General features: G+C 43.8%; 3 protein-coding genes across 3 annotated transcripts; all 3 read right to left on the reverse strand.

Moving 5' to 3' along the window:
* Window positions 1-9,033: 9,033 nt before the first annotated feature.
* LOC124706997 lies at window positions 9,034-9,922 on the reverse strand. The gene is made up of 4 exons (XM_047238662.1): window positions 9,886-9,922; window positions 9,596-9,811; window positions 9,437-9,514; window positions 9,034-9,359 (listed from the first exon to the last, which is right to left on the reverse strand). The coding sequence occupies exons 2-4, from the start codon at window positions 9,747-9,749 to the stop codon at window positions 9,133-9,135; spliced, it is 459 nt and encodes a 152-aa protein (XP_047094618.1). The 5' UTR covers window positions 9,750-9,811; window positions 9,886-9,922; the 3' UTR covers window positions 9,034-9,132.
* An 11,883-nt stretch (window positions 9,923-21,805) lies between these two features.
* LOC124650236 (peroxidase 5-like) lies at window positions 21,806-22,953 on the reverse strand. Its single transcript, XM_047189786.1, has 2 exons — window positions 22,720-22,953; window positions 21,806-22,591 (listed from the first exon to the last, which is right to left on the reverse strand). The coding sequence occupies exons 1-2, from the start codon at window positions 22,951-22,953 to the stop codon at window positions 21,806-21,808; spliced, it is 1,020 nt and encodes a 339-aa protein (XP_047045742.1).
* Window positions 22,954-40,302: 17,349 nt separating this feature from the next.
* Window positions 40,303-41,752, reverse strand: LOC124648878. The gene is made up of 3 exons (XM_047188568.1): window positions 41,605-41,752; window positions 41,184-41,218; window positions 40,303-40,781 (listed from the first exon to the last, which is right to left on the reverse strand). Exons 1-3 carry the CDS (start codon window positions 41,735-41,737, stop codon window positions 40,638-40,640), a joined length of 312 nt encoding a protein of 103 aa, XP_047044524.1. The 5' UTR covers window positions 41,738-41,752; the 3' UTR covers window positions 40,303-40,637.
* Between the last annotated feature and the right edge of the window lie 30,337 nt (window positions 41,753-72,089).

Raw genomic sequence — 72,089 nt, forward strand, 5'->3', positions numbered from 1 at the left:
GGTACGTCACGTTTGGAGGAGTGGAGGTCCCACGAAGGATTCCCCGCGCCACGAAGGCTCACCCTATTCTCCGAACCACACCCACGAAGGATAATGGCCCCTTCCTTATGGTTAGCTTTTCCTCCGCTCCGGAGATGGCAAGCTCCACAACCACTTCACAAGCTCCACGAAGGAGAAGCCCGGGCCTCTTCACAATCTTCTTGAAGAGATCACCGGAGCACCAATCACCAAGCCAACTAGGAGGTCACCCTCCAAGAGTAACAAGCTCACGGTCTCTCACTCGAACAAATCGTGGTGGAGAGCTCAACACTATGCAATGATGCAAAGCAAGAACACCGGAGGTGTTCAAGTCCTTCACACTCAAATCCCACCAAAGCAACGAATGCTAGGATGAGATTGGAGAGGAAGAACAAGGGGGAAAGTCAACTAAAGACTCCAAGATCAAGATCCCAAGAGATTCCCTCACTTAGAGAAGAAATGGTTTGGTGGAAGTGTAGATCTAGATCTCCTCTCTCAAATCCTCAAATATGAGCAAGAATGGTTGGAGGAATCAAGGGGGAGAGCAAGTTCTTCAAATAGCAACAATGGAGGTGAGAGAATGGGAAGAACTTTTCAGCCCAAGGTGGAAGAAGGGCTATTTATAGCCCAAGAGCAAATATAACCGTTGGGGAAAAGTTGGGCTGAGAAAACTGTTGAGGAAGCCGGTCAACCGGGCCTGGGGCCGGACAGTCCGGTCCAGGGCCCGGTCAGACCGGGCCACAGACCGGACCAGCCGGTCCAAACCGGTCGATAGGCCGGACCTCGAGGTCACCTGGTTGGCGCCCGGTTGCCGCCCGGTTGACCGGACCGAGCGCCGGACACCCCGTTCTGCAGGCCGGCTGACCGGTCGTCAACCGGAACTGATGGCTCTTTGTTTGGAGCTCGGTTGCCGCCCGGTTGACCGGTCGGCACGCCGGGCAGGCCGGTTGAGAGGCCGGTCCGACCGGGTCCCTGACCGGGTGAGCAGGAAAACATGTTTATACAAAAACTGTGATAACTAATGCTCCCGAACTCCGATTGACATGAAACCAATTTTGTTGGAAAGATAACGACGAATAGAACCCCAACAAAAACTGGAAATATGGAGACTCCTCACAGAACATTTTAGATGATTTTAGAGAGGGAGTCTCCCACCATCAAGAAACGGTAAAGACGTCCAAACTCGAAAACGCAATAGAAGATGCATGCGGATTCCGTTTTCGATGAACTTGGGCTTGTTGTAAAGCTAGCAACAAGCTCAAGAACCTCACACAGAGAAACACCAAGAAGCAATAGGGATATGCAAAGTATGCAAAGGATTGAGCTCCCTAAGACGATGCGATCAAGTTACCAAACCGAAAGCCCCTCTTGATAGTGCGGCTATCTATCCTATAATCCGGTCTCCCAACAACCACCTTGAGACCGGTAAAAGGAAAACCTAGCAAGGCCATACCTTTGCCTTGCGCATCCCGCTTGATCTTGATGATAGCTCTTCAAGCTCCACTCAAGCCGGAATGCCTCACTTGATCATCGTCGCTTCGTGAAGACTCACAAATGCTCCCCCATACACCATGATGGGAAAGCTCTATTGATGCACATCTTCACATGTCCATTATCACCAAATGGACGGCAAGCTTCAAGCATGTGATCCACTTGAGATGCTCATCTTGAACTTGCCCGACTTAACCTTGTACCTTCTCATACTCTCATAAGATAGAGCATGGCTAATATTGAGTTCCACATAAGAACTCCATCTTCATTTCTTCTTCTTGATCATATCACATATGTATCTTCAAACCGATGATCTTGATGCCAATACACAAGGTATACCTTTATCTTCATGGCATCCATACTTGAATCCAACACATGGAGAACAAGTAGTACCTATGGAATATTCCTTCATATAAACTTCAATGAAAACATTAGTCCATAGGGGTTGTCATTAATTACCAAAACCACACATAGGGCAATGTACCCTTACAATCCCCTTCTTCATCGACAACATTATCAGGTTCCTCCCCTGAAACTATATTTTTATTCCATCACAGCTTATGTGCTTTGCTTGGAGCGTCAGTTTGTTTTTGTTTTTGTTTTGTTTGAATAAAATGGATCCTAGCATTCTTTGTGTGGGAGAGAGACACGCTCCACTGTTGCATATGGACAAGTATGTCCTTAGGCTCTACTCATAGTATTCATGGCGAAGTTTCTTCTTCGTTAATTTGTTATATGGTTGGAATTGGAAAATGATACATGTAGTAATTGCTAAAATGTCTTGGATAATGTGATACTTGGCAATTGTTGTGCTCATGTTTAAGCTCTTGCATCATATGCTTTGCATCTATTAATGAAGAAATACATAGAGCATGCTAAAATTTGGTTTGCATATTTGGTCTCTCTAAAGTCTAGATAATTTCTAGTATTGAGTTTGAACAACAAGGAAGACGGTGTAGAGTCTTATAATGTTTTCAATATGTCTTTTATGTGAGTTTTGCTGCACCGTTTCATCCTTGTGTTTGTTTCAAATAGCCTTGCTAGCCTAAACCTTGTATCGAGAGGGAATACTTCTCATGCATCCAAAATACTTGAGCCAACCACTATGCCATTTGTGTCCACCATACCTACCTACTACATGGTATTTCTCTGCCATTCCAAAGTAAATTGCTTGAGTGCTACCTTTAAATTTCCATTCTTCACCTTTACAATATATAGCTCATGGGACAAATAGCCTAAAAACTATCGTGGTATTGAATATGTACTTATGCACTTTATCTCTTATTAAGTTGCTCGTTGTGCGATAACCATGTTCTCGGGGACGCCATCAACTACTCTTTGTTGAATATCATGTGAGTTGCTATGCATGTTCGTCTTGTCTGAAGTAAGGGCGATCTACCACCTTATGGTTAGAGCGCGCATATTGTTAGAGAAGAACATTGGGCCGCTAACTAAAGCCATGATCCATGGTGGAAGTTTCAGTTTTGGACATATATCCTCAATCTCATATGAGAAAAATAATTGTTGCTACATGCTTATGCATAAAAGAGGAGTCCATTATCTCGTTGTCTATGTTGTCCCGGTATGGATGTCTAAGTTGAGAATAATCAATAGCGAGAAATCCAATGCGAGCTTTCTCCTTAGACCTTTGTACAGGCGGCATAGAGGTACCCCTTTGTGACACTTGGTTAAAACATGTGCATTGCGATAATCCCGGTAGTCCAAGCTAATTAGGACAAGGTGCGGGCACTATTAGTATACTATGCATGAGGCTTGCAACTTGTAAGATATAATTTACATGATACATATGCTTTATTACTACCGTTGACAAAATTGTTTCTTGTTTTCAAAATCAAAGCTCTAGCACAAATATAGCAATCGATGCTTTCCTCTTTGAAGGACCATTCTTTTACTTTTATTGTTGAGTCGAGTTCACCTATTTCTCTCCACCTCAAGAAGCAAACACTTGTGTGAGCTGTGCATTGATTCCTACATATTTGCATATTGCACTTATTATATTACTCTATGTTGACAATATCCATGAGATATACATGTTATAGGTTGAAAGCAACCGCTGAAACTTAATCTTCCTTTGTGTTGCTTCAATGTTTCTACTATGAATTATTGCTTTATGAGTTAACTCTTATGCAAGACTTATTGATGCTTGTCTTGAAGTACTATTCATGAAAAGTCTTTGCTATATGATTCATTTGTTTACTCATGTCATATACATTGTTTTGATCACTGTATTCATTACATGTGCTTTACAATAGTATGATCAAGGTTATGATGGCATGTCACTCCAGAAATTATCTTTGTTTATCGTTTACCTGCTCGGGACGAGCAGGAACTAAGCTTGGGGATGCTGATACGTCTCCGACGTATCGATAATTTCTTATGTTCCATGCCACATTATTGATGATATCTACATGTTTTATGCACACTTTATGTCATATTCGTGCATTTTCTGGAACTAACCTATTAATAAGATGCCGAAGTGCCAGTTGCTGTTTTCTGCTGTTTTTGGTTTCAGAAATCCTAGTAAGGAAATATTCTCGGAATTGGACGAAATCAACGCCCAGGGTCCTATTTTACCACAAAGCTTCCAGAAGACCGAAGAGGAGACGAAGTGGGGCCACGAGGTGGCCAAACCATAGGGCGGCGCGGCCCAAGCCCTGGCCGCGCCGACCTATAGTGTGAGCCCCTCGTGATGCCCCTCGACCTGCCCTTCCGCCTACAAATAGCCTTCGTCGCGAAACCCCCAGTACCGAGAGCCACGATACGGAAAACCTTCCAGAGACGCCGCCGCCGCCAATCCCATCTCGTGGGATTCAGGAGATCGCCTCCGACACCCTGCTAGAGAGGGGAATCATCTCCCGGAGGACTCTACGCCGCCATGGTCGCCTCCGGAGTGATGTGTGAGTAGTCTACCCCTGGACTATGGGTCCATAGCGGTAGCTAGATGGTTGTCTTCTCCTCATTGTGCTTAATTGTCGGGTCTTGTGAGCTGCCGAACATGATCAAGATCATCTATCTGTAATTCTATATGTTGTATTTGTTGGGATCCGATGAATAGAGAATACTATGTTATGTTGATTATCAATTTATATCTATGTGTTGTTTATGATCTTGCATGCTCTCCATTACTAGTAGATGCTCTGGCCAAGTAGATGCTTGTAACTCCAAGAGGGAGTATTTATGCTCGATAGTGGGTTCATGTCTCCGTGAATGCTGGGAAGTGACAGAAATCTCTAAGATTATGGATGTGCTGTTGCCACTAGGGATAAAACATTGGTGCTATGTTCGAGGATGTAGTTACTGATTACATTACGCGCAATACTTAATGCAATTGTCTGTTGTTAGCAACTTAATACTGGAGGGGTTCGGATGATAACTCTGAAGGTGGACTTTTTAGGCATAGATGCATGCTGGATAGCGGTCTATGTACTTTGTCGTAATGCCCAATTAAATCTCACTATACTCATCATAATATGTATGTGCATGGTCATGCCCTCTCTATTTGTCAATTGCCCAACTGTAATTTGTTCACCCAACATGTTGTTTATCTTATGGGAGAGACACCTCTAGTGAACTGTGGACCCCGGTCCAATTCTCTATACTGAAATACAATCTACTTGCAATACTTGTTCTACTGTTTTCTGCAAACAATCATCTTCCACACTATACATCTAATCCTTTGTTACAGCAAGCCGGTGAGATTGACAACCTCGCTGTTACGTTGGGGCAAAGTACTTGGTTTGTGTTGTGCAGGTTCCACGTTGGCGCCGGAATCCCTGGTGTTGCGCCGCACTACATCTCGCCGCCATCAACCTTCAACGTGCTTCTTGACTCCTACTGGTTCGATAAACCTTGGTTTCATACTGAGGGAAAACTTGCCGCTGTACGCATCACACCTTCCTCTTGGGGTTCCCAACGGACGTGTGCTACACGCCATCAAGAAGGTCCCATCCTAAGGTGGGGAGGTGGCCATGGTGAAGGAGGCAGTGTCCCGTAGCGAGGTGGCGTCGGTGGCGGCAAATGGGCCACGACGACCCTTGGGGGCTACGACACCTTGCCTCCCTTCTTCCTTGGAACTTATTGGTGATGGAGAGGATCCCTTCTCAATTTATATGGCAGCCAGCTGGGACTTTATTTTGTAGCTTTTGGCGGTGGCCTTCAAAAATAGGGTTTCCCATCAATACATAGTGTTCGAGACTTCATCTTAGCCATGGGATATAACCGGTTTGATTTAAGAGCTCTTAGATACCTCAAAAACCTTCCTTGGGACTCCTCTCTGGACCCACAAGTCCACCAAACCGGCCTATAAATGGTCATATCAATCACATATGGCAAGAGTTGGAGTAAATCTATTCACCAACTTTCGGAATCCCAAAAATGCAGGTTTGGACCTTTTGTGTGACTAGGCTGCAAGTCGCCCATGGACTCAGATTTTGAAGTTTAATATACCAAAATGTTCATATGAAAATCTCCAACAACTTTCATGTTTAGGGTTTTCCATTTTTCATTTATTTGGGTTGGTTCATTGCCATCTTTGGAAATAGTTACAATTTCTGTAAACTCCGAATTTCACCATAATGAGGGACTTTTTCTATATTCGCGCAATTCCTACCCAACAAAGTGTAAGAAATATATTGTGAATTTTTGCAAATATTAATAGGTTAGTCACAATAAACAAAATAAAGTAGCCTGTATTAGGGATCTCACAGAATAAACACCAAAGTATATGAATACATTTAACATGTATCAACACTTTTATCTCCAAGCTTGGGGATAAGAAGAATATAAGAACTAACAAAACCCAAAAAAAACTTGAGTGTTGATGAGGAATAAGAAGAATATAATAACTAGAAAAACCAAAAGCTTGGGGTTGCCCCCGTTTCCGCTTCTTCTTTCAAGTAATTTTGGGTTTCCTATTCCTGAACTCATGTTTTAGTTTTACCACCATGAGTCTCGTGTAGATATAGAAACACGGTTCTTCGTTTTCTTTGTGTTTCATTTGGGTATTGGTCATAAAACTAAAAAAACACAAAAATATTTCATGCGTCTTTGTCTTGTTTAAATTTGCTTCTTATTGCTTCCTTTTTCCTTTTTGTTAAACTAAAACAACAACAAAAAAATCTTTCTTTTCTTTGCTTAATTTTTTTTTGAGAACATAGTACAACACATACGCTCGCAAACACGAACGTACACTCACCCCTATGAACGCACGCACACCCCTACCACTATGAGAACCTCCAAGGGACCAAACCAACATATCTTGAGGTTGACGAAATCATCACTGGCGCCTCGCTATTGACGGGAACATCACCTACCACTGAAAGCATAGCGTCGGTTAAATCCTGAAATTAATTCAGATAAATGCAAACATCTATGTCAAATCTAGGACTTGAACCTGAGTGGGATGGTTCCACCACAATGAACCTAACCACCAGAGCCAAACTTAGTTTGCTTTCCATTGCTTCATTTTGGTTCTGCTTGTTTCTTTTTTCCCCTTTCAAGCTTTTTTGTCCCTGTTAGGATAGAGACTTTTTTTCTTAGTTGCAGGTTTCTTGAGTAAAGTGCCAGTTTAACTCATTTGGATTCTCAAAGATATTACAAATGAACGTGCTATAGTTTTCTATGTGTTTCTATTTACCAAAAGAAACTTAAAAAATCCATCCAGCTCGGATTGTGCTAAAAACATCGTGAGTTCATTTGTTTTGCCATCTGCATGCTCGGAAGTTCTCAGATTTTGCTAATTTTCTAATTGCCGTTTCAAAAATCTTTTGCCATAGTTGTTGTTTTTGATAGATTCTACCTTCAGTTAGTTATGTGGCTTTTTTGAGTCTCCATTTGATTCTTCATGGTTCTTATGGTGTTATTTGGATGCTAGACACTTAATAAACTATGTGGAAATTTCAAAGCCAAAATTAGTTGATTGTTTAATGACATCATGTTATCTATATAAACGCCAATAACCTTGTAGAAAAGTGTGGGGGGGGAGGGGGGTTTGTAGTTAAGTTTTTTCACGGGTAATGAAGCTAGAGAGTGGATTTGGTGATCAGGAGATACGTGAGCGTCCGGTTATCACCGTTGGATTTGGTCCACCACCGTTGGATTCTGCTACTCACTAACAACCACTTACTAACGACCACTACCTCTCCGGCCTCCCCCTCATGCATCTGAGGTGTCGCCAGTGTCTCCCCGGCCAAGCGCGTCGCCGTGCACCTTCCCCACGTCTCTCCGCCCTTCCACTCGACGCGCTGGACTGCGTCGATGCGTTTACAGTGCTAATGTCGTTAGACACGTGTCACGCAGGGAAGAGGTGCTCACGTATCCCCTGATCACCAGGCTTCATCCAAATGAAGCTAAACCAAATCAAGGTTCATCCAAGAAAAGGTTCAAACGAAAGCTTGGAGATGTTGGTGCATGTAAAATGTATTTCTGTGGACATTATTCCTTATTATGTTAATATTTGGCAACTTTGTTACATTTATTTTTATTATATTTATTGGGACTAATCTACTAATATTTACAAAAGTGTACAATTCTTGTTTTACATTTTGTTGTGTAGTAATTTCATGAATATGGAAAGAAATCCCTTATTATGGTGAAATTCGAAGTTTTCTGGAATCTGTCTCTGCAATTTTTTTTTTAAAAGATGGCCACGTGCTGACCCAAAAACGACGTCGAACGGAAAACCTAAAACATGAAAGTTGTTGGAAATTTTCTTCTGAGCATTTTGGTATACTTAAACCTTGCATATTTTGCTAAATTTCATGGCATGAACAATCATATAAGAGAGTTATAGGACCTTGGAGAATATAAGGTTACCTTCAACTCCAGGTGGGTCTACACTTAAACTTATTGAATTATATGCTACACCTACCCTCTACACTTGGGGATTATCTAGCACTTCTTTAACGTTGTTGCCAGGAGTGTTGTGCAAAGCCATATTCTTGTTTGCATTTTTTGCATCTCATGTCGGTATTGTGCTTTTAATCAATAAATTGATTGTGCTCAACACCTAAAATTTAATTGTTTGGGGATGATAGTTTGGGTAGTTTGTTCAGTTTATCACGCATCCAAGATTTCTTAGATAGTTTGTTGCTTCTCAGTAGCCTTGAGGACGATGCTTTTTGGTAGAACTAGTAATTGTGCACGTGCAATGCACGTGTAATCTTAGGTGTAGTCCATTCTCAGAACAACTACCAGACAACAAAATTCAGTCTTATACATGCAAACCTGACGGCAAGATTAACCCGTGCTATGTGAAGTTATGAACCTAAAGCAGGCGTAAGTTTCAACAAACTAAGTACATGTGTCCATAGATGCAAAATTTCAGAAAGTTTCGTACAATAGGCAAATGAATAGGTTGTATGATAAATATAAGAAAAATTCAGTATAGCCACCTCGTACGTGTAATATATGAGATATATCTACAATTCAGGGAAGTATAATATCATTAAAAAATTGCAACTTCAAAGTAACAAAATCATCAAATCACGGAAAATAAACATTGTTTCAGGCACACATGATACTTGAAGTCTGTATTAAACAGGTCATCCCTAAACGAAGAGAGAACATTGTACTTTTTATTTATTATTATTTTGAACTCTCGAGCTAATCTAGCTCATCCATCATAGTCGATCTCTTTACGCCCTGGGTCATGTAACCAAATAGATCCTTCACAGAGGAACGATTAGATCCACCATTATTAAGCTTTGATGTCTTGGATGGAGGTTCTTCAGTGAGATCGATCTGACCCTCATATATGTCCCTTCTGTATAAGACCAATTTTTTCACGTGCTCCCGGATTGATGTCTCAACACGGACGTATTGCCTAACACCTAAAACATAACAAAAGAAATATTTAGACACTATAGAAAACATATTAGTAAATACTTGGTGTGTTTGTAATACTTGCCTTCGAGAATATTAAACTGAGAGCATTTTGCGCATGGCTCAAATGTGACAGTGGTGGCACTGGTGTTATCAAGAGACTCTGAAAAAATAATCAATAAAGTCAACATATCTGGATTTAATATTTAAATTTGAGTACATAAGTAATAAGTAATTAGCTTACTTGATTGATGAACAACCTCCATGTTGGAGGCCACAACAACTGCATTGTTCTGTTCTGCAGATAACAGTTGATCGCCGAGTAGATAAGCAGACTCACCAAAAAAACGCAGGAAGATTGTGTTGTGTCCGCTATCAACTATAGCGATCTCCCTCATGCCGCTAGGGGCACAAAAATCAGCCTCAGCTGGGCCGACATACGTCACGACGCCGGAAACATCTAAGAATGATTTACAATTAGTAAGGCTCAATATATGTAATCATGTATAAATTTTATATATTAAACAAGAATACCAATGATAGTTCCGTTTGGGAGATCGAACACTTCGGACATATTGTTCCTGTAAACATAAGTATCTATGGTTAATTAGGAAACACATGTACCTTATCGTGGTGTGGCAGAAAAAAATGTGAACCACCAGAGGGGGGCATGATGACCATTGCTATACGGAAGTAATGATTTGTAACGGCTTGAAAAGACAATATTCGTACTAATTAAATCATGATTTGATCTATAAAAATATATATACAATACTAACAATGTAGATGAAAACAAAATACTGATTAGCAAACCTACATAATTCCATCTACTAAGTCGAACTACTTATTAATACTTTGTTGTTCAAAACCAAGTGATAGCAAACCTGGAGTTTGCCGTCCAGCGGGCTTGACGAAGAGGCGGCTTGGCAGCGTCAGAAACCTAGACACCGGCCAAGTGGTCCATGAGGTAAGGGAAAGGACTTGTGTGTTGGCTCTGGCTGCATAAGGAGGGGATTATATAGCCAGCATGACAAATTAAATCACTATGATTGAGTCAACGTGAGGATCATTGTAATTGATATGGAGCAATAAGGAATGAGATGATTTCTAGAAGGAAACAAATACACAATTATTAAAGGTGATTGATATCACACCCAACAGAAAATGCAACTAAAAATGGAAGTGTGGGATATCATCCATTTTCATCACAACAGAAAATCAATCGGAATATGCTCAATTAATATTAGATCCATTTAATCATGGAAGGGCATTCTAATTGATATGGAACAAAAAACGTAATGGGATGATCCCTAGAAGGAAACGAATACACTGCACACACGCCCGCGTAGTATTTGTTCCATTCGCGCATCACTGCTACACTGCACGCACACCTCGCCACTGCTCCCAGCACACCGGCGCCGGCGCTGTCCGTCGAGCGCGTTTCTCTGGCGAAATTCAGTCAAGGCTGTCGCTTTCTTCAGTAAATTCAGTTAACTGCTTCTATCAATGTTGCCTTCAGGTGGCACATGGACGAGCACCTCCGCGTCAGTCTTGCACCACGGCTGTTCTGCTCCTCCTTGCGCACATTCTCTGTCACATATTGATCCGATGCTAGGAAGTTCGAGCAACAAATTTAGATGAAAATGTCAAGTATAGACGTTTCTTTTTCGAAAGAGGCCAGACCTGGTCAATTCATAGAGAAGAACAGAATTGGCCATAAATACTATAGGTTCTCTATTAACCCACTTATCTGCGCCTTGTGAAAGCTGGAGAAATATCATGAGGCAAAATCATCAGAGCCCAGCAGATATTAATGTGAAAGATGAGTCAGTGTAATATTGCTAAATAATAATACAATACCATGATAAACCAGTTTCCTATTTCAGCTGCAAGATTCGCCATGTTCGCCCCTCCCATCTGACCCATGGCCATCTGAGACTGATGCTGAAACAACATAAAGCACGCAGCACAATTTAAGCCAGGTATCACATAAACGAATACATTGCTGCAGAAGGATATCGAAATATGATAAGTATGGAGATTATCATTCATAAAATTACAAGTCACCTTTCTAGAATAACCACATGAAATAAAAGAAAAATCTATATTTACATGAGACTATTTTAGAATTATTTCCAAATGCAATATACTCAAGTACTCAAAGATATCATAATATCTAGCTTAAGGTAGAGTTGAGGAAAGATCAGAATACAATCAGGTACCCGTAGCTGGCATACAAAACCTGCATATCTTTCTCATACAAATCTGGATCCATTATCTTACTGTTTTTTTTGCGTTTACTCTTGGATATTTGCTATTTACTCAAGAAAAAGAAAATAAATAATTGTACAAGGTTAACATAATATTATTATTACAAGTGGAACATACTCAAGAATACTGCAGGTTTAGGCACATGGTGCAGATACAAATAAAATTCAGAATTGCATTTGGTTACGTGGATAGCCGAGATATCATCATTTACTGGACCAGATTCAATTGAATATAAAGCCTTCAATTATGATATAGAATCGTATGGACAAAGATAACATCCAGAAGAAAAGTCAATATCCAAATTCAGATCCTATCTGATATAATAATGAAAGTATTATTCAGATAAAACTGCAGCAATTGCAGCATAGGTGTATGGGCCTAAGGTCAAACGATATCTTCAGCATGGTCAAACTTGTTTCTAGGTTGTCTTGTGTGCTCAAATGATTAGTATGAATAACGAAGAAAATGCTTCTGAATTGATGCATGTGAAAATGCCATGGGTATTTATAAGGCTCTGACCTGTTCAAACTCAGAGGCCCAACCATTGGGACCATATTGCTGCTCAAACGATCGTGCCCAACCCTCAGGGTTATTATTTTGCTTGCCGAACTCAGTAATCCAACCCTCAGGATTGTTGTTTTGCTTGCCGAACTCAGAATCAGCACCCTGCCAGTGAAGTCAGCACCCTGCAAGTGTTGGATTACAGTCAGGAATGGCCAAAAGCAGAGAAAGGACAGTGTTCAGAATCAGCATTACCCGTGCAAATGGTCGTTGATCTTGCTTGAACTCGTTCTCAGAACCCGGGATGGTAGACAGTGGAGCGGCTGTGCCATAGTCAGACGTAGTCGGAACATTCGCCGAAGCACCAGGAAGCCCCTTTAGTGACTGCACAAAGAAAATGTTTATAAACAATGCTTTCTTGGAGTTCAGCTTATGATTTTTCAATACATTTCGATTTTCACCATCCCATATGTCCAATTCAATCCACACATGTTATTAATGGAGGAACATGGAAACTGGCCGGGACAAAAACGACGCCTTCATATATAACAATTTTGAAATGCTGGCCACACGTCTTCTTCTGTGAATAAAAGAGAAAGATGACTTACCATGAAAGAAACCGCCCAAGCAAACTGAAACGTGTACAGATGCAGGTTATAATTCTCAATTGAAACTTGTGGGCGTACTGAAACCTGCAAGGCACTATGATCTAAAGGTCTAGAATCAATACAACTCTAGGAAGATATTGAAGTGGAACAATAAGTAAAGAAATTTATATATAAACCAATGTTCTGATTATTATTTTTCAGCCAAGTTTCATTGATGGAAAAACACAGCAGCGAACAACAAGACTAAGAAAATAGCTAAACCAGTAAGGCAAGTATCAGCCCCCTTCTCAAGTTGTATAGACCTGTACATATAATCAGATGTATATGTAAAGATCCTATTTCAAAACCTGGCAACATAGCTGTGCTGCAAAACACAAACATGCTTATATCAGAATATGATAAATGAGCGATATCAAAATTATATGTTCAATAGATGCAGTAGGAACATTGAATACTAATAATAATTGACCGGACCGAAGGAAGAACAAACCTGTTTCATCCCTCCAAGACATCCCTGTACACAATGTTCTTCGTGCTTTTTCCGGTGGGATCTATGTCATTATTTGGCTTGGCCAAAATCCGAGTGGTCTGCCTTGACACACCCCTCGACAGTGCAACATAAAGCTGGCCATGCGAGAATACAGGCTCAGGGAGGTAAATACCAACAGTTGGAATGGTTTGCCCCTGGGCTTTGTTGATGGTCATAGCAAAACTCAACCGTATGGGGAACTGTTTCCTCTTGAATTTGAACGGAAGTGAAATATCATCCGAAGGCGACAAAGGGATCCTCGGTATAAACACTCTATCTCCAGCATGTTGTCCACCAACAATCTCTGCATCAATTGCATTATCTTGAAATGCTCTAATCATCAATCTTGTTCCATTGCACAACCCGTTGTGAGGATCAAGATTTCGGAGAAGAATGACAGGACAATTGACTTTGAGGTTTAGAAGATGCGGGGGCAGGCCATTTGGAGTTATGGAGTTTAGATAGTCAATTGGGTAGTTATTGCGTGCATCATCCTCGACAGAGTCAAAGCTATAATATACCTTTTCATTTCCAGGAAACCTTTCAATCATCTTTGTATTTAGATTGTCCACATGTTCATTCTTGGTTGATAGAATGGCACGCGAGCTCATGTAGGATCCAGATGCGGCGTTTTCATGAAGCGATGGGAAGACATCTTCAATAAGCTTGTTCACTGGTTCTTCTGTAGAAGTGTAAGGAATAACAATGCCATCCGGAAGACGCACATAATCGCCACCGATCGTCTCTTCTGTTCCATTCCCAATTCTCAAGAGGTAACTGGAGAACCACGGGTCAGTTTGTGCCCTCATATTACACGTGAGGTGTATCTTTCTAATCTTCTCCCATAAATGAGACCTCCGTAGCGTGGCGTCAGTGATCTGCGCTCTTGTCCCACGTGTCACCACTGGAAGGACCTGCCTAAAATCTCCTCCAAACACCACAACCTTCCCACCAAAAGGCAAAGCACATCCACAGATGTCTTGTAGGGACCTATCAAGTGTCTCAACTGTCTGACGCTTTGTCATGGCAACTTCGTCCCAAATTATCAAAGATGCCTTGCGGAGCAGATCTGCAGTACCACTTTGCTTGGTGAAATTGCACATGCTGCTATCTGTGAGTTTAATTGGAATTTTGAACCTTGAGTGGGCGGTGCGTCCACCAGGCATGATGGATGCCGCTATACCAGATGTCGCTGTTGCAACAGCTATTTGTCCTAGTGAACGAACCTTAGCAAGAAGTGCTTTGTACAAATAGGTCTTTCCCGTGCCACCTGGACCATCAACAAAGAATACCTGGCTCCTTTTGTCGACGACGTGAGAGAGTATTTCATCAAAGCCAGCCCGCTGCTCAGTGTTAAGAGATGTAAACAAATTTATATCTTTTTTGTCCGGAATGATCGACATCTCCTCTTGAACCTCTCTCGAGTAACCACTTGAACACCCATCATCTACCGGATCCAAATCTGGGAGGCCATAACTGCCAATATCCTTCCCCATCGAATGCACCAGATCCCTAATGTCTCTAAGGACCATCTGCTCTACTGCGGCCTTGTTGGGATGGTTCCGAAGGTAGTCCTCAGACATTGACTCGAGGTGCTTCTCCCACAATGATCGGATGTTTGTAGCCTCACAAAACACCAGAATAGTTGCAAATAGCCTTCTTAGAGCACGTGGCATTTGGAAAGAAGCAGACTCAGTCATGCAGTCATCAAGTGACTTGTCGGTCTCTATCAGACCTCTTTTCTCACACGCTTCTCTGAAAGACGCGCACAACTTGCCATGCACAATCTTCAAATTTTCATATGATGTTGCACCTCGAACATGATTCATAAGTATTCTTAGGAAGTACCTTTCACCTTCAGCAGGATTTGCATACACAATTCTCCCAATCTGCCCCCGGCCCTTTAGTTTTCTTATCTCGCCATATCTTCTTACCCTTAATCCAACGATAAAATTCTGGGAACTCTTTGTACAAGAAGTTCCTCGCATAAGGGTCCACCTTGTTCATCTTGAAATATTGAGTGAGCATGGTGTTGGAAGAAGAATCCCGACTGATAACATCCTCTAGATTATCACCCTCCTTGAATGTGACAGACTGCATATTTTCCAAATGAAGTTGAAGTTGGAGAACAGAGGGAGAGACACCGTACATTGGAAAAGCGCAAATCCTGTGGATAGACTCTGGTGGCCCGACGAACCTAGCATCTCTATATTGTTTAATCTCATTGATTACTCCACCATCTGTATCAGCTGCTGGATCAACTGAGAATGAAGCACGATCATGTCCTTTATAGATGTATTTGAATAAGTATTTCACTGCCTTGATGCTAGAGCAAGCTTCAACATTGATGTGACAATTATATAGCATAAGGAGACCAGGGTTGTATGGGACAACCCACCTATTATCCAGCTCAGCTCCTCTGACCTTCACACGGCGACCATCATGCCTCCTCCTATAGATAGGATATGAGTCCTTTCCTTGCTCCGTAGCATCACAGAACTGCCGAGGATAGCGAAATCGACATTCACCATCTATCATGCAAGGACAATTTTTCTTGAGAGCACCACATGGTCCGTGGAGCATATGCTTCACCACCAAAGCATGCAATACAGGGTACCTGTCCTTGTCAGGAATTTCTGCAGATATCACCTTGTCGTACCCGTCTGGATTTGTTAGCTTGCTATCTGATTTCATGATCAAAAGCATGTGCTCATGTGGCAGCCCCCTCTTCTGAAACTCAGTAACATGGACATATGCAGCAACCTCACCAAAGTACTGTTTCTTGATTAAGAGATCTTTCATACTTCGCAACTTCGCCCTGTATATTCTTGCCACAAGGTCTGGACGGTCTTGTGGCGTTTGCCCGGGTTCAAGTCTGGATGTAATCTCCTCCCAGTGTGGGTTGCAAGTCATCGTGATGAAGTAATCCGGCTTCCCAAACCGCTGGACTATCGCCATCGCATCAAGGAATCTTCGTTGCATGTCTCGATCACCTCCCGGAAAAGTCCGTGGTAGCACGATTCTCTTTCCAACCTCAGAACCACGTGTCTCGCCAGCATCAATAAAATCAACAACACCCTTAAGAAAAAAATCAATCAAAACATCATGCTCAGTATATTCATGTGTGATATAACCTAGAAATCATAATTATTGGAGAACATTGTGGTACCTGGTATAGTTCTGCACGAATGCGCTTTTGATTTTTAGGCTTGGAGAAGAAATCAAGTCTCATTGTCTCCATCTTGATGTACATGTCAACAGCCCATTGCTGGAATCCCCGTGCACCGAACAATATAATATTAAAGAGTCCTTTTCTGACTTGTAGCTTGAAGCAGTAATACTCCCTGGCGCTGACAAATTTTCGTTTACCTCCAGTTGCATCATCATCCTGATCCTCTTCATCATCTGCAAGATGGATCAAAAAATGATTAATCGTTGATCTCCACTAACAATGAATAAAATATGAAACATGAAATGTGAAACACGTTTGTCAGCACGGGGATAATTACCTGCTACCTCATCTGTGTTTTCTTCTACCTCATCTGTGTTTTCTTCTACCTCATCCGTGTTTTCTTCCAGCTGTACATTTGAACTCCGATGTACACCTTGCAAGTGTTCATGCTCGTTGTCATTCTGGTTCTCACAATGAGCGACCTTAGGTGTGTCATCCTGGTTCTTTGATTTTGCAACTTCAGGTGGTTTCTCATATGGCATCCAACGGTTCCATCCCGTCTCCCCTCTCGGGAAGAATAATGGATAGGCCAAAGGATCATAGCAACCATAGTAAGCTCTAATAAATATAGGACGGTCCCCTTTGCCATACACCACAACTTGCCTATCAAAGGTATTTTGTGGGTCACTCCCCTCAACCCACATCGCGGCCACCTGGGAAGCTGTGGGTGCATTGTACCTTCGTTGGTCCAGCCTTATATCTGTATTAAGTGATATCCTATATTCATCTAGGTTCGGAACAGATCCAATGCTCTTAAAGGTTTGCACATACGGGTTATCCTCCAGTATCTTCAAAATCGACCTTACGATATTGATATCAAGATCTGGAGACCGCTTAACTCTATGTTCCAAGGTTTCATCCGTGTCGTAGAAGTAGAGCTGGAGATGTCTAGGTCCTTGACCGCCAGGCACCAGATCGTCCATCTTATAATACAATGCCCCTTGTGCACGAAATGTATACACCCCAGTTTTTGACGCAGTGCTGACCGTCTTATCCAGGGTGACTCCAAGGCTAGTGAAGGAGAAGTGGCTGTTGAAATATCTTATGTGCTTTCTGAAATATTTTGCATCCTCATCAACCTGACTTGTAAACAACCGTCGCAACTCTTGAGGAACGTCAGGGGTAGCTATCTTCACCTTCCCTTTTCTGCAACAGAAAGCAGGACCCTCATATTGGATCCTCATTGCTCCACAATGTTGGCAGTCTTTTACTGGCTTCAAAGCATGATGCTTCCTTGGTAGATTGTGGTACACGTAGTCATAAGGATCATCATTCTGGTTAGTTGTGGAAACACCATTTGTCACTTGGTAGGAATCAAACACATCGCCTGCCAAGACAAAATAAGTAGGAATAAAATAGGCGCCAAAAGGCATATTGGACTGCAATAATGGTATTCAGTGATTTGTATTAGTTACCTGTACCACTAAAAATCCTGCACTCATCATCATCATCATCATCATGCATTGTTGTTTTCTCTTGTAATGTATCTAAGTTCTCTGCAGGCAAGTTGTGTTGAATTGTCTCAATAATGCTTGATACACCTCACATTTGTACGTAGACAATGTGATTATTTAATTTACCTTCCAATGTAGCACCTTGTTCAGATGGCTCTAAAATGCCTGCAGGATCAGACTCATCATCGCTGTGTGTGTCAACTGGGTCTGCAGCAAATTGCATAAATATTATATTAGTTAAATATCAGATTTGTGAACTGCAATTATTTGACACAATTAGAATTACATGCTACTAATACACTATATGCATGTGGCCAGCAGTACCTGTTGGGTTAGTTTTACATGGTTGTGCTTGCATGTAAGGTGTGCAATGTGAGGTGATCAAGGGCGAAGAATATTCCCGGACTAATTTCTTATACTCCCTTTTTTTGCGCAAGCATATTTCCTTCTCACCATCTGTCATTGATGAGTACCGATCCCTTTCACGTTGTCGTTTCTGATCAGAAGAATCACGCTGTCGTTTCTTGCTGCAATATTCACTTTGTTCAGCGAAGCTCTTTTGTCCATGTCCTCCTGCAGATGTGGATCCATTTTGCAGATCTTGTCCAGATCTCACATGAGAGATGAAAGTCAAATTACTGTGTAGCCAATCACTATGATCTCCGTCAAGCATTCTTGAGTCGCTGCATTGCGTGGCAGTATCCCTGCTACCTGAAGTAGAAAATAGGATGATACAGATGAAATGAAGCTCGCATGAAACAGTTACGATATGTATATTTTGCTAAATTTTGTGAATAGAGGTTTATGTACCATTTGCAAGTGGCATGGTTACGTTGCTGAATGGGGTAATTTGCATCGGAGATACTTCTGCATGATTAAGAGCAGTCGGAGTTGCAACATTCTTTCGATGGCGAGCTAACCGCTGCCTCTGTATATAGTCAGCTTTTTTGTCGGCAGACAATTTAGCGTACCAACTTTTAGCACTTTGATTTTTTTGACCTCGTTGTGTGTTTGATAGGCCAGTACCCGAGTCACAGCCATCATATTGCAAGGTAGATGTTGACGATTGATGAAGATAAGCATTACTGCAGCCCCGAACAGCTTCAAGACATGTGAACATCAAACATTGTTAGAAGATTTTGAAGATCACGTAAAAAAAATGCAAAAAATGGCATGACAGATTATATTACCAGGTATATGGTTTGGTGAACTGTCTGCATAGAATTGTGATGGTTCTGGTTCCGGGAATGGTGATGCATAGGTATGCTGAACAAGTGGAGCCATGTCTACAAAATTAATTGTAGATGACAATTCAGTATTTGCATTCAAAAAATATGCCACATATATGCGCGAGTAAAAAACACATGACCTGGTGTTTTGTATTGCAGCTGGCTGACTCCGGATTGTGGAGGATCTGGTGTATGACATACTGTGGTATCGTTTATGTTTGCATCCGTTGAAGCAACCTGTTTTTTAAGTTCTCGTGCTTGGCGCCGGCGCTTTGCAATTTCCTCTTTATTTTTTGCATAATACTCTCGGTTTCTCTGCCTTTTGGCCTCTTTAGGATCTGCAGTCATGGCACAATTTACTATATGTCGAAATAATAATAAGCGAGTTGAAAGCACCAATCATTGTTAATCACCTTGATTCTGGCCGTTGGTGATGTCTTGAAAAGGGGTGCGCTTTGACGCTGACATGTTAAGTGTTGGCTTACACTTTTCGTAAATGTAATTGATATATTATAGAATACCTGTTATAATTGTGCAATATTGGTTGCAATGATTCGGTGTAAATAACTACTGAATGTGATGCTGGACAGAGAATCAGTAACTTAGTTTTGATAGTCAGTGTATGAAGCAGGCTTTGATTGGTGATATTATTCAGTAAACATGTGAGATCATGGAAGAATGTGAAGAACTATGCATCAAACAGAGAAACTAACTGCATATTGTGAGAGTGCTAACTTTATGTATCTGTAGCCATGAAATTCACTGTTGATCCAGTGTGTGCGTTATAGTGAGAGATGAAAGTCAAATTATTATGAATATTACACATGCATAGGGATATCTAGGAGGCTACAGATATGGTAAAACATATATATAATCCAGACAACATGGTATTCCCATATTGTACTGTAGTATAGAACGGAGAAAATTTGCACCTTATTTACTTCAGTCTACTTTAAGACTTGGGTGAGATAGCACTTGTGAAGGGGAAATCCATCAAGCATCAACCTGAAAGGTTCCTGCAAGTGCGACAATATATCTATTCTCAAGATGATGAAAGAACTTGGCTGTGAAAAGAGGATGGAGATAGTTTTGGTGCTATATATCAAGCCAGTTCTTCCAGGTCCGTAAACACGATGGTCTCAGGCTGGAAGTGATATATCCCTGACCTTAGATCATTTGTTGTCAACTCCGGTTCAGTAAGTAGCTGAAAAAATACTGCCTAATGTTGGATTGACCCAGACTTAAATAGATTGCAATGAAATAGAGTGCGGGCATATTTCCATTCTATTTTAGGAGTAGCAAGCTATTTGTCCTACGTCTCAAATATCAAAGCATCCATACAATAAAAATCAGAATACAGAAGTCACAATGTTATGATCAAATATCTTTGGCACATTATGTCGAACAAGTGACGTGCAGATTGAATTGTACCTGCACTGGTGGCGGACGGGTCGCGCTGGAGGCGGCGCTCGGCGCTGTAGGTGAGGGACGACGGGGCGGCGGGCGTCGGGGCGGCGTGCGGCGGGCGTCGGGGCGTCGGGGCGGCGAGGCGTCGGGCGTCGGGCGGCGGGTGGCCGATGGCGGGCGTCGGGGCGGCGTGCGGCGAGGCGTCGGGCGTCGGGCGGCGGGTGGCCGATGGCGGGCGTCGGGGCGTCGGGCGGCGGGTGGCCGATGGCGGGCGTCGGGGCGGCGGGCGTCGGGGCGGCGGGCGTCGGGGCGGCGTGCGGCGGGCGTCGGGGCGGCGGGGCGGCGTGCGGCGTTGAGGCGTGCGGCGGGCGACGGGGCGACGGGTGATTAGCGGGGGACGGGTGATTAGCGATCGGGAGTTGTCAGCCTGGGCTGTTTTAGCGCTAATTGGGGTGATGATTTGGAGCGTTAGATGTCCATCTGATGGCTGTGTTTCATTGGATCTGCCCCCTCTGTGCCTTTTTATATTGGTATAGATATGAGCTATGGATTTTTTTTTGTCATGCTTCCTTTACTATTACAGCATTTCAAGTGTATTTTAATATAAGAGCAAAAACATACGTACAATATATATAGTTAAGTGAAAGTATGCATTAGTTATATGAAATTTCAAACTAAGGACCCATTTTGCATCTCGCGGTGAGGCCCAAAGTTCCTAAGGACGGCAATCACATTGTGCCTCCTCACTCTTCGCTTTTGTTTGAGATCAACTACTCTCTTAAACTCTCTGTATACAGCTCCAATCCCCCTATCTCTTTGGCACGTATTGTTCTTATGGGCTACATTTCGTCGTCAATCATTCGTTATATTTCAAGCATTGTTAGCATTTCAATTTCTCAATTTCAAGCATGAGAAAGACCAACTATTTCTCTTCCTCTCAAGTTCTCCATTACTCTTCTCGACAAAAAATGGTCCCCATTATTGTTTGCTCGTGCAAAGAAAGAACAATAAGTTTCTTAATGGGCATAAATTTTATTCTTTCTTCCATACTTCTCTTTTGACATACATAAACAAATATTAATAAAAGTTCACTTTGGAAAGTTAAATTACATACACAAACAACTAGAAGTACGTACCAGTATGAGATTGGATCGATGGACACACACTACACACACGTATATCACCAAATTAAGCATGCATCTGAATGAATTTAAAAGGGTCGACTAGTGGTGGTTGATGACAAAGCACTTCTCCCTGATCTCCCCTTCATCGCCGGTGAGCACGTGGACCTTGCCCATCTTGACCATGGCTGCGGCGAACTTGGCCTTCCATGCCCTCTCCTTGGCAGCATGAGACTTGACGATCGCCGCCGTCCGGCGATTGGTGAGCAGCGTCTGGTCGGATGTGAGCGGCACCTTGCGCGCCAGCACGTTCTTGTAGTACTGGTTGTCGAACTCCCTCGGCGTGACCACATCCAGCGGCACGACGGTGGGATCGTTAATGTTGTCCGTGGAGATCGGGCACTGTCGCTTCAGGTCCGCCGCGTAATACGGTTCGATGGATGGGTCGGTCGTGCCTACCTTGCCGGTGAAGTTGTGGATGCGCTGCGTGAAGGAGGAGCAGTGGGATCGGCCGATGGTGTGCGCGCCAGAGAGCGTCACCATGTCGTCGGCGGAGAGACCTTTACGGCGGAAGCTGGCGACCAGCTCAGCGACATCGTCTCCGGGGCCAGGGACGTTGTTGTTGAGCACCTCATCCGAGAGGGACACGCGGCCGTCGCGGCGGCCGGCTGGGACCTTGTAGTTGATGCCGCCGGCAAGGGAGGCACTGTCGCGAGCCGCAAAGGTGAGCACGTCGGCGCAAGAGACGGTGCGTGGGCAGGCGGCCTCTAGGGCGGCCTTGGCATCGTCGATGACCTCAAAGCCGCGCATGCTTGGGTTGTTCGCTACCGAGTCCTTCTCCGCCATGTTCCCCGGCGTCGAGTTGATCAGCAACGAGCCATCGCAACCCTAAATTAGAAAAAATGTCAGGTCGGATCAGAATTCAGAGGTTATGCATGCATAGAAATTGTCACCATGAATCTCAATAGATAGCTCTGATATTTGTTAAATGTCATCTTGGAAATAGTTTTGCTTACCCTGACGAAGCAGTCGTGGAAGTGCATGCGAATGAGGCCAGGGGCGAAGCCGGGGTTGCGGGCGAGCGCGCGGCGGACGGCATCACGCACGATGTCCTCCGCCTGCGGGCAGGTGTGCTTATAGAACCCGACCTTCAGAGACGCTGACTGCGGGTACGACGCCACCGCCACTGTTGAAGAGGCGGCCATGGCGAGCAGCACCGCCGCACAAAAGGCCAACCACGGCGGCGACATCACGGTCAAAAGCTTGATTAAGCCTTGATTAATTACTAGCTGATTATTCGGTTGGGTCGATGAAGTGCTAGCTAGCAAGCTCGATGTCGACCGGCTAATTGATGAAGCTCGATAAGTAATTGATCGAATGGTGATGGAATTTGTTATGTGCGGAGAGATGAATTGATGGCTCGAGGGCGAGGCATTGGTGTTCTTATATATGCATCGGTTCACCGTGTATCAGTTGACAAATAATGTAGCCGCGTGTTGCACCAAGTCAACAAGACCAGATCGCCGTTGCTCGACATACTTTTACCTGCTTTCATTAAGCTTGTCAATACGTAATCGATTACTCATGCATGTAATGTATATGCATGTGTGTCGCTATCGATCTGTCTAGTGACAGTGTTACCCAGACTTTGCATTAGCAACAAAATAATTCGGGCAACGGTTTTACTCCTTCTCCGTCCTATAAAGATTGTCTGAAATTTATCAAAATTCAAATGTATCTACCAAATAATTTTCATACAACGGAGGGAGTACTAGGTAACAAATACTAGAAAAGCGATGTATGATGTTGCTTGTGGATTCCTAAGCTAATCAGCTAGCTTCTGAGATTTATCTATAATTTCATTAAGCTAGTCATACGTAATCGATTACTCATGCATGCAATGTATATGCATCTCTGTCGCTATCGATCTGCCTAGTGACAATGTTACCCAGACTTTGCATTAGCAACAAAATAATTCGGGCAGCGGTTTTACTCCTTCCATCCCATAAAAATTATCTGAGATTTATCAAAATTTAAGAAGTACTAGGTAACAACTACTAGAAAAGCGATGTATGAATATTGCTTGTGAATTTCCTAAACGAATCAGCTGGCTTTTGAGATTTATATCTATGACACGGTCTGTTCAACATGTACGACCGTGGCAAAGTCGTGTGGTTTTTTTTTTTCTTGAACAGGTTTGGATGATCTAATGCAGTAGACTGTCTACTGTAGACAGTTCAGTTCGTTTTCATTTAACTTAGTCCACTGTACATTACATTATAGATATATATTATAGTATATCATACGAATGGTAATTAGCTAGATGCATCTACTATTCTCCGAAGTAATAGTCATACGCGTTTTACTTTGCTAATTCGTTTTTGACACAAAAGTAGTTCAATGTCGACACACACAAATACATCACCCTACAAAACAACATCATTAAGAGCAACTCTAGGGTCTATAGCACACACTGCATATCAGCCCGTATATGGCAGTTTGAGCCGATATGCGGTTTTATGCTGTTTTTTTTTATAGCCAGACTAGACATCGCATATGCTGTCTGGCCTAGAAAGTAGATCCGGCAACAACCCAAAAACCCCATCCACCTGTATATATCACCCACAGACTGATCGACACGGGCCAAACCCCATCCGCATCGCCGCCGCTCCGCCTCTCCGCCGACGAGAAATCCACCCACGCTCCGGCGAGCAGTCGACGCACGCGGGTAGATCCACCGCCGCTGCAGCGTCATGATGTCCGGACGCGGGTTGACCGGTCAAGGCGGCAGGAACGGAGGCGCCGGCGAGAAATCGGAGGTGGAGAAGAAGCGCTCGGACGCGGCACGCCTCCGCGGGTCGTACCGGTACACCAAGCACGGGATGGCGCTGCCGCCCGCGTTCTCCAAGCAGGAGTCCAGCTTCTACTACCGCAGCTTCTCCTCCCCGTCCGCCGCCTCCTCGTCTTCGAGCTCACGCGTGCCACCGATGGCGCTAGTGAAGATGGAGGTGGACGATGCGCTACGTTCGTGCCCGGCGACAACGTCGACAAAGTGGATCCTCCCCAAGCTCGAAGACGCGGTCGGCTTCGCGCCCGGTGACTTCGTCGACGACAACCACCTCGACACCGTCCTCAAGCTCGTGTCGGAGACGAGCCACCGTGAAGGAGAAGGCCGAGGAGTGGCGCCTGGTGGCGAAGGAGCGGAGGAAGGTGTACTGCAACCTCGGCAGCAGCGACGACGAGTGAGGCCGCCGACGCGTCGCTGCCACGACACAAGGCTCCGGTGAGCACCCCGGAGCCGATTTTTTGTACTTAGTTTACCGTGGCGGTGAAATTTATCTCGAATTTTAGGAAAATTTGAGTGGCTTTTGTATGATCGCACTCAACTGTCAAATGGAATGCATGTTCTATCGCCCGTGTCAATCTTCTTTAAATATGCAGTTTTGTTTACCGTATCTAGTCTGTAAACGGTTTTGTAGGCCCTCAAATTATAAATTCTTCGGCCTACAAACACGTATTTAGGATTTGTAGTTTGAGGGTTTTGCTAAAGTTTGCATCCATGGTCAGGTTTTTACACCAGTAAAAAAGTATTATCGATCGGGATCTCGATTTCGTCCGAAAATCGAGCAGACACGCGTGGCGATTTCCTCTTCCTCCGCGGTTGACCACCGCCAAGAGCATAAATCTCCCGCAGACACAGCCGTCCTCGAGCTTGTCCACACACACAAGATTAGGGGAGCCATGATAGATGGAGATTCAAAGCCGCCAGTCATTTTCCCGGCCATCGTCCTTGAGAGATTCAAAGCGGCGTGTTCCCTGCCGTAGAGATGATGAATACGCCGCTGTGAGAGTCACCAGCGAAGCACTTCTCCATTCCTAGCTCGAGCATTGCGTCCCTTTCCGCATAGAAAACGAAGACGGTAATGAAGTACACTTAGGGCCCTGATTGGTTGCTCGCATAGAAAATTTTGCGTTTTCTAATTTGGCCCGCTAGATGTTGTACGAGGAGAAACGGAGCTTGTGCTACGTTGTGTATTACATTTGAATCCTAACAATGGTAGTAGCTGTACGAGGGGAGAAGTAAATGCTGTACCGATTGGAAGGTCACAAATCGTGTTTCTTAACTTCATTGATGCAACACACAATTAATGTTTGGCAGCTCGCATAAGGCCCGTTACGGTCACCTTGCATGCACGGTTGGTGAGGTTACCATTCACGAGTCCAGGGTTTAGGGTATTACAGGTGATCACACAAGCTTATAACCGCATCGGATACATGATCCAGAAAACAAGGATGACCATGATCAAGTTCTTGTGGCAGATGCCTTCACCGTGACCTGCGTTCTTTGGTGGAGCTTCATGAACATCGATCTGCGGAGGCACATAGTACCCTGCCTGCTGCGATAAGAACTGGGAGTAAGCTTCTTCTACCTTTTCCCTTGTCTTGTACCCTTTGTGGAGGTTGTTCTCGTATCCAATCACAAGAGGTCCAACCTCCTTCCGAGAACTGTACACTCATGGTACTCTCCCATAGTAGACCAGTTGAACTTCTACCAAGACAGGGCATAAGAAACATATCAACGAACATACCTTTGCAAGTGCAGAACACAAGCCAAGCAATGTAAGCATGCATGCTCTTATAGGCAAAAACATTAGAGAAGTTCAATATACTAGCTAGCATGATCTGACTAATGATCACACTAGCTACTATGGTGTCATCCTACCACCACATCAAAAGAGGGTGTAATCCTCTACCACCCACAACACCGAAAGTTTTTAGCATCATGTGAGGTGTTAGTATATACCACCTCACATAATGTGCATGCCATGGCATAACAGTTCATCGGGTCCTAGCTACTTAAAAACTTACAACCAACAACGTTGTTGATGTAACATCCCAAAAATTCAAAGCAAAGAAGAAAATAAATTTCCCTTATCCCAAAATTTGAAGCCAACAAAAACTTGGTTTGATTTTAAATTGTGTGCATAGGGTTCATGCATGAATGTTGTGATGTTTCCATGATGTTTGTTTGAATTATGGGACAATGTTCCTAAACCTTAAACCATGCCCCTTTGGATCAAAGAGAAACAAGCAAAAGAAAATAAAATAAAATCATATATGAACATATGGCCATATTTGCAAACTATTAACCTATGCCATGTGTGACTTGCTTAGATGGTTTGAAACCATTAGTAAACTCAATCTAATACTCAATGAACCCAAAACAATATCATTTGAATCAAAGAAAAGCAAAACAAATAAAAAGAGAGGCACATATGATAATGGTCATCTTTGATTTTATTAGCCTGATGCCTACTTTGAGCCTCTGTAGTTTTTCTTTTCTAAACCAAACCTCCTCATCCTTTTGCCCAGATCTCAAGTACACATAAAAGTGAGTAAATTGGTGTTGACCAACCTTGCTAAATATTTTTCAATTGCTTATAATAAGCATCCAAAGTGGCAACATTGAAACAGATTTAAGATCACCTCATTTTTTGATTTTCACCAAACCAACTTCATTTTGCAAACCAATGTCACCAAGAGGTGCCAAACATTATTTGAATCACACCCATAAAATATTTTGGCAAAATTTCAATTTAAATCTCTTGCGGCCGTTTTGTCAAACACCTTATATGCATAATTCAGAAATGTGCATACACCTCAATATCCAACAGGTTTTAGCCTAAACCATCAGTGCTTGTGTCATCCTGAGTGCCTCCTTGCATCCTCTGAACAATGCCAAGCCTTGGCACCACTGTTCATGGGAGAAACATGACCAAGAAATGCCTATGTCACTCACCATGCCACTCACCATCCTTCTCTCCTCTCCTCTCTGGTTGACGTCACCATGTCCTGGAGCTACCCCTCTCTCTACTGAACACGCTGGTACACGCCCTTGGCCAAGGAGAGCTCGGCATTGCCCAGGACAGGACGTGCCCATGTCACCCAGTGACGCCAGAGCGTGCACGGCCACGTCCCAGAGCACGCCAGAGCACGGCCTCGCCCCGTCGACTTAGACTTCCCCTTGACCTCTGCTTCCGCCCTGAGCATCGCCACAACACCAGCAACACGCCAGACATCCTCCCTCTCTCCCCCATGCCCTGTCGCCGTCGCCATCATCAACGCCATCCGCCACAGTACCGCCGGACCCGATGATCTCACCATCGTGTTTGACCACCATTCTCTGCGCCACAAGTACTGTGACGATCGCCATGACACCGTGAACAGCCCACCGTCCTCGCCTTGCCCCTTCGCAGTCCAGAGAGCCACCGCCATGATCGACCTGCCGGTGACCTCCGCCCCCTCTCGTTCGCTATAAGTAGAGACCTCCCCCGCTCGATTTCTTCACACCACTCTCCTCCACTCCTCTCACTGACCCTCCTCGAGCACTGCCCCCTTCCAATTTCATCACCACCGCCCCAATTGTTCACCGGAGCTCCGCCAGTACCCCTGCAAGCTCGCCGACGATTGGAGCCACCCCAGGAGCTGATGTCGGTACCAGGAGCCTCGTCGTCCTCTTCCACGACGTCTGCAAGCCTCGCCGACGCTCGCCGGACCTCCGGTGAGCCTCCGACCCCCTAGGTTCGCCGCAGCCAGGGTTAGCGCTCGCCGTCGACGACGATGAGCCTCGGCCGTTCGATCTGGTTCTAATCCAACGCCCCACGATTCACGTACCGTTTCGGGTTTTAAAACCCGCTGACAAGTAGGATCCACTGTCAGGCAGCCCACGCGTGCGAGACGCGCCACTGGGCCGGCCCTTTTCCTTTTCTCCTGGACCATTTAGCTTTCCCGCCTAAGCCCGTTATTTCAAATTCGATTTATTCTTTTTAGCCGAAATATAATACTGCTGCCCTATTCAAAAATAAATAGAAAAATATCTACTGAGCCAAAATTTAAGAAATAAATATTTCTGGAAAGCTTATGAAATTATCTAGCCAAATCAACTGGTTTCAACATCAGAAGAATTGTAGAACACTTGTAGTAAAAATAACAAGACCATACCTTTTCAAATTTTAGACATTTATTAGAAATCAACCATAATCTTATTTAAGTTGATTCCACCTCTCAAAATTCACATTTCAAATACTCTATTTGAATATGTAAAAATATTGAATTTTAGTTGCAGTAGACATGGGCTAGATCTAAATAATGGCTATGTGGCTATTTTCTAGCTCATTGAAATTATGCAAAATATTAATAAAACCTTATGAAGTGTTGCATCTCATTTAAATAACTTTCCCAAGTATTATAATATGAGGTGATGACTTTAGTTTACATGGCCTCATATTTTATTATTTGAGGAGATTAAATCTTGGTAATTTTCAATAAGAGGAAATTACTTTTCAAAGAAAAAAATGGAAACCCTAGTATTAATTCTTGTGATGATAATAGATCATCTTGTGTGGGCCATTATGGCTAAATAGTCTCCTTAAGTATTGTTTGGTGATTGTATACCTCGTATTCGTTTATAGATGCTAGTACCGAAAGCTACGAGGAGGAGGAGGTCTTCTACGAAGAAGAGGAGGAAAACTTTGATCACTGTACCAATCAAGGCAAGCTATTACCAATGCAAGCTCTACTAATGCAAGCTATACTAGTGCAAGATACCCTTGCCATACTATTGTGTTTCAGGATTTATCCAAGCCCCAGTTTTTATCTTGCAATCTTTTACTTTGTTTATCAAGGTTTTTTTTATAGTTAACTTTGGTCTAAGTGTAGAGTACTACAAGAACATCAAACTTAGCCCAGAGAGCTAAAACTTAGTTAGCACCCTTCATGACTAGTTGCTAGTGCTAAAACTAAAATTGACTACTCTAGATGGGAACTTGTGAACCAAATGACTTTGAAAACCTTAGAATGATGAGTCATTCTACTGAAAGTTTTGAAGGTGAATATGACTTTTGAATGACAAGGTGAATTTGACAAAAACTAATGGTTGGGTTCGGATGCGATACCATTCCAACTTTAGAGTACCCCCACAATACCTGATAATGTGTAGGGCTTAGCTGGAAATTTATGTGCTTTAGTATGGGTTTCCTCTGAACAAGCATCATAGGGGTTATGCCGAGGATGCCTCCGTGAAAAGTGAAATGACGTGAAATAGAGGTGAATGTCCTACCCAAGCCCTGTGCAGTTCCCAGGATGGCAGAATGCCATCGCTGGGAGGCCAAGCTCATAGGGAAGGTGCCTATACTAGGGTATGTAAGCGAAAGGTTAATGGTTGATGATCCGCATACTGAGTATGATTATTCAGGGCTATCCCTGACGGATGTAATCAAAAGTTGTGGCACAAGTGTACAACCTCTACGGAGTGTTAAACTATTTGAATAGCCGCGTCCGCGGTCATGGACGGTTGGATGGCCATACTGTTCCGTTGTCAGATGTTTTCTAAAAATGACTTGTGACTTGAAAGGTGAATTTGACTTGATCACAACAGAGTTGTGGGAATGACACTAATGTTCCACTTGAGTAAATTTAGACAACTAAAGAGTCTTTGACTATTAAGTAATTATGAAATAAAACTAGCTTTGTGCAAATAAACCTAGAAGCTTAGAACCATGATTAAAGATACTAGTACTTCTATTAGTGGTAGTTTGCGAGTACTTTAAAAGTACTCATGGCTTTGTCCCTGGCTATTCAAATGGCCAGACTATGAAGAAGAGCACCAGTACCAGGAAGATGGACAGCAGGATGTCTATGATAACTAGGATCACCTCCCGACGTCGAGCGTTGCATGTAGAACAGATGGACCGCTACTACGTATCTTCCGCTATGTGTTGTGTATCTGATCTTTAGATCAAATGTTGTTTTAAGATTGGATCATGTGACCCCTTGTTGTAAGACGATTATGGTTTGTAATGAATAATGTTCTGTGATATCAACTGTTATGTCTCGCAAAAACAATCTTCCTGGGATTGCGATGTACGGCATAATAGGCAGCTGGAATTAAAAATCCGGGTTTTGACAGTTGACTTCATCATGCATGAGCCACCACCACCCCAACAGAAGGGGGCACTATACGTAGTAGTGCTTGCCCATGAAGGTCGTAAGCTAGAGCTCCCTGTGGTCCTCGGCCATCTGGACAAAGCCTTTGCCCTGAGCCCTGTTGTCGAAGAGGTGGCTTAGAGCCACCATCTTCGCGTCTGGGATGAAGGTAGGTGAGGCATCCATGACGGCGGAGTAGAGGGTAGGGTGGACGTCGGGAGGGGCAACAATGGTGATGTCATGCACTACCGCTTTGACAACTTCTATGATGAAGGTCATGTGGCCAACGCCCTCCTTAGCGAAGCCAGACCTCTTCCTCTTCTTTTCATCATCAGGAGCAACGCTAGCGCGAACACCAGGAGATGCATGATGGTCGTCGTCAAGAACAACTGTATCACAGTCCCGAGTGTCATGGTCCTCTACTCCAGGTGTTCCCATACGTTCACTAGAGCCCATGGCCTACTCTCCGGTGGCTAGAACAAAGGCAAAGATCTGCTGCATCTGTGAGTAGTTGGTAATTGGCTTGTTGAGGAACTCGGTGCCCCTTGGGTGAGCATAGTACATGGGGACAAATAGCTAGTTTGAAAACATGTTATAGTTGTGCAAGTGAATTAGTGTGTAAGTGAGAGGCCACTAACGAGACATGGCCTATGTAGTGTTCGTCGTCCAGAAGGATGGTGTGAGTGTCATCATCCCATCCGGTGCCGCTGGGGTCTCTCAGCTTGCTGATATAGATCCACTGGATCTCCACTTACGCAGGTGATTGTACACCCCTGCGTTGACGACACCTCCTGCTGACAGCACTCAAAGATCTTCTTCGCACAATCATTCAGATGCACCTCCTTAATTAAACCCCTTCCCAGTCCTGATGTCAGTCTTGATGATTGCGCATATCCGGTTTAGGACGAACACAGAGAGGTAAGGTGGCCACTTCGTAGTGGACTTGCCCAACTTAAGCCCCCCCTGGCTGGTGTGTGCTTTACCAACCTTTCTTGCCTTCTGCTTGGCGCTAAAGGTTCCATCTGCCAGGTGATGTTCATCAACAAGCAGCAAACACAATGGGGGCGTCGGCTTCAATTCCGTGTCCTAGGGGTACATGAGTGCTAGCTGGCTCATAGGAACTAAGGACATTGTCCTGCGTATCAAAGAGGGACTGTTCGAACTCATCGCCGGTGTACACCTAGGTAGTGGTCATTTACAAAGCTGGCATAGGTACAACGTCAATACAGTTCACAGTTGCAACCTAAAATGTAAATGTAGATCACAACCATTTACATTACCAATATTACGACTAGATCTACACTAGTAGGAAAAGCCTTATAGATGGGATTCTATTTCTGTGACACACCATCTACTCATGCGCCACAGAAATAATTTCTATGGCGCACCAGACAGGGTGTGCCACAAGAATAGCTTATTTTTGTGGCGCACCACAAGACCATGCGCCATAGAAACTCGGTGGGGCCCACACCCTGCCAGCCCCAATAATTGGTTTCGCCATTTCTGTGGCGCACCAGCACCAGTGCGCCACAGAAATAAGACATTCTATGGCGCACTGGTGCTGGTGCGCCACAGAAACAAGACATTCTGTGGCGCACCGTGCCTAGTGCACCACAGAAATAAAACCCCTTATATCATCACCGGCCGTACCCCTCCCACCCCCCACGACAAATCGCGCGCCGCTGCCGTCTGCTTCCTCCGTGACGGCAATGGAGCGTGCTGCCACCGCCGCCTTCCTCCGTGATGGCCACATGCCTCCACGCTCCACGCATCCCCACCACCACCAGCAAAACCCGCTTCACCGTGGAGGAGGAGGAGCTGCCGCATCGAGGAGGAGGGGGAGCCAGCGCATCGAGTACTTGGGCGAGCCGCCGCATCGAGGAGGAAGAGGAGCCGCGCGTCCTCCTCCTCGACCCCTGCCATCGTCGTCTACTTCTTCCTCGACCCCTGCCGTCGGTGAGCCCTCCCCCCCTCCTCTCCCCTCGCCACCAGCTGATTCGAGCAGTAGTTCCCCTGACTCTACCGGCCGCCGCCAACCCGCCAGTGACCCACCGACCCGCCAGTGACCTGCAGTAGCTAGGAAGATGATGACGATGCCATGATGGGAGGTGGTTAGCTCGCTGTGTTGTTGGTTTGTTCTCATTCCTTGGACGTTTGTGGTTAGCTCGCTGTGTACAATAACATGCACGAGTAGATCCAAGTTTTCATACACGTCTTGGGCACTTTCGTGCCAGTGATCAGTGATGCACGCCAGCTGGTATAGTTGGTTAGAAGGGTGCTTATTAGAGTTGGAGTTAACATGCAATTGGAGAGTGCTGCATTGTTTTCCATGTATATATTGGACTACTAGTTTTAGCAGGTGATGGATGCTCTTTAGAGCAGTAATTTGTCGGTGCATGAGCTTGTTTAGTCACTGGCATATGCATGGGCGGGCTAAAAGAATTTTCATGCTTGTTGATTGCTTGGTAATATGAAAATTTATAATATGAAATATTGTATGAAAATTGAAAATCTTCTTCGAGTTAGTCGATCTGTCACCATGAAATTGCAGTTCCAAATAATTTTGCCAACACATCAACAGACAAATATGAAACATTCGGCTTTGTTGTTCCCAAAAAATACATATGTGGGCCAAAACATTTTAGTGTTCAAATCTGCAGTGACTTCATTTTGACCTCCAAGTTCTTAAATTTAAGAATAAGTGCAAACTATGAGTTAGTGGATTAATTTTGTTAGTGTGCACATAGTGTGTTCACTTATAGGATTTGTACCCTAGTGCATTACACTATCAAGATATAGGATACTTCCTGTCTCATATATTGGAAGTTGCAACTAAAAAGAGCTGACAGAGATGGAAAACTAATAATATATAGCATTTGCTTTAGAGCATAAACATGGTTTATAAATAATAATATGATAGCTAGTAGAAGATAAGCAGCACAACAGAGATGCAACTACAAATCATTCCATGACAGAACCAATGAAACCTAGCAACTATATGTGCAATGTAGGTGAATTTTTTTGTCCATGACCCTTCAAATCATACTATGTTGCTATATATGTGTATATGTTGTACATGGTTCTCTTTTTTTGTACTTGCTGATTATTAGAATGGTTGGTCGATCACTACACTCTAGGGTGGGGTGAGTGAACCTGGTGTGATGGCACAAATATCAATCTGTTGTGCATCCTACTTGGCTTCACTTACCCCATCTCTGGATGTTAATATTTGTTTCGACCAACAAATTATGAGGCATATGCTATCTAGTTGATACCACTTGGCTCTTTCTTCCATTTTAGTGCCGATGATTAGAATGTTTGGTCACCTGTACACTTGGGGGTGGAGCAACTGAGCCTGGTGTGATTGCACAAATATCAATCTCTTGTGCATCCTACCTGGCCTCGCTTACTTCATCCCTGAATGTTAATATTTGTTTCGACCAACAAAGTATGAGGCATATGCTATCTAGTTGATACCACTTGGCTCTTTCTTCCATTTTAGTGCCGATGATTAGAATGTTTGGTCACCTGTACACTCGGGGTGGTGCAAGCGATCCTGGTGTGATGGCACAAATATCAATCTCTTGTGCATCCTACCTAGCCTCACTTACACCATCCCTAAATGTTAATATTTGTTTCGACCAATAAAGTATGAGGCATTCCATTTAGTTCATACTACTTGTCTCTTATTTGAGTTGCCACTTCTTAATTGCATTGGCCGATGATTAGAATGTTTGGTCACATGTACACTCTGGGGTGGGGCTAGTGAACCTGGTGTGATGACACAAATATCAATATCTTGTGCATCGTACCTTGCTTCGTTGACTCCGTCCCTAAATATTAATATTTATTTCGACCAACAAAGTATGAGGCATATGCTATCTAGTTGATACTACTTGGCTCGTATTTCAGTTGAACTTATTCGTTTATTTTGGTCTATCTTCCATTTTAGTACCGATGATTAAATTTTGTGGTCACTACACTTGGGGGCGGTGCCAGTGAGCTTGGTGTGATGACACAAATATCAATCTCTTGTGCATCGGACTTGGCCTCACTGACACCATCCCTAAATATTAATATTTGTTTGGACCAATAAAGTATGAGGCATGCTATTTAGTTGATACTACTTGGCTCGTATTTGAGTTGGACTTATTCATTTATTTTGGTCTTTCTTCGAGATAGAGACGATGATTAGAATGTTTGGTCATCGTACACTCTGGGGTGGCGTAAGTGAGCCTGGTAAGATAACACAAATATCAATCTCTTGTGCATCAGACTTGGCCTCACTTACGTCATCCTTGAATGTTAATATTTGTTTTGACCAACAATATATGAGGTATTTATTTATTATATCCTAGTTGGCTCTTATTTGTATTGGCCTTCTTCGTTCATTTTTGTCTTCGTTCATTTTGGTCTTTCTTCCATTTTAGTCACTACACACTCGGGGGCAATGCAAGCGAGCCTGGCGGGAGAGAGGAGGGATCAGAGGAGGAACCGGATGAAGACCCCGATGCAAACGAGTATGATGGTGAGAGAGGAGGGAGCAGAGGAGGAACCAGATGAAGACCACTTTGTATCTCGAGATGGTGAATTTTGTATGAATTGAATAAAGAATTGTATGTGAAACATTTGACACTTGCCACTATATGTTTATCTCAATTGGGCTCTAAGTAATGTGATGATGATGTTTATATTATATATGTGCAATATACATGCTATTTATATTATATCTTCATATTTCTGTATATATAATCTGTACAATATATGTATATTGTTGTATATAACCTGTATGTGCATAGCAGGCAGTATAAAATCATGTATAATACGAGCAAATTTTATGGCGCACTAAACACTAATTCCGTGGCGCACCTATTTCTGTGACGCGTGGGCTGGTGTGCCACATAATTCTTATTTGTGTGGCGAAGATTCTGTGATGCACCGCCCATGCGCCACAGAATAGGTATTTTGGTGCGCCACTGATGATGCTTTCCCTACTAGTGCTAACACGAACGGTTACTTATATGACAAATATGAGGTTTATTTCATTCAGATCTGCATAGCAAGTAGTGAAACAACAGATGGACTATCTACCTTCAAGCACAGATCAATATCTGGACGAGAAAAAATCGCACCAGCGGAGAGCATAATGTACATGTATCAAGCAAGATTGAGTAAAGAGTACTATGCACTGCCTACAATCTGGCTTGGCTCAGATCTATCAAATCAAGTACTCCGATCTACGGCATGCTCAAAGATGGTATGGAGCAAGGGTTACGAGACTCACCGCCATCGGAGAAGAACCGCTTGACGAGGTCGGAGAAGATGCAGCAGCCCGCTTTCCGCGGCCGTCTAGCTCCTACAGTCGTCGCCTCTTACCTGGCCATCGGTGAATCTCCGTGCCGGCTACCTGAGCTCGAATGGAGAGAAATGGAGAGAAGATATTGGGCGGTGAGCCATGCGGTGATATAAGCGGTTCAATTCGGCGGGAGGTGACGAAATTCTTCTGCCAGCTTTTCGTGGCTCCGCGCGTGCTCCTGCCATCTCTGAGTTTGCACGGGAGGGCACAACTTTCCCCTTTCAGCCGTCCGAAGCTTGGCTCGCATAAAACAGTGGAATCGAGCGTTTCTCCGCGTGCAGTGAAAATGCTGCTTTGAGAAGCGTGCGGGCCAAGGTTTCAAGATGAACCGGCCTACTAACCAATCTTTTTTAACCCGCTCAAAGCAAGAAATAGAATTGTGACCAACCAATCAGACCCTTGGAGTGTCGCCGCCACAGGCCTGTATAGGAACTGCGCTTTGTGCTGGCCTATGTTCAATACTTCAACCCATCCTCATATGCGGTTTTGCCCATGGACAGGAAGACGTAGTTGTCTGACGCAGCGACGCGGCCGCGGAGGATGATTTACTCGCCCGTGTAGTCTTCTTACTCTGCCACCGCTAGATAAAGCAGGCGAACACTTGTTCCTGAGATGCAGGAATGTGAGAGAACTGTGAAAGAAATTAGGACCAAGTGATATACGACTCCAACTATATCAGGCGCATCTACAGCTCAAGGATCACAAGAAATTAAGTGCTGCTTGTTGTGGCGCCAGTGGACTATCTGAATCACAAACATAAGCCAAGGACTTGCAGTCCAACAGCGAGATGGGGAAAGCCGATTGGAGATACTCTGAAGATCAATCTAGACGTATAGTTCAACCCGAGAACAAAGCAAGGTGAGTGGGGCTACCAGTTGCAGCAAATGCAACGCAAACTGAAGATGCAGCAGGCTGCATTGGAATAGGACATTATTCAAGTTTAGGTGGAATAGGACATTATTGAACTTAAAAATCAATCAAATGCGCAGATGGCGAGTCTTCTTCGCGAGGAGGAACTCAAATGGTATCAACGTTCCAAAGCTCAATTCATATTGGAAGGAGATTCAAATACGCGATATTTCCATGGCTTAGCCAATGGGAGACATCGGAAAAAACGTATTCATTCTCTTTTTCAAGATGAAGGGTTGATTAAAGGCCATGAGCAACTCAAATCTTACATTACTAATTATTATAAAGGTCTGTTTGGTCCTCCAGAGGAAAGCACCTTCTCTCTTAATGAGGACTTAACGGACGATATACCCCAAGTTTCTATGGAAGAAAATGGTCTACTAACCGCACCTTATACTGAGGAAGAGGTTCAGAAGGCAATTTTCCAAATGGAATGCAACAAAGCACCGGGTCCTGATGGTTTTCCAGCGGAGTTTTATCAAACTTTCTGGGATACGATTAAATCGGACCTTCTAGATTTGTTCAGTGACCTACACATTGGACAACTAGAAGTATTTCGTCTAAATTTTGGTGAAGTAATCTTGTTACCGAAAGTTAATGAGGCAGAAAGGATTCAATAATATAGACCTATTTGCCACTTAAATGTAAGTTTCAAGATTTTCACGAAAGTGGCCACCATTAGACTTAATACAGTTGCGGATCATGTTGTCCAGCCATCACAGACAGCCTTTATGCAAGGAAGGAACATCCTTAATGGAGTGGCGGTCTTGCATGAGACGGTACATGAGATGCATTCTAAGAAATTACATGGGGTTATTTTAAAACTAGATTTTAAAAATGCGTATGATAAAGTTAAGTTGTCTTTCCTACAGCAGACACTCAGGATGAAAGGTTTTTCTCCAGAGTGGCGCGCTCTAATAAATGATTTTGTGTATGGAGGTAGTGTCGCAATCCGGGTTAATGATGACACCGGCCACTATTTCCAAACACGAAAAGGGTTAAGCCAAGGGGATCCGTTATCACCGATGTTGTTTAACATTGTAGCGGATATGCTGGCTATACTCATAGAGCGGGCCAAGGCTGATGGCCAGATTGAAGGAGTGATTCCACATCTGGTTGATGGTGGTTTATCTATACTTCAATATGCCGATGATACAATTCTGTTTATGGATCATGATCTTGAAAAAGCTCAAAATCTGAAATTAATTTTGGCGGCTTTTGAGCAGTTGTCAGGATTGAAAATCAATTTCCATAAAAGCGAATTGTTCTGTTTCGGTGATGCCCAAAACGATACGGCTCTGTATACAGAGTTGTTTGGTTGTGGGCAAGGCCAATTTCCTATTCGTTATTTGGGTATTCCGATTCATTATCGGAGACTTACAATCGCGGAATGGAAATTAGTGGAAGAAAGATTACAAAAACGCCTTAGTAGTTGGAAGGGTAAATTATTGTCCCTGGGAGGAAGATTGGTACTCATTAATTCGGTACTCACAAATATGGTACTGTATATGTTATCATTCTTCATCCTACCAAAAGGAATTCTGCATAAACTCGATTACTATCGATCCAGATTCTTTTGGCAAGGGGACAGCGAGAAAAAGAAATATCGACTGGTTAAGTGGAGTATAGTTTGTAGTCCCAAAGATCAAGGAGGGCTTGGAGTTCATGATCTGGAGGTCAAGAATTCAGCTCTTCCGGGTAAATGGCTGTTTAAGCTACTTACCGAGGATGGGACTTGGCAAACTATTCTTCGGAGAAAGTATATCGGTTCGAAGACATTATCCCAAGTGGTTTGGAAACCTGGGGATTCTCACTTCTGGGCTGGTCTTATGGCGACAAAAAATGTATTCTTTCGCCATGGTACTTTCTCAATCAGGAATGGAGCACAGATACGGTTCTGGGAAGATGCTTGGCTAGACAATGCACCCTTAAGTGAACAGTACCCTGCTCTGTATAGAATTGCTCGTCGCCAAGGTGATACCATTGCTACTGTAATGGCTACCTCACCTCCGAATGTGATGTTCAGACGGGTTTTACTTGGACAAAGACTTGTGGCATGAAATACCCTAATTCAACGGCTCGGAGATATTCATTTATCACCTGAATCAGACGAATTTAGATGGAACCTTCATGTAGATGGTACCTTTTCCGTAAAATCTTTCTACAATGTGATCCTTCTTTCTGACTTACCTGTTGACAACAATAAGAAGATTTGGAAGATGAAGATACCATTAAAAATTAAAAATTTTGGATGGTATCTTCGTCGTGGGGTTATTCTCACCAAAGACAATCTTGTTAAGCGGAATTGGCATGGAAGTACACGGTGTGTTTTTTGTCATCAGGACGAAACAATCAAACACTTATTCTTCCAGTGCCAGTTCGCGAGATCTATATGGTCTGTCATCCAAGTAGCGTCTACCTTGTATCCTCCGACTAGTGTCGCCAATGTCTTTGGCAATTGGCTTCATGGTATAGATTCAAGGTTTAAGTTGCTTCTTAGGGTGGGGGCGCTAGCAGTTATCTGGGCGCTTTGGCTATGTAGAAATGACAAGATCTTTAATGACAAAAATTGTTCTTTGTTGCAGGTCATCTACAGATGTACAAGTATTCTCCGTTCATGGTTACCTCTACAACGAGTGGAGAACCGACAGCTATTTACGGAGGTCTGTACACGGTTGGAGGCTACGGCGAGGGATACTTTTTCCCTACATGGGTGGCAGCATAGTCTACGGATAGATGCCCCACCTACACTTTAGGCGTTATATGATTCATCGTTCCGATATGTATCTCGCCTAGTTTTTATTATTTATCCTTTTGGACTTGAGACAACAAAACGGCTGTGTGCATCCTGGTTATGCAGAGGCTGGATGTAATTGCTTATTAAAGTAATAAAACATCCTTTATCCAAAAAAAGGTGGAGACCGACTCAGTGAAGGTTTTACCTACCGAGATTCAAGAGTGCTCTCTAGATTGCATATTATATTTTGTTATTGCGTGTCCCTGTGTGAATTCAATTTTTCGTAATGCCAATGGAACATGTTTTGTGATTCTGGATTGGATTTACAATGGACGTGATGGTTCTACTGTAGTTGTAGTAGTGATTTGTGAGGTTTCTTCCTCATTCTTCCAAATATCAGTTGCCCAGGACCTTAAAGAATATGAGACCACAAATATATCAACTTTCAGAACATTTTTTAGATACATGTAGCAGTGAATGACACCATTGAGCATTTTCAGAGCATAAGCAATTATGCAGGTCGAAGCTTTGTTTCTTTGTCGTCTCCCTAGGGAAGCATAAGCATACCTCATGTTTTCTAGCAGCATTCAACGAACTTACAAAAACACTACATTTACTACGGCGATTGAATCATATCGTGAACTGATCAGGACAGAAATACAACACTATAATACTATTTCTGCTCGAATTTCAGTCTTGCAACACACGATTTTTTAGGACAGTTTATTAGTATCGCGCCACCGGCGCAGCACGCGGCCGCGCCATGCCTTTCTAGTATATGTTAACTTACCACCAGTGTAGGACCTATAGTATCTATGGTTCACATGTGCTAGAGGAACACACATACCATTACTCACCAATCCTAATAACTAACTATGCATATATATTGTTGCATAGCTTAACCATGTAGTTGTGCGAAGGAGCAAATAAGCGATCATGTCGATCGATCAGTTGGGTATGGGCTTGAAGCGAGGCCTGGAAAATGCTGGAGCCGGGTCGTAGCGACCGTAGTCGTTTGTCTTGACCATGAGGTTCCTTGGATGGTTGCCTGGAACTTTTGTCCCCTCTTTGGATGCAGCGTTGTAATGGTCCTGAAATATTTGGGATGTGAACAATATAAGAAAAATATTTTGCGGTCCTGCTATGGAGGAATTGAAGGAGAAGCATTTCTCCATATAGATGTAATTGAGAGAAAAACTCAATTAATGAACTGGGCTATAGCGTCTTCCTAAAGCAATATACTCCCTCTGTCCCATTAAAAGTTTAAAATCGTGTGAGATTTGTCTCAAATTAGATATATCTAGATACTAAATAGTACCTAGATACATTAATTCAAATTTTGATAAACTTCCAACATGTTTCATAGGAGAGGGAGATTATTATATTACTACTATTTGTAATTCAGAAAGATAATTACTAGCCCTCAAGAATCAAGACCGCTGCTCTTGTGCAGGGCGCGAATGGCTACTCGACACTGGAGTAGATTCTCATACCTTTTGAGTCTTTTCTCCGGCCAGCTCCCGCCCTCCTAGTAGAAAGACAATAACAGAAGATTAAAGCTTCAAAGGAAACAGTTCAGTTTCTGTAGAAACTAGATGCACTTGGACGGCCTTGATTTTGTTACACCTGCTCGTACAGTTAGGTGTTATGCTTACACGAGTCGGGATAGTAACTAAACACATTCAATCTTGCTTTTAATCTAAACCTACAGAAGACATATTATTGTAACGCTGATGTGTATTTTTTTAAAAAAATTTGGTTCAATATAGTACATATGTACAAGAGAATTCTACATGAAAAAGGAAAGACAGAACTACAAACTTACAGAAAGCTATCTACCCAAGATGAAAAGGAGACGAACTATTGTTCTAAAAACTCAAATAGAAAACATCAAGTGAAACAGAGGATACCAACCTGCAGCAGAAACCGAAAAGACGATGAGCACAAGTAGCACAACAACTGAAACTCTATCAACTTTCTTGAAGCTCATCTTCTTCTTTCTCTCACTCGGTTCTCCAACATTGGTGCCTCCAACTGAACAGCACATACCGTTTATATAGATAGCATTGTAGGTGCGTCCAAAATTCTCTATACAATAACGGAAAGCGAAGGTGGATAACAAGCGCTTTGTGCCCATGGTTTGTGAGTGTGCTTGCAGAAGTGCGTGATAGTGCGCACCGCTGATAATCTATCTCTCAAGGCGAACAAAAGGAACATATTAGGCGTTAGTGGAACCATTGATTGCTTTGCTCGTTTGACCACTTGGTTCAGAGCGCACCATGCCACCATATGTAAAGGTGTTCGCTCTCCATAAATAAACTGCTCCGTGGTTTCCGAGTCAGTCTGCAGAATTAGTGAGACATCGACTCACTCCGGTTCGAAGCAACCTCATCACTCTTTAGGTGCATGACCAGCCATGAGTGGATCCCAAAATTTATTTGTCGCCGAGCTGAGCCATCAGTTGATCCCATAAAAGGATCAAGTCGCCGAGCCGCCATTGTCATCGTCTCCAATGGAATTTGGACTGGCTCCGAACTTTAATTTTTTTCTTCTGTAATGCGAAACATGCCCCAACATCTACATCAATAGATGCACATCCCTTTTATTTATTACGGCATTTTTTATATTTAAAAGTTTACAATCATGGATCAGATATGGTTAAGACATGTATCAGCCGTCGAAAAATAAAAAGCAACATGAAGCTATCCATTTTGCAGCCGACTAATATTATGTCATCCAGTAGCCTGGAAATAGAATTCATGTGTTAGCAGATGGTTGCATCCAATAACCATAGGTTCCCGCTGATCCACGGGAGAAGGTAGGACCATTATTGTATCCAATGCGCAACTCGTGGGATAACCTGCAAAAAAATTAGTACCCATTTGTTTGTTTAAAATAATGTCATTCCTACTCATTCAAATAGACTAACATAAACATAAAGCTGATACACCAATCCGTATCCTAGCTCTATCATTTTTCTCCACCCCGTTAAGCCAATTACCAAACATATTAGTAATAATAGCAGGCGGTGGTATATTATTAGTGAGATAAATCATATTAGTAACTTCAAAGTTTAATAAAAACCAATTCTTTCCCACCATCTCAGGCACACATGCAAGTATAAATTTTATTTGTATCTAATCGCATTAGCCAACTATGAGACATTTTTAATGTGAGGGTTATGCTAGGTTTATGTTAGAGAAACAAATAACAAAGACAAAAAAACATGGCAACACCATATTTTTCTTATGCTTATGTTAAAATGTTTGTCTTCACATTCTGCGAGACATTTTTAGTGTTGCAAACTAGCTATAGGGAATCAATAACTAGTCTTGATCCCCAAATGGTGATTAGAGGAAGTAAACATGATTTAGGCAACAAGAGACAATCATAGGAGGTTGATCACTATTCATCGATGGCATTATCTTAGACAAGCCCTAATCATATATCAGGCAACAAGCTAGGGATAAAAAAGGCAACAATTGTTCGATTCCCTTTTTTAGGAAACAAGGAAAATATTTTAATCTCCTTCTAATATAGCTAGAATCGTCAAGGGGGCACAAAATTGTCTAAATGGATCAGATTTGGCATAAGCCAACTATCTATAAGTCACTTCTTAATAAACAAAGCTTAAGTAATACTTGATTTTCCATTAAGCTATCCTTAATAATTCCACATAACAAACAATAGCATATGCAATTCACACTTGGCAACTAAGCATAATGTCCAAAGGGATAATGATCCAAACCAACCATAGCTTGCACAAGGAGGAAAAGAAATACCATTTGATACCTTGCACTAGAAGTGGCACATACACAAGTAGCACTATCACCAAATGCATGGTGTGTGTGTGTGTTGTCACACACACAACAACCAGACATGAATATAAAGCAAACCAGCAACCAACCAAACCACATCTTTCATAGCAGCCAAACCACTAGGAGCTCATGCATCGATCGTTTGAACTAGCTATAACAACAAGAACAAAATGAACCTATTTGTAATTCATGAAGAACATAACCAACAATATCTATAAAGGCCATTAATCCATTAACCATCAACAAGAACACATCCATTAGAAAAACATATAAATTTTAGTTAGCCTCTAGGAAACATATTAAGAAGTGAGGAGGAGCATGCTATTCACAAGAAGCAGGTCTTTTGGAATCAAGAAGACTAAGGATGTGTTTGGTTCAACTTTTGAAACCAACTTCAAGGCTACGCCTGTAGAATCCGAACCAAATAGGCTTTTTATGCGACAGATTTCTCAAACGTTGCAGCTTCCCGTACATACGAATAAAGCAGTTCCTCACAGCGAGTCCGGCCCAGCTTCCATCGCGGTGGATTCTCAAAGTTGGACCAAAATTACCCGCTGCCATCGACAAGTCATATTGTTTCGTTCCCAAAATAGACCGAAACAGAAGGAAGCCACACGCCACCCCTGTCGATCATCTCGAAGAAACCTCCTGGCTGCTGGCGCTACGGTTGCGCCGCCCTGCAGCGCCCATCGGCCAACCCGTTGGCGGCGACTGGCTCGTCCATCCGTCTCCGATCCGACCCCGACCTGCTTCACTCTCGATGAAAGTGAAAGGGCGAGATGTCGCCTAGAGGGGGGGGGGTGAATAGGTGTTTTAAAAACTCTTACGAATTTGGCTTGTAAGAATGCGGAATTAAACTAACGTTTATTTTACAAGCACAAATCCTAAATATGCTAGGCTCAACTAAGTGCTGTTGGAGATATGCCCAAGAGGCAATAATAAAATGGTTATTATAATATCTTTATGTTTATGATGAATGTTTGCATACCATGCTATAATTGTATTAACCGAAACATTGATACATGTGTGTTATGTAAACAACAAGGAGTCCCTAGTAAAGCCTCTTGTATAACTAGCTTGTTGATTAATAGATGATCATGGTTTCGTGATCATGAACATTGGATGTTGTTAATAACAAGGTTATGTCATTGGATGAATTATATAATGGACACACACCCAAATAAGCGTAGCATGAGACCAAGTCATAAAGTTCAACTTGCTATAAGCTTTCGATACATAGTTACCTAGTCCTTCGACCATGAGATCATGTAAATCACTTACACCGGAAGGATGCTTTGATTACATCAAACTCCATTGCGTAAATGGGTGGTTATAAAGATGGGATTAAGTATTCGGAAAGTGCGAGTTGAGGCATATGGATCAAGAGTGGGATTTGTCCATCCCGATGACGGATAGATACACTCTGGGCCCTCTCGGTGGAATGTCGTCTAATTAGCTTGCAAGCATGTGACTAGGTCACAAAAGATGACATACCACGATACGAGTAAAGAGTACTTGTCGGAAACGAGGTTGAACTAGGTATGGAGATACCGATGATCGAACCTCGGACAAGTAAAGTATCGCGTGACAAAGGGAATCGGTACCGTATGTAAATGGTTCAATCGATCACTAAGTTATCGCTGAATGTGTGGGAGACATTATGGATCTCTAGCTCCCACTATTGGTTATTGGTCGGAGAGGAGTCTCGACCATGTCTGCATAGTTCACGAATCGTAGGGTGACGCGCTTAAGGTTCGATGTCGCATAAGTAGATTCAGAATATGAGATGGAGACCGAAGTTTGTTCGGAGTCTCGGATGGGATCTAGGACATCACGAGGAGGTCCGGAATAGTCCGGGGAACAATATTCATATAAGGGAAGTTGATTTCTAGGTTTCGAAAAAGTTCGGGATTTTTCCGGTGGAAGACCGGGAAGGTTCTAGAAGGTTCTAGAGGGGTCCACCATGGGACCCACGACCTAGGGGGGCCAACATGGGCCGAGGGGGTGCTGCCTTGCCCTAATGGGCCAGGCGCACCAAGCCCCAAAGCCCCAAACCCTAGGGAGGGATCAACTTGGGGGGGGGGAGTTTTCCCCCTTTCCCTCTCTTGGCCGCCGGCCATAGGGCTTGGAGGAGGGGCCAAGCAAACCCTGGCCGCACCCCCCTATATAAAGAGGGGAGGGGCAGGGAGCGCAGCCCTCCTTCACCCCTGCACCTCTGGCCACCCCTCTCCCTCCACTGATAGTCTGCTCCGGCTTAGGTGAAGCCCTGCAGCTTTTCTCCTCCACCACCACCACCACGCCGTCGTGCTGCTGGGATTTCGAGGGGATCTACCACACCTCCGCTGCCCGCTGGAACGGGGAGAGGACGGGCTTCATCGACACGTAGACATGACCGAGTACGGAAGTGCTGCCGGATTGCAGCACGGGACGATCGACTACATCAACAACGAGATCTAATCTCGTAGGCTTTGGAATCTTCGAGGGTTAGTCTCATGCTCTTCTCGTTGCTTCAATCTTGGCAGATTAGATCTTGCTTCTTCCTAGATTGGATCTTCATTTTTGTTCATGTTCACGGTAGAATTTTTTTGTTTTCCATGCAACAAACCCATCAGTGGTATCAGAGCCGTGTCTATGCATAGATCTGTTGCACGAGTAGAACACAATGGTTTTTGTGGGCGTTGATGCTTTTGTTGTTCTTAGTTAGTGTACTTTGCATCTTGCGGGATGGTGGGATGAAGCGGCCCGGGCTAACTTTACATGACAGCGTCTCATGAGACTTGCTCCACGCTTGACATGCAACTTGTATTGCATAAGTGGCTTTGCGGGTGTCTGTCTCTCCCACCATAGTGAAGATTCAATCTACTCTTTCTATTGACAACACTAGTATCACCGTTGTGGTTCATGTTCGTAGGTAGATTGGATCTTACTCGAAAACTCTAAACCACGTAAAATATGCAAACCAAATTAGAGGCGTCTAACTTGTTTTTGCAGAGTTTTGGTGATGCGATATGGCCATGTGATGATGATTATATTTGATGTATGAGATGTTCATTATTGTATTATGGCAACCGGCAGGAGCCTAATGGTTGTCTTTAATTTTGTTAAAGACCTATGTGTCTATTCATCATGTAATAGCTTTATTTCAAGTAGTTGTTATAGTAGCTATAAGTGATGGACAACCATGAAGTGGCGCCACTTACCTTGACGCCATGCTAGTGATGATGGAGATCATGTCCATGCATTGGAGATGAAGACCAAAAGCACAAGAAGAAAGGCCATATCATATCACACATTATGAATTGCATGTGATGTTAATCCTTTATGCATCTTATTTTGCTTAGATCGCGACGGTAGCATTATAAGATGATCCCTCTCACTAAATATCAAGATAATAAAGTGTTCATCCTTAGTATGCATCGTTACTAAGACTTGTCGTTTCGAAGCATCACGTGATGATCGAGTGTGATAGATTCTACATGTGCATACAACGGGTGCAAGCCAGATTTGCACACGCGGATACTAAGGTTGCCTTGATGAGCCTAGCATGTACATACATGGTCTCGGAACACGGGATACCGAAAGGTAGAGCATGAGTCATATGAATGATATGATGAACACTTTGAGTGTTTGCCTTTGAAACTACATCTTTTCTCGTGAAGATCGGACTTGGTGTAGTGGATTTGGTTCGTGTGATCACTAAGACAATGTGAGGGATGTTGTTTTGAGTGGGAGTTCACCTAGTTAATTTAAGAATTAAAATTGAACTCAATTTATCATAAACATAGTCTAAACTCTTTGCAAATATGTTGTAGATCATGGCGGCCCCCTCCATCAATTTTAGCCAGTTCCTAGAGAAAGAAAAGCTTAAGAGCAATGGTAGCAACTTCACTGACTGGTTCTATCATGTGAGGATTTTCCTCACTGGTGGAAACCTGCAATATGTGCTCGATGCACCGCTAGGCCTCCCACCTTCCTTGGTTGCTACCGATGAAGTAAAGAATGTTTACCAGACTCGAAAAACCCAGTACTCCCAAGTTCAGTGTGCCATCCTGTGTAGCCTAGAGGCAGAGCTCCAAAAGCGTTTTGAGCACCACGACCCCTGTGAGCTAGTCCGCGAGCTTAAAGCTATCTTTGAAACTCATGTGGCCGTGGAAAGCTATGAGGTGAATGGATCGTAGCGAACAAGAGGGGGGGTGAATGGTTGCTACGTCAAGTTTTAGTCTTTTTCAATTTTAGTGCAACGGAAGATAAAGGTGATTGCTTTAGTGGTGTTGGTGATCCTACAATGATCCTAGAACAAGTGCAACAAGCAAAGGAATAATCACAAGATAGCAAGAGTAAGGAGCGGGACAACCGGAGGGCGCGGAGACGAGGCGAGGTTTGTTTCCCGCAGTTCCTCCCAAAAAAGGGAGTACATCTGCGTTGAGGAGGTGCTAGCCTCACACAAGAGGCTAGACGGCCACACCACGAAGGAAGGCCTCACCTTCTTCCTCGAGAGAGCTCCACGAAGGTGCTCCCCCTTCTCCACTAAGGCACCGGTCGAGGCGGTGATTCCTTCACAAGGTTGGGGCGAGCTCCACACCACAAGGAGGCTCCCAACAATCCATGGAGCTAGTACAACACCAAGCTAGCCTCCATGGATGCACTTTCTCCAATGTCCCACAATAGGAACCCTAACACCAAGATCCACTAAGGAAAAGCAAGTATGGGTGAAATCTCTCTTGGTAGAACTATAGATCGAGGCCTCCTCCACCACTCCTCAAAATTTGAGCAAGATTGGTTGGATGGTTGGGGAGATCCTCAAGGATTAAGCTCAGCAACAATGGAGGAGAGAGAGAGAGGGAAGAGATAAAAACGAGTTGGGGAAGAAGGAGCCCTTATATAGGCTCCTCCAAATCCAACCGTTATGTCCAGTTTTTGCCTAAGCGGTACTACCGCTTTTGGGAAGCGGTACTACCGCTCTGAGTTCGAATTCCCCAGATCTGGTCCACGTGGACGCAGAGCGGTACTACCGCTAGAGGTACCGCTCGAGGTACCGCAATGGGGTCCAAACCTTACTGGATCCAAGGCGGTACCGGAGCGGTACCAGAGCGGTACTGCCGTAACTAGTTACGGTACCTGGGCGGTACTACCGCTCATGAGCGGTACTACCGCTCCAGGTACCGCAGAGGTACTGTAACTCGTACTGAGGAACAATTCCAGCGCAGAACTCAGAGCGGTACCGTGGGGCGGTACCTATAGGGGTAGCGGTACTACCGCTACAGGTACCGGTAGTACCGGCCTGGCTAAAACTGGTTTTCTTCCCTTTTTCTCTCCAGCCATGTCACCTCGCGAAACACACACAAAACCAGAAAACCTATAGCTACCTATAAATACGCTTCAGTCCTCCGATCTTGACGTGTCCAGCGAGGTCACCGTGCACTTGCAAATCTAGCAATGATACTCAAGGCACACGGTGAGATAACTCAAGTGTTTTCATCAAACACACAAACCACGGGGTTTAGACTTTGCTCTTTCATGAGGCCTCGAAACATTTCTTTGGCTACATGATGGAAGAGGGTAGCTCCGTAAGCGAGCACGTGCTCAAAATGTCTGGGCACGCGAAGAAGCTCTGTGACTTGGGGATTGTGATTCCTAACCAGCTGGGTATTCATCGTGTCCTCCAATCACTGCCACCTAGTTACAAGAACTTCGTGATGAACTACAACATGCAGAACATGAACATGTAGGGATTCGTTGCATAGAAAACAAAAAATTTCTACCGCGAGAACGCAATCCAAGCCAAGATGCAATCTAGAAGACGGGAGCAACGAGGAGATGATCGAGACTCACCCTTGAAGATTTCCAAAGCCTACAAGATGAGGCTCTTGTTGCTGCGGTAGACGATCACTTGCCGCTTGCAAAAGCGCGTAGAAGATCTTGATCACGGTGCCACGATCGGGCAGCACCTCCGTACTCGGTCACACGTTCGGTGTTGATGAAGACGACGTCCTTCTCCCCGTTCCAGCGGGCAGCGGAAGTAGTAGCTCCTCCTTGACTCTGGCAGCACGACGGCGTGGTGGCGGTGGCGATGGAGAACTCCGGTGGAGCTTCGCTAAGCGTGCGTGAGAGGTGGAGGAGAGAGGGGGCGGCTAGGGTTTGGGAGAGGGGGTGGCCGGCCTCTATGGGGTGCGGCCATCTTGGTGGCTTGTGGTCGCCGGCCCCCTCCCCTATGCCCTTCATTATATAGGTGGAACCCCCAAGTGTTGGACTACAAGTCTTCGAATAAGACCCCAACCCAAAACCTTCCATGTGTAGGGAAACCTACCCAAGGTGGGATTCCCACCTCAAGTGGGACTCCCACCCTTCCATGAGGGGGGTGGCCGGCCACCTTAGGTGGAGTCCACCTGGGACTCCACCCCTCTAGGGTTGGCCGGCCATGGGAGGTGGAGTCCCTCCGGGACTCCGCCTTCCAAAGTGATTTCTTCCAGACTTTTCTAGAACCTTCCATAAATGCACCAGATCATTTCCAAACTTGGAATATGACTTCCTATATATGAATCTTATTCTCCGGACCATTCCAGAACTCCTCATGATGTCCGGGATCCCATCCGAGGCTTCGAACAATACTTCGAACTCCATTCCATATTCAAGTTCTACTATTACAACATCAAACCTTAAGTGTGTCACCCTACGGTTCGCGAACTATGTAGACATGGTTGAGATCTCTCTCCGACCAATAACCAATAGCGGGATCTGGAGATCCATAATGGCTCCCACATATTCAACGATGACTTAGTGATCGAATGAACCATTCACATACGATACCAATTCCCTTTGTCACGCGATATTTTATGTGGGGACCCCGGACTAGCTGCCCGAAATACCCTGTTATGTCTACAGTTCACGTTCCCATGATCAGTGTGCCGTGAACCCATAACCGAACTGATATCAAATTACATCATCCTTTACAAAACGGAATAAGAAAATTACAATGAGGTCACATGACCAATCTTTACATAATAGCCTTGAAGGGCCTAATCTAATCATCGAGTCACGAGAATCACTTCAATCGGCGTAGAGCCCAAGTCATCTGCCATAACCCTACGAGCAGCCGAGCGGGAAGACGTTCCTAGCTCGCATAGACGTCGTCAACTCCTTCTTCATCTGGTCGAATTCCTCCAAGTCCGGCCAAGTAAATAGCCAGGGACAAAGCCGTGAGTACATTGGAATTGTACTCGCAAACCATCAAGAAGGTGACAACAATTCTAACTAGAGAAGACAAGAGAGAAGTGCTACTTTCTCTTGTGGAAATAGCATGAAGAAGAGAATAGTTTCTCTTGTGGATATAGCATAAAGAAGAGAATAGTTTCTCTTGTGGATATAGCATCCCGACATCACAGTCGATGGGGACACTAAGGAAATCCTATGACATCTCTATATCTTTGTTAAAGAAGATATTTCAAAAGATAGACTACGACATCTATATATATCTTTATTGAAGAAGAGTCTCTCTACATGAAACACTAGGAAGGGTCACCCAATTTGTTTCATTTTCCTCGACCATCTCCATATGGTCGGCCCAAGCCTTTCCGTACCCTTCCGGTACATCCAACACATTCCCTTCCTTTGTAAAGTATTTTCTAAAACAAAACTCGACACGGCTCACGTAACGGCCATCCCAACCGTCCATGACCGCGGACGCGGCTATTCGAATAGTTTTAACTCTGCAGAGTGTGCACACTTTCACCACAACTATCCGGATACCTATCGTGTGGGCATCATCCCCGCATAACGACATATGCCACGACGGATACCCGGACATAACCTTTCGCCCATTCGACTTAACACGAGGTCCTACCCTATGGAGTATGTACCTCCCCGGCACCGTGGCAGCTCACCTCCTCTTGAGCGTGGCTCCACCGCCAAGCCGAGGAGACCCATAGTGTCTTCCGGACGGGTCAGCCCCGAAGGCCTCCCGTTATACTATTGTCCCAACCATGACAACCCGGACTCGGGGGTAACCGTACCCTTGTATAGTTGTGCGGTGCCTCATGCTAAGAAGAACAAACGTCAAGTTAAGCCCCGTGCCCACGTTGGAGTAGCTATGGTTGCGCTTGTTTAGTTGTTCGAGGCGAATACAAAGAACCATGTGTCGTTTTTCTCAAAACCCAAGCCACACACACATTCCTTTTCTCAATCATCTTTGACAAGATCCTTTTTGCCTTCATAAACCATACATTTGGGTAAGGTTATCTCACCCAAGGTTTTCATAAACATTTACAACAAGGTAAACCTTGAGGGGTTCCCAACCTAAAGTTTTATGTAGGAGCTAAGATATAACAATGGCATGATGCTAGCCGTCATACCTCTAAGGAGATGATAATTGAGGTGTCAAGGGGATCATACATGCTTAGGATAAGCACGCATGGGGACAACATAAGTAGGAGGATTCAACAAAGGGTCATGATGTTGATCATCATACCACTAAGAAGATGGTAAAATAGGTGGTCAAGGGGGCATACATGCTCGGGGTAAGCATGCATAACAACAACAAGGGGTTCAACATACTTGGGAGTAAGTATGTATAGCATCAACAAGAGGTTCGGCACACTTGGGAGTAAGTATGCATAGCATCACAAGGTAGAAGGTATAACAAGGGCATGATACTAACCATCATACCACTAAGGGGTGCAAAAAGGGTGTCGAGAGGTCGACACACTCAAGGTAAGTGGGCATACCCATCACATTTAGAGGGTACACCATGATCATGATGTTGACAACCACCATTCACAAAAAGGGGTTTGTCGGCGAGGTGCCAAAGAGAGTTGAACATGCTCACGGTGAGCATGCTCCATCAACATAAGTAGATACCACACAAAATAGATCAAGGGACAAGAATAACAACAAAGTAACCACAATATGTGATTCAACATTCGAGAGATCAAGAGATGGCTTGCCTTGGTTGGCTTATTTGTCCCTGGACTTCTTCAACTTCATCACATAAGAATTCCAACAATATAAATAAAATCCTCGTCCGAACCACTTCATCTTCTTTTCCGGAATTGTTCGCATCTATCGCCGAGAAAATATAAAAGGAACACAATCAACACATTGCACCAATCAAAGCAACATTGAACAATCATAATTTAACATTCAACTAAGGGCTAACATACTAAGGACTTGTAGATACTACAAACCAACTTTAGAAGAAAACCAATTTATCTTATTTCATAGTCATGAGAGCATTATTAATTAGCAATTGCCTCCCTTGTTAACACCATGGCACAAAATAATTATCCCCTAGTAGATAACATCACAAAGAAGACAAGTGCATTGGTTTGGCATAAAAAAAACATTCATATTTTATTTGCAAACATTTTTGGAAAAGCAGAAAATCATTCTTCCTATTTTATTTTGCTTATAAAATACTACCAAATAAAAGGGAGTAAACAATATACAACACCATTTGAAATCTTAAGCAAAACAATAAAAACTTGGTTTAAGTCTCAGAGGGTTTTGTTGTGCAAGAATTAAACATAGGTTGACTATTTTTAAATAAAAGAGGTGGTCAAAGATTTTAAAAACAAAAATGTTTTTGGTTCAACATCTCATGTGACGTGTACTAAACACAAACGAGTAACCAATTTTCAAGAACAGAGGCTAAAACTAATTATTTTATAAGGTCAGTACTTAAACAAGGCTAACAAAATTGGTTTCACTTAAGAAGGTTAATTTTTCAAATTTAGGAATTAACTTGAATCTGAATCATACATAGAGCAAGATATACATGCCAAAAATTGTAGAAAAATCCTAAAAATATGGGGCCAGTGGCATTTGAAAGGTATTGAAATTTTTGAGCTAACACAGTTGGTTTCACTTGATTTGGTTTAGTATATCTAGAGTTATTAACAGAAGAGTGTTACTTGGTTTTAACGAAATTAACGAAACTTCAATATTTAAAATCGGGCGGGAGAAAACTCGGGCTGTCCGGGGTTTCGTTTTGGGCCGGCCCAGGAGGAGTTTCCAGGGGGTGGTGAAGAAATAAAAAGAAAGAAAATAGAAAAGGGGAGAGGACCCGGGTGGGACAGGCCTGCATGGGCCAACGTGGCAAGGCCATGCGGCACGTTCGGGAGGACGACCCGAGGGTCGTCGTTCTCCTCACGCACGAGCGGAGGACGCGAGCAGAGAAAGAGAGGGCGGCCGGGGTTACCTGCGGCGGTGGAGGCGGCCGGCGGAGGCTGGGCGGGGGGCTCGGCGGGTCAAGGCCGTCGACGTGCGCCTCCAGCAGCTCCTCCAACTAGCGCGGCCGCTCCTCCCGGCGGCTCTACGCTCGCAGCAGCTCTCGAACAACGGCTCCGTCGGCGGCTCCGGCGGACTCCGGACAGCGAGATTATGCGCGTGAGGAAGAGCGAGACGAGGGTGAGCATAAAGGGGCAGAGAGGGAGGGAGAAGGACGTCGGGGGCGAGCTCCACTTGCTCGCCACCCTCATGGTGATCACGATGGCGCGGCTCCCTCCGGCGAGCAGCGAGGAGAAGGGAAGAGTTGCGGCGCTCCGTTGTGGCTTCGTGGAGAGGGATGGTGTGGAGTGGAGAGGAGTGGGAGTGGTGGTGTGAGGCGAAAGGAGAGGGCCGTGGCGCGGCTTTTATAGCCTCGGAGCAGCGCACGGTGGACGCGGAGCAGGGCTGCGGTGCACGAGTCCATGGGCTCGCCATTGGGCAGCCGGGTCGGTGGGGAGCGGCTGCGCGGCGCTCTAGGGTTTTCGGGAGCGAGGCGCTGCGCGGGAAACGGTCGGGAGAAGGGGCAGGGCCACCGCGCGAGAGCGCTCGACGAAAACCGCGCCCGGAGCGGCGTCACGCGCGTTGCGGGAGATGACGCGGGCGTGCTGGCGTCAGCAGCGGAGAGGGAAGGTGCGCGCATGTGAGGGTGCTGAATCCAGATTAGGTCGACTCGGGTGGTGCGGACGAGCGTACTCGATCGGAGTCAGCTCCATTGTGTTGACGTGATCGCGTTGATCAAGGGCGGGTGTCCTCTGGCCAGGTGCGTTCGGGAGAAGAAATAGGGGGTTCGAGCTGGGTGTGAGTGCTGGTCACGCACGCGAGACCGAGCGCGTCCGGGGACGAGCTGGTGCAAGGGAACGCGAGGAGGTTCTGGTTTACGCGGCCATGGCGAACAGGTTATGTGTTAATTAGTGTTCGTGGGTGAGTCTTGGTGTGGGTTTGATTTGATCGGTGGGGTGGTACAGGTTTGGTCAGGGCAATTACGTACAAGGTTTGGCCTAAAACTTGACTCTCCTTAGTGCTCTTCTTCTTACCTTCTCTGCCAAAGAAAATATACGCACAAACTTGCAAGATTGCCCAAATTTTGAACGTAAGTGAAGTGGTAAAAAAAAAAAAAAAAAAAACAAAAGAGGGTCGACGTGTGGTTCAAAGGTTCACAAGGTATTAGATTGATTCAAACGGATTTTCCTTCCATTTGATGCAAACTTTAAATTTTAGCCGGAAAGAGGCAGAGGTGGTATTTTGAAAAAAAAAATTAAGAGTAAATAAAATAGTTTTTATGGATTATTATGCTTTTTTTTTCACATGTGAGCACGGCATAAATCTCCGGCATTTTCAAGAATAATGAAGGTGCATGAAATGATAAAATCATCATTTCAAAGCATTAATTAAGAGAAAAAAATAGAATAGTTTTATCAGAATTTATTTTTGGAAAACTAATGATGTATTGCTTCTCACATTATTTTATTTATTTTTAGAAGCTATTTTATTATATAAATAAGTTTGATAACCAAGGAGTCCGATGGTTTTAAGGAACTATGTGAGAGAGGAGCAAATATTTGAAATGAGAGAGGCTATTAGAAGGGTAGAATGATCCTTAGTTGAAATAGAATAAAACATGGATCATTCTATTTTACTTTAGGAAACCAAAACTACATGTAAAATCTTTTATAAAAAAATTTAAAGATACACAAAGTATGGGTAAGCCATTTAGAAAACACTTTGTGTCAAAACAAAAAAACTTTGGAAACCATTTTTGTGGTACTATGATTTGAGGTGACCATAGCCAATTCAAAAGAAAAGGTTTACGGCAAGATCCTTTGAATTAAGATTTTGAGTTATAAAACAAAAAGTGGTTTTGGGGTTTAGGTCAAAAGGTTCAATTATTTGAAAGAGAGGAGGTCAAGGTAATACAAGAGTTACCATAGCTTCACTATTTTTCTTGAGACTCGATTTATGTGAGTTGGGGTACTTATGGGAATACACCTGTCAAATGAGATATATGTTTTATGAAGTGGCATGGAAAAAGAAAAGAATTTTCCAGAGCCACACATGTGTTTTATTTAGTGAGTTGTTAAGTTGTTTTAACACTTGAGGTGTTGTTCTACGAGGTAACTCAAGACAATTGCAACAAGCACAATAAGACAATTCCTCCACCAGCAGATCAAGGCAATTCATCTTGACGAGACATATCAAGGCAATTCATCTAATTAGTCTTAGAAAAAGTTTTTGTTTCCCCTGATTTTTGCACTATGGACAACTAAACAAGGTTGCAAAAGTTGGGGTGTGACAAATCTTCCACCCTTAAAATAATCTCGTCCCGAGATTACAAAGCGTAGGATTAGAGGGGTTTTCAAAGTTGACTAAAGTTAGACTCGTCTTCTTGTAGACACAAAGTTGTCGAGAAGGTCGTTGCTTCATCTTCTTGGAGACATGATGGATTCCTGCCGAGGGCAAGCTTCATGAAGAGGTTGACTACTCCATGCAGGTGTTAGATCCGTAGCTTCTTGACGGTCCTAGAGGAGTCCACGATTCTAGGAGTTTTAGTGCACCCCAATGGTGCTTTAGCAGGGTTGAAAACTTTTTAGAGTTATATTAATTTAGTGTAAGACGAAGTCTTCCACCCTTAAGATTGTTCGTCAAGGTTTCGGAAAACTCCGAGCTTCTACCACGGGTCTTGTCGGTGCTCTCGAAGAAGTGATATCTGTCGTCTTGAGTTGAAACATCTTCAGGGGGCGATGTGCAGTCCATAGCTTCAAGAGGTGCTTACGGTGTTTACTAAACCATATAACGTGCGGTAAGTTAGTAAGTCGATGAAATGCCTGGTTGGTATCCACATGAAGCAGCAACAAAGGTCATTGGAGACAGTCTTGAGCTTGAGGGTTGGTGCTGACTTATATCAGTTAAGAAGTGAGCGGGTAAACTATACCTAATCTTGAGTCTTGAAGTATCCTCAGGAGCTTCACTTGATGAGGAGCAGATTAACCATGTGATGTAGCTTGGCTTTGACGCTATTGCTCTCTCAGCTTGTTAGACGAGTGTGTTAGAGGGTAGTTTCAAAAAGATATCCTCGAGGTTAGCGCGATTATGCTGCGAGGTTAGACCAAGTTAGTATGTCTTCTTGAAGAGGTGCGAGTCACTCTTGAAGGTATGGGCTTCTGCTTTCTTGGCGTAGTAGAGATGCTTCAATTGATCTTGAAAGTAGTTATCGAAGATAGGGGTTTGGGTTAGTTTTTCCGCCGATTGAAAACAACTGTTAACAAGGCTAACTTCTCAGAAAACTAGCAGTTAGCATTTTAACGTCGAGGTAGATGAGGGTGAAAACATCTTAGGGAGGCTTCCTACGCGGGTTTATTACACTAAAAGCATTTTTCAGACATAAAGATCAAGACAATCATACACACAACAAACAAATAAAAACACTCAAGACAACACACTCCGGGGAACTAAGAGCAATCATCAACCAGACAAGGCACTCTAAGCATCTAGGGATGCCTAATACGCGGGGGTAGCTCAATCAAAGCGATCGAGTTTGCCTATCCATCCTATAGTTTTGGGCTGGTCAGATCTGCTGACGTTTTCATCTTGATGACATCTGCTTCAATAAGGACCCTTGTAGCAGTTGGTGGTGACGCAGGCCTGATGTTGACTCGTCGATGTTGAGGCGGAGGCGAAAACTGCGTAGATATTCTAGTCTCAACATCCTGAGGACGCGAGGTCTTAGAAGGGGTGGCTGTTGAGGTACTCCCGAAGTCGAGATCTTCTCATGGCTGACCTAAAAATTACTAGTCAAGAACTGAGGACTTGATCCCTGACGACTGCAAAAGTGCAAGTCCACAGAGGAACAAGGCCAGCTCCTTGACAGACTTTGGTGTTAACCAAGACATGATGTTATTATCCCTTTATGTGCACGACTAAATCGGCATCCAATCTTCAATAACTGTCGTGGGAGATACATGAGTCTTCATGAGGGAGTGATTCATTCTTGAGTTCAAGTCTCCGGTCTGAGTTGGGGACATCGTCCGATATGTAGGTTTGAAGTGGATGAGACAATAGAGTAAGACTTTTCAAACCTTTTTATAAAGCGGAGAGATAAGAATTTAGAAGTTTTGAAGAAACAAGAGGAGTAGAAGCTATGCTTCTGACTAAAGAAAGAAATTGTTTGGTAAATAATTTTTTCCAAGTACTTATTTCCTAACTAACGTCCATGCTAACTAAGATCTCCTACAGTCAGGATGCTCTGATACCAGCTCTGTGGGGACCCCGGACTAGCTGCCCGAAATACCCTGTTATGTCTACAGTTCACGTTCCCATGATCAGTGTGCCGTGAACCCATAACCGAACTGATATCAAATTACATCATCCTTTACAAAACGGAATAAGAAAATTACAATGAGGTCACATGACCAATCTTTACATAATAGCCTTGAAGGGCCTAATCTAATCATCAGAGTCACAGAATCACTTCAATCAGCGTAGAGCCCAAGTCATCTGCCATAACCCTACAGGCAACTGACTGGGAAGACGTTCCTAGCTCGCATAGACGTCGTCAACTCCTTCTTCATCTGGTCGAATTCCTCCAAGTCTGGCCAAGTAAATAGCCAGGGACAAAGCCGTGAGTACATTGGAATTGTACTCGCAAACCATCAAGAAGGTGACAACAATTCTAACTAGAGAAGACAAGAGAGAAGTGCTACTTTCTCTTGTGGAAATAGCATGAAGAAGAGAATAGTTTCTCTTGTGGATATAGCATAAAGAAGAGAATAGTTTCTCTTGTGGATATAGCATCCCGACATCACAGTCGATGGGGACACTAAGGAAATCCTATGACATCTCTATATCTTTGTTAAAGAAGATATTTCAAAAGATAGACTACGACATCTATATATATCTTTATTGAAGAAGAGTCTCTCTACATGAAACACTAGGAAGGGTCACCCAATTTGTTTCATTTTCCTCGACCATCTCCATATGGTCGGCCCAAGCCTTTCCGTACCCTTCCGGTACATCCAACACATTCCCTTCCTTTGTAAAGTATTTTCTAAAACAAAACTCGACACAGCTCTGTAACGGCCATCCCAACCGTCCATGACCGCGGACGCGGCTATTCGAATAGTTTTAACTCTGCAGAGTGTGCACACTTTCACCACAACTATCCGGATACCTATCGTGTGGGCATCATCCCCGCATAACGACATATGCCACGACGGATACCCGGACATAACCTTTCGCCCATTCGACTTAACACGAGGTCCTACCCTATGGAGTATGTACCTCCCCGGCACCGTGGCAGCTCACCTCCTCTTGAGCGTGGCTCCACCGCCAAGCCAGGAGACCCATAGTGTCTTCCGGACGGGTCAGCCCCGAAGGCCTCCCGTTATACTATTGTCCCAACCATGACAACCCGGACTCGGGGGTAACCGTACCCTTGTATAGTTGTGCGGTGCCTCATGCTAAGAAGAACAAACGTCAAGTTAAGCCCCGTGCCCACGTTGGAGTAGCTATGGTTGCGCTGTTTAGTTGTTCCAGGCGAATACAAAGAACCATGTGTCGTTTTTCTCAAAACCCAAGCCACACACACATTCCTTTTCTCAATCATCTTTGACAAGATCCTTTTTGCCTTCATAAACCATACATTTGGGTAAGGTTATCTCACCCAAGGTTTTCATAAACATTTACAACAAGGTAAACCTTGAGGGGTTCCCAACCTAAAGTTTTATGTAGGAGCTAAGATATAACAATGGCATGATGCTAGCCGTCATACCTCTAAGGAGATGATAATTGAGGTGTCAAGGGGATCATACATGCTTAGGATAAGCACGCATGGGGACAACATAAGTAGGAGGATTCAACAAAGGGTCATGATGTTGATCATCATACCACTAAGAAGATGGTAAAATAGGTGGTCAAGGGGGCATACATGCTCGGGGTAAGCATGCATAACAACAACAAGGGGTTCAACATACTTGGGAGTAAGTATGTATAGCATCAACAAGAGGTTCGGCACACTTGGGAGTAAGTATGCATAGCATCACAAGGTAGAAGGTATAACAAGGGCATGATACTAACCATCATACCACTAAGGGGTGCAAAAAGGGTGTCGAGAGGTCGACACACTCAAGGTAAGTGGGCATACCCATCACATTTAGAGGGTACACCATGATCATGATGTTGACAACCACCATTCACAAAAAGGGGTTTGTCGGCGAGGTGCCAAAGAGAGTTGAACATGCTCACGGTGAGCATGCTCCATCAACATAAGTAGATACCACACAAAATAGATCAAGGGACAAGAATAACAACAAAGTAACCACAATATGTGATTCAACATTCGAGAGATCAAGAGATGGCTTGCCTTGGTTGGCTTATTTGTCCCTGGACTTCTTCAACTTCATCACATAAGAATTCCAACAATATAAATAAAATCCTCGTCCGAACCACTTCATCTTCTTTTCCGGAATTGTTCGCATCTATCGCCAGAAAATATAAAAGGAACACAATCAACACATTGCACCAATCAAAGCAACATTGAACAATCATAATTTAACATTCAACTAAGGGCTAACATACTAAGGACTTGTAGATACTACAAACCAACTTTAGAAGAAAACCAATTTATCTTATTTCATAGTCATGAGAGCATTATTAATTAGCAATTGCCTCCCTTGTTAACACCATGGCACAAAATAATTATCCCCTAGTAGATAACATCACAAAGAAGACAAGTGCATTGGTTTGGCATAAAAAAAACATTCATATTTTATTTGCAAACATTTTTGGAAAAGCGAGAAAATCATTCTTCCTATTTTATTTTGCTTATAAAATACTACCTAATAAAAGGGAGTAAACAATATACAACACCATTTGAAATCTTAAGCAAAACAATAAAAACTTGGTTTAAGTCTCGGAGGGTTTTGTTGTGCAAGAATTAAACATAGGTTGACTATTTTTAAATAAAAGAGGTGGTCAAAGATTTTAAAAACAAAAATGTTTTTGGTTCAACATCTCATGTGACGTGTACTAAACACAAACAAGTAACCAATTTTCAAGAACAGAGGCTAAAACTAATTATTTTATAAGGTCAGTACTTAAACAAGGCTAACAAAATTGGTTTCACTTAAGAAGGTTAATTTTTCAAATTTAGGAATTAACTTGAATCTGAATCATACATAGAGCAAGATATACATGCCAAAAATTGTAGAAAAATCCTAAAAATATGGGGCCAGTGGCATTTGAAAGGTATTGAAATTTTTGAGCTAACACAGTTGGTTTCACTTGATTTGGTTTAGTATATCTAGAGTTATTAACAGAAGAGTGTTACTGGTTTTAACAGAAATTAACAGAAACTTCAATATTTAAAATCGGGCGGGAGAAAACTGGGCTGTCCGGGGGTTTCGTTTTGGGCCGGCCCAGGAGGAGTTTCCAGGGGGTGGTGAAGAAATAAAAAGAAAGAAAATAGAAAAGGGGAGAGGACCCAGGTGGGACAGGCCTGCATGGGCCAACGTGGCAAGGCCATGCAGCACGTTCGGGAGGACGACCTGAGGGTCGTCGTTCTCCTCACGCACGAGCGGAGGACGCGAGCAGAGAAAGAGAGGGGCGGCCGGGGTTACCTGCGGCGGTGGAGGCGGCCGGCGGAGGCTGGGCGGGGGGCTCGGCGGGTCAAGGCCGTCGACGTGCGCCTCCAGCAGCTCCTCCAACTAGCGCGGCCGCTCCTCCCGGCGGCTCTACGCTCGCAGCAGCTCTCGAACAACGGCTCCGTCGGCGGCTCCGGCGGACCTGGACAGCGAGATTATGCGCGTGAGGAAGAGCAGACGAGGGTGAGCATAAAGGGGCAGAGAGGGAGGGAGAAGGACGTCGGGGGCGAGCTCCACTTGCTCGCCACCCTCATGGTGATCACGATGGCGCGGCTCCCTCCGGCGAGCAGCAGGAGAAGGGAAGAGTTGCGGCGCTCCGTTGTGGCTTCGTGGAGAGGGATGGTGTGGAGTGGAGAGGAGTGGGAGTGGTGGTGTGAGGCGAAAGGAGAGGCTGTGGCGCGGCTTTTATAGCCTCGGAGCAGCGCACAGTGGACGCGGAGCAGGGCTGCGGTGCACGAGTCCATGGGCTCGCCATTGGGCAGCCGGGTCGGTGGGGAGCGGCTGCGCGCGCTCTAGGGTTTTCGGGAGCGAGGGCGCTGCGCGGGAAACGGTCGGGAGAAGGGGCAGGGCCACCGCGCGAGAGCGCTCGACGAAAAACCGCGCCCGCATCGACGTCACGCGCGTTGCGGGAGATGACGCGGGCGTGCTGGCGTCAGCAGCGGAGAGGGAAGGTGCACGCATGTGAGGGTGCTGAATCCAGATTAGGTCGACTCGGGTGGTGCGGACGAGCGTACTCGATCGGAGTCAGCTCCATTGTGTTGACGTGATCGCGTTGATCAAGGGCGGGTGTCCTCTGGCCAGGTGCGTTCGGGAGAAGAAATAGGGGGTTCAGAGCTGGGTGTGAGTGCTGGTCACGCACGCGAGACTGAGCGCGTCCAGGGACGAGCTGGTGCAAGGGAACGCGAGGAGGTTCTGGTTTACGCGGCCATGGCGAACAGGTTATGTGTTAATTAGTGTTCGTGGGTGAGTCTTGGTGTGGGTTTGATTTGATCGGTGGGGTGGTACAGGTTTGGTCAGGGCAATTACGTACAAGGTTTGGCCTAAAACTTGACTCTCCTTAGTGCTCTTCTTCTTACCTTCTCTGCCAAAGAAAATATACGCACAAACTTGCAAGATTGCCCAAATTTTGAACGTAAGTGAAGTGGTAAAAAAAAAAAAAAAAAAAAAAACAAAAGAGGGTCGACGTGTGGTTCAAAGGTTCACAAGGTATTAGATTGATTCAAACGGATTTTCCTTCCATTTGATGCAAACTTTAAATTTTAGCCGGAAAGAGGCAGAGGTGGTATTTTGAAGAAAAAAAATTAAGAGTAAATAAAATAGTTTTTATGGATTATTATGCTTTTTTTTTCACATGTGAGCACGGCATAAATCTCCGGCATTTTCAAGAATAATGAAGGTGCATGAAATGATAAAATCATCATTTCAAAGCATTAATTAAGAGAAAAAAATAGAATAGTTTTATCAGAATTTATTTTTGGAAAACTAATGATGTATTGCTTCTCACATTATTTTATTTATTTTTAGAAGCTATTTTATTATATAAATAAGTTTGATAACCAAGGAGTCCGATGGTTTTAAGGAACTATGTGAGAGAGGAGCAAATATTTGAAATGAGAGAGGCTATTAGAAGGGTAGAATGATCCTTAGTTGAAATAGAATAAAACATGGATCATTCTATTTTACTTTAGGAAACCAAAACTACATGTAAAATCTTTTATAAAAAAATTTAAAGATACACAAAGTATGGGTAAGCCATTTAGAAAACACTTTGTGTCAAAACAAAAAAACTTTGGAAACCATTTTTGTGGTACTATGATTTGAGGTGACCATAGCCAATTCAAAAGAAAAGGTTTCGGCAAGATCCTTTGAATTAAGATTTTGAGTTATAAAACAAAAAGTGGTTTTGGGGTTTAGGTCAAAAGGTTCAATTATTTGAAAGAGAGGAGGTCAAGGTAATACAAGAGTTACCATAGCTTCACTATTTTTCTTGAGACTCGATTTATGTGAGTTGGGGTACTTATGGGAATACACCTGTCAAATGAGATATATGTTTTATGAAGTGGCATGGAAAAAGAAAAGAATTTTCCAGAGCCACACATGTGTTTTATTTAGTGAGTTGTTAAGTTGTTTTAACACTTGAGGTGTTGTTCTACGAGGTAACTCAAGACAATTGCAACAAGCACAATAAGACAATTCCTCCACCAGCAGATCAAGGCAATTCATCTTGACGGACATATCAAGGCAATTCATCTAATTAGTCTTAGAAAAAGTTTTTGTTTCCCCTGATTTTTGCACTATGGACAACTAAACAAGGTTGCAAAAGTTGGGGTGTGACAAATCTTCCACCCTTAAAATAATCTCGTCCCGAGATTACAAAGCGTAGGATTAGAGGGGTTTTCAAAGTTGACTAAAGTTAGACTCGTCTTCTTGTAGACACAAAGTTGTCGAGAAGGTCGTTGCTTCATCTTCTGGGAGACATGATGGATTTCTGCCGAGGGCAAGCTTCGTGAAGAGGTTGACTACTCCATGCGGGCGTTAGATCTGTAGCTTCCTGACGGTCCTAGAGGAGTCCACGATTCTGGGAGAGTTAGTGCACCCCAATGGTGCTTTAGCAGGGTTGAAAACTTTTTAGAGTTATATTAATTTAGTGTAAGACGAAGTCTTCCACCCTTAAGATTGTTCGTCAAGGTTTCGGAAAACTCCGAGCTTCTACCACGGGTCTTGTCGGTGCTCTCGAAGAAGTGATATCTGTCGTCTTGAGTTGAAACATCTTCAGGGGGCGATGTGCAGTCCATAGCTTCAAGAGGTGCTTACGGTGTTTACTAAACCATATAACGTGCGGTAAGTTAGTAAGTCGATGAAATGCCTGGTTGGTATCCACATGAAGCAGCAACAAAGGTCATTGGAGACAGTCTTGAGCTTGAGGGTTGGTGCTGACTTATATCAGTTAAGAAGTGAGCGGGTAAACTATACCTAATCTTGAGTCTTGAAGTATCCTCAGGAGCTTCACTTGATGAGGAGCAGATTAACCATGTGATGTAGCTTGGCTTTGACGCTATTGCTCTCTCAGCTTGTTAGACGAGTGTGTTAGAGGGTAGTTTCAAAAAGATATCCTCGAGGTTAGCGCGATTATGCTCGAGGTTAGACCAAGTTAGTATGTCTTCTTGAAGAGGTGCAGTCACTCTTGAAGGTATGGGCTTCTGCTTTCTTGGCGTAGTAGAGATGCTTCAATTGATCTTGAAAGTAGTTATCGAAGATAGGGGTTTGGGTTAGTTTTTCCGCCGATTGAAAACAATCAGTTAACAAGGCTAACTTCTCGGAAAACTAGCGAGTTAGCATTTTAACGTCGAGGTAGATGAGGGTGAAAACATCTTAGGGAGGCTTCCTACGCGGGTTTATTACACTAAAAGCGTTTTTCAGACATAAAGATCAAGACAATCATACACACAACAAACAAATAAAAACACTCAAGACAACACACTCCGGGGAACTAAGAGCAATCATCAACCAGACAAGGCACTCTAAGCATCTAGGGATGCCTAATACGCGGGGTAGCTCAATCAAAGCGATCGAGTTTGCCTATCCATCCTATAGTTTTGGGCTGGTCAGATCTGCCGACGTTTTCATCTTGATGACATCTCGCTTCAATAAGGACCCTTGTAGCAGTTGGTGGTGAAGCAGGCCTGATGTTGACTCGTCGATGTTGAGGCGGAGGCGAAAGCTACGTAGATATTCTAGTCTCAACATCCCGAGGACGCGAGGTCTTAGAAGGGGTGGCTGTTGAGGAACTCCCGAAGTCGAGATCTTCTCATGGCTGGCCTAAAAATTACTAGTCAAGAAACCGAGGACTTGATCCCCGACGATCGCAAAAGTGCAAGTCCACGGAGGAACAAGGCCAGCTCCTTGACGGACTTTGGTGTTAACCAAGACATGATGTTATTATCCCTTTATGTGCACGACTAAATCGGCATCCAATCTTCAATAACTGTCGTGGGAGATACATGAGTCTTCATGAGGGAGTGATTCATTCTTGAGTTCAAGTCTCCGGTCCGAGTTGGGGACATCGTCCGATATGTAGGTTTGAAGTGGATGAGACAATAGAGTAAGACTTTTCAAACCTTTTTATAAAGCGGAGAGATAAGAATTTAGAAGTTTTGAAGAAACAAGAGGAGTAGAAGCTATGCTTCTGACTAAAGAAAGAAATTGTTTGGTAAATAATTTTTTCCAAGTACTTATTTCCTAACTAACGTCCATGCTAACTAAGATCTCCTACAGTCAGGATGCTCTGATACCAGCTCTGTGGGGACCCGGACTAGCTGCCCGAAATACCCTGTTATGTCTACGGTTCACGTTCCCATGATCGGTGTGCCGTGAACCCATAACCGAACCGATATCAAATTACATCATCCTTTACAAAACGGAATAAGAAAATTACAATGAGGTCACATGACCAATCTTTACATAATAGCCTTGAAGGGCCTAATCTAATCATCGAGTCACGGAATCACTTCAATCAGCGTAGAGCCCAAGTCATCCGCCATAACCCTACGAGCAACCGAGCGGGAAGACGTTCCTAGCTCGCATAGACGTCGTCAACTCCTTCTTCATCCGGTCGAATTCCTCCAAGTCTGGCCAAGTAAATAGCCAGGGACAAAGCCGTGAGTACATTGGAATTGTACTCGCAAACCATCAAGAAGGTGACAACAATTCTAACTAGAGAAGACAAGAGAGAAGTGCTACTTTCTCTTGTGGAAATAGCATGAAGAAGAGAATAGTTTCTCTTGTGGATATAGCATAAAGAAGAGAATAGTTTCTCTTGTGGATATAGCATCCCGACATCACAGTCGATGGGGACACTAAGGAAATCCTATGACATCTCTATATCTTTGTTAAAGAAGATATTTCAAAAGATAGACTACGACATCTATATATATCTTTATTGAAGAAGAGTCTCTCTACATGAAACACTAGGAAGGGTCACCCAATTTGTTTCATTTTCCTCGACCATCTCCATATGGTCGGCCCAAGCCTTTCCGTACCCTTCCGGTACATCCAACACATTCCCTTCCTTTGTAAAGTATTTTCTAAAACAAAACTCGACACAGCTCTGTAACGGCCATCCCAACCGTCCATGACCGCGGACGCGGCTATTCGAATAGTTTTAACTCTGCAGAGTGTGCACACTTTCACCACAACTATCCGGATACCTATCGTGTGGGCATCATCCCCGCATAACGACATATGCCACGACGGATACCCGGACATAACCTTTCGCCCATTCGACTTAACACGAGGTCCTACCCTATGGAGTATGTACCTCCTCGGCACCGTGGCAGCTCACCTCCTCTTGAGCGTGGCTCCACCGCCAAGCCAGGAGACCCATAGTGTCTTCCGGACGGGTCAGCCCCGAAGGCCTCCCGTTATACTATTGTCCCAACCATGACAACCCGGACTCGGGGGTAACCGTACCCTTGTATAGTTGTGCGGTGCCTCATGCTAAGAAGAACAAACGTCAAGTTAAGCCCCGTGCCCACGTTGGAGTAGCTATGGTTGCGCTGTTTAGTTGTTCCGGCGAATACAAAGAACCATGTGTCGTTTTTCTCAAAACCCAAGCCACACACACATTCCTTTTCTCAATCATCTTTGACAAGATCCTTTTTGCCTTCATAAACCATACATTTGGGTAAGGTTATCTCACCCAAGGTTTTCATAAACATTTACAACAAGGTAAACCTTGAGGGGTTCCCAACCTAAAGTTTTATGTAGGAGCTAAGATATAACAATGGCATGATGCTAGCCGTCATACCTCTAAGGAGATGATAATTGAGGTGTCAAGGGGATCATACATGCTTAGGATAAGCACGCATGGGGACAACATAAGTAGGAGGATTCAACAAAGGGTCATGATGTTGATCATCATACCACTAAGAAGATGGTAAAATAGGTGGTCAAGGGGGCATACATGCTCGGGGTAAGCATGCATAACAACAACAAGGGGTTCAACATACTTGGGAGTAAGTATGTATAGCATCAACAAGAGGTTCGGCACACTTGGGAGTAAGTATGCATAGCATCACAAGGTAGAAGGTATAACAAGGGCATGATACTAACCATCATACCACTAAGGGGTGCAAAAAGGGTGTCGAGAGGTCGACACACTCAAGGTAAGTGGGCATACCCATCACATTTAGAGGGTACACCATGATCATGATGTTGACAACCACCATTCACAAAAAGGGGTTTGTCGGCGAGGTGCCAAAGAGAGTTGAACATGCTCACGGTGAGCATGCTCCATCAACATAAGTAGATACCACACAAAATAGATCAAGGGACAAGAATAACAACAAAGTAACCACAATATGTGATTCAACATTCAGAGATCAAGAGATGGCTTGCCTTGGTTGGCTTATTTGTCCCTGGACTTCTTCAACTTCATCACATAAGAATTCCAACAATATAAATAAAATCCTCGTCCGAACCACTTCATCTTCTTTTCCGGAATTGTTCGCATCTATCGCCAGAAAATATAAAAGGAACACAATCAACACATTGCACCAATCAAAGCAACATTGAACAATCATAATTTAACATTCAACTAAGGGCTAACATACTAAGGACTTGTAGATACTACAAACCAACTTTAGAAGAAAACCAATTTATCTTATTTCATAGTCATGAGAGCATTATTAATTAGCAATTGCCTCCCTTGTTAACACCATGGCACAAAATAATTATCCCCTAGTAGATAACATCACAAAGAAGACAAGTGCATTGGTTTGGCATAAAAAAAACATTCATATTTTATTTGCAAACATTTTTGGAAAAGCAGAAAATCATTCTTCCTATTTTATTTTGCTTATAAAATACTACCTAATAAAAGGGAGTAAACAATATACAACACCATTTGAAATCTTAAGCAAAACAATAAAAACTTGGTTTAAGTCTCAGAGGGTTTTGTTGTGCAAGAATTAAACATAGGTTGACTATTTTTAAATAAAAGAGGTGGTCAAAGATTTTAAAAACAAAAATGTTTTTGGTTCAACATCTCATGTGACGTGTACTAAACACAAACAGTAACCAATTTTCAAGAACAGAGGCTAAAACTAATTATTTTATAAGGTCAGTACTTAAACAAGGCTAACAAAATTGGTTTCACTTAAGAAGGTTAATTTTTCAAATTTAGGAATTAACTTGAATCTGAATCATACATAGAGCAAGATATACATGCCAAAAATTGTAGAAAAATCCTAAAAATATGGGGCCGAGTGGCATTTGAAAGGTATTGAAATTTTTGAGCTAACACAGTTGGTTTCACTTGATTTGGTTTAGTATATCTAGAGTTATTAACAGAAGAGTGTTACTGGTTTTAACGAAATTAACGAAACTTCAATATTTAAAATCGGGCGGGAGAAAACTCGGGCTGTCCGGGGTTTCGTTTTGGGCCGGCCCAGGAGGAGTTTCCAGGGGGTGGTGAAGAAATAAAAAGAAAGAAAATAGAAAAGGAGAGAGGACCCGGGTGGGACAGGCCTGCATGGGCCAACGTGGCAAGGCCATGCAGCACGTTCGGGAGGACGACCTGAGGGTCGTCGTTCTCCTCACGCACGAGCGGAGGACGCGAGCAGAGAAAGAGAGGGGCGGCCGGGGTTACCTGCGGCGGTGGAGGCGGCCGGCGGAGGCTGGGCGGGGGGCTCGGCGGGTCAAGGCCGTCGACGTGCGCCTCCAGCAGCTCCTCCAACTAGCGCGGCCGCTCCTCCCGGCGGCTCTACGCTCGCAGCAGCTCTCGAACAACGGCTCCGTCGGCGGCTCCGGCGGACCTGGACAGCGAGATTATGCGCGTGAGGAAGAGCAGACGAGGGTGAGCATAAAGGGGCAGAGAGGGAGGGAGAAGGACGTCGGGGGCGAGCTCCACTTGCTCGCCACCCTCATGGTGATCACGATGGCGCGGCTCCCTCCGGCGAGCAGCAGGAGAAGGGAAGAGTTGCGGCGCTCCGTTGTGGCTTCGTGGAGAGGGATGGTGTGGAGTGGAGAGGAGTGGGAGTGGTGGTGTGAGGCGAAAGGAGAGGCTGTGGCGCGGCTTTTATAGCCTCGGAGCAGCGCACAGTGGACGCGGAGCAGGGCTGCGGTGCACGAGTCCATGGGCTCGCCATTGGGCAGCCGGGTCGGTGGGGAGCGGCTGCGCGCGCTCTAGGGTTTTCGGGAGCGAGGCGCTGCGCGGGAAACGGTCGGGAGAAGGGGCAGGGCCACCGCGCGAGAGCGCTCGACGAAAAACCGCGCCCAGACTGACGTCACGCGCGTTGCGGGAGATGACGCGGGCGTGCTGGCGTCAGCAGCGGAGAGGGAAGGTGCGCGCATGTGAGGGTGCTGAATCCAGATTAGGTCGACTCGGGTGGTGCGGACGAGCGTACTCGATCGGAGTCAGCTCCATTGTGTTGACGTGATCGCGTTGATCAAGGGCGGGTGTCCTCTGGCCAGGTGCGTTCGGGAGAAGAAATAGGGGGTTCAGAGCTGGGTGTGAGTGCTGGTCACGCACGCGAGACTGAGCGCGTCCAGGGACGAGCTGGTGCAAGGGAACGCGAGGAGGTTCTGGTTTACGCGGCCATGGCGAACAGGTTATGTGTTAATTAGTGTTCGTGGGTGAGTCTTGGTGTGGGTTTGATTTGATCGGTGGGGTGGTACAGGTTTGGTCAGGGCAATTACGTACAAGGTTTGGCCTAAAACTTGACTCTCCTTAGTGCTCTTCTTCTTACCTTCTCTGCCAAAGAAAATATACGCACAAACTTGCAAGATTGCCCAAATTTTGAACGTAAGTGAAGTGGTAAAAAAAAAAAAAAAAAAAACAAAAGAGGGTCGACGTGTGGTTCAAAGGTTCACAAGGTATTAGATTGATTCAAACGGATTTTCCTTCCATTTGATGCAAACTTTAAATTTTAGCCGGAAAGAGGCAGAGGTGGTATTTTGAAAAAAAAATTAAGAGTAAATAAAATAGTTTTTATGGATTATTATGCTTTTTTTTCACATGTGAGCACGGCATAAATCTCCGGCATTTTCAAGAATAATGAAGGTGCATGAAATGATAAAATCATCATTTCAAAGCATTAATTAAGAGAAAAAAATAGAATAGTTTTATCAGAATTTATTTTTGGAAAACTAATGATGTATTGCTTCTCACATTATTTTATTTATTTTTAGAAGCTATTTTATTATATAAATAAGTTTGATAACCAAGGAGTCCGATGGTTTTAAGGAACTATGTGAGAGAGGAGCAAATATTTGAAATGAGAGAGGCTATTAGAAGGGTAGAATGATCCTTAGTTGAAATAGAATAAAACATGGATCATTCTATTTTACTTTAGGAAACCAAAACTACATGTAAAATCTTTTATAAAAAAATTTAAAGATACACAAAGTATGGGTAAGCCATTTAGAAAACACTTTGTGTCAAAACAAAAAAACTTTGGAAACCATTTTTGTGGTACTATGATTTGAGGTGACCATAGCCAATTCAAAAGAAAAGGTTTCTGGCAAGATCCTTTGAATTAAGATTTTGAGTTATAAAACAAAAAGTGGTTTTGGGGTTTAGGTCAAAAGGTTCAATTATTTGAAAGAGAGGAGGTCAAGGTAATACAAGAGTTACCATAGCTTCACTATTTTTCTTGAGACTCGATTTATGTGAGTTGGGGTACTTATGGGAATACACCTGTCAAATGAGATATATGTTTTATGAAGTGGCATGGAAAAAGAAAAGAATTTTCCAGAGCCACACATGTGTTTTATTTAGTGAGTTGTTAAGTTGTTTTAACACTTGAGGTGTTGTTCTACGAGGTAACTCAAGACAATTGCAACAAGCACAATAAGACAATTCCTCCACCAGCAGATCAAGGCAATTCATCTTGACAGACATATCAAGGCAATTCATCTAATTAGTCTTAGAAAAAGTTTTTGTTTCCCCTGATTTTTGCACTATGGACAACTAAACAAGGTTGCAAAAGTTGGGGTGTGACAAATCTTCCACCCTTAAAATAATCTCGTCCCGAGATTACAAAGCGTAGGATTAGAGGGGTTTTCAAAGTTGACTAAAGTTAGACTCGTCTTCTTGTAGACACAAAGTTGTCGAGAAGGTCGTTGCTTCATCTTCTGGGAGACATGATGGATTTCTGCCGAGGGCAAGCTTCGTGAAGAGGTTGACTACTCCATGCGGGCGTTAGATCCGTAGCTTCTTGACGGTCCTAGAGGAGTCCACGATTCTAGGAGTGTTAGTGCACCCCAATGGTGCTTTAGCGAGGGTTGAAAACTTTTTAGAGTTATATTAATTTAGTGGAAGACGAAGTCTTCCACCCTTAGGATTGTTCAGCGGGGGTTCCGGAAAACTCAAAGCTTCTACCACGGGTCTTTTCGGTGCTTTCGAAGAAGTGATATCTCGTCGTCTTGAGTTGAAACATCTTCGAGGGGCGATGTGCAGTCCATAGCTTCAAGAGGTGCTTACGGTGTTTACTAAACCATATAACGTGCGGTGAGTTAGTAAGTCAATAAAATGCCTGGTTGGTGTCCATATGAAGCAGCTTCAAAGGTCATTGGAGACAGTCTTGAGCTTGAGGGTTGGTGCCGACTTATATCAGTTAAGAAGTGAGCGGGTAAACTATACCTAATCTTGAGTCTTGAAGTATCCTCAGGAGCTTCACTTGATGAG

This window comes from Lolium rigidum, chromosome 4 (genome assembly GCF_022539505.1).
Source record: "Lolium rigidum isolate FL_2022 chromosome 4, APGP_CSIRO_Lrig_0.1, whole genome shotgun sequence".
Taxonomy (NCBI): Eukaryota; Viridiplantae; Streptophyta; class Magnoliopsida; order Poales; family Poaceae; genus Lolium; species Lolium rigidum.

What these genes read in the sequence shown, in the direction of transcription:
- LOC124706997 (XM_047238662.1), bottom strand. Translation starts at nt 9,749, where the DNA reads ATGAGGGAGATCGCTATAGTTGATAGCGGACACAACACAATCTTCCTG. An exon ending in GGAGGTTGTTCATCAATCAA is followed by an intron (nt 9,515 to 9,595) that starts GTAAGCTAATTA and finishes TTATTTTTTCAG; the next exon opens with AGTCTCTTGATAACACCAGT. An exon ending in TCAGTTTAATATTCTCGAAG is followed by an intron (nt 9,360 to 9,436) that starts GCAAGTATTACA and finishes GTTATGTTTTAG; the next exon opens with GTGTTAGGCAATACGTCCGT.
- LOC124650236 (XM_047189786.1), bottom strand. Translation starts at nt 22,953, where the DNA reads ATGTCGCCGCCGTGGTTGGCCTTTTGTGCGGCGGTGCTGCTCGCCATG. An exon ending in TCCACGACTGCTTCGTCAGG is followed by an intron (nt 22,592 to 22,719) that starts GTAAGCAAAACT and finishes TTTCTAATTTAG; the next exon opens with GGTTGCGATGGCTCGTTGCT.
- LOC124648878 (XM_047188568.1), bottom strand. Translation starts at nt 41,737, where the DNA reads ATGTGCTGTTCAGTTGGAGGCACCAATGTTGGAGAACCGAGTGAGAGA. An exon ending in CTTTTCGGTTTCTGCTGCAG is followed by an intron (nt 41,219 to 41,604) that starts GTTGGTATCCTC and finishes TCTTTCTACTAG; the next exon opens with GAGGGCGGGAGCTGGCCGGA. An exon ending in CCGGAGAAAAGACTCAAAAG is followed by an intron (nt 40,782 to 41,183) that starts GTATGAGAATCT and finishes CAAATATTTCAG; the next exon opens with GACCATTACAACGCTGCATC.